Source organism: Thalassophryne amazonica, chromosome 23 (assembly GCF_902500255.1).
Source record: "Thalassophryne amazonica chromosome 23, fThaAma1.1, whole genome shotgun sequence".
NCBI lineage: Eukaryota > Metazoa > Chordata > Actinopteri > Batrachoidiformes > Batrachoididae > Thalassophryne > Thalassophryne amazonica.
In genome coordinates this window covers 13,912,074-13,984,162 of record NC_047125.1, presented here as the reverse complement: position 1 = coordinate 13,984,162, position 72,089 = coordinate 13,912,074, and the positions used below count along the sequence as shown (strand labels likewise).

General features: G+C 39.9%; 1 protein-coding gene across 1 annotated transcript; it reads left to right on the top strand.

Moving 5' to 3' along the window:
* Positions 1-34,585: 34,585 nt before the first annotated feature.
* LOC117505282 (alpha-2 adrenergic receptor-like) lies at positions 34,586-36,287 on the top strand. Its single transcript, XM_034164897.1, has one exon. The coding sequence runs from the start codon at positions 34,962-34,964 to the stop codon at positions 36,252-36,254; it is 1,293 nt and encodes a 430-aa protein (XP_034020788.1). The 5' UTR covers positions 34,586-34,961; the 3' UTR covers positions 36,255-36,287.
* The last annotated feature ends 35,802 nt before the right edge of the window (positions 36,288-72,089 follow it).

Below are 72,089 nucleotides of genomic sequence, written 5' to 3'. Positions count from 1 at the left end.
GCTAAGGCTAAGCGTAAATTTGGTAAGATTGTTATTCACGTCGGCAGTAATAACACCCGGTTACGCCAATCGGAGGTCATTAAAATTAACAATGAATCGGTGTGTAACTTTGCAAAAACAATGTCGGACTCTGTAGTTTTCTCTGGGCCCCTCCCCAATCGGACCGGGAGTGACATGTTTAGCCGCATGTTCTCCCTGAATTGCTGGCTGTCTGAGTGGTGTCCAAAAAATGAGGTAGGCTTCATAGATAATTGGCAAAGCTTCTGGGGAAAACCTGGTCTTGTTAGGAGAGACGGCATCCATCCCACTTTGGATGGAGCAGCTCTCATCTCTAGAAATCTGACCAATTTTATTAAATCCTCCAAACCGTGACTATCCAGGGTTGGGACCAGGAAGCAGAGTTGTAGTCTTACACACCTCTCTGCAGCTTCTCTCCCCCTGCCATCCCCTCATTACCCCATCCCCGTAGAGACGGTGCCTGCTCCCAGACCACCAATAACCAGAAAAAAATCTATTTAAGCATAAAAATTCAAAAAGAAAAAATAATATAGCACCTTCAACAGCACCACAAACTAAAACAGTTAAATGTGGTCTATTAAACATTAGATCTCTCTCTTCTAAGTCCCTGTTAGTAAATGATATAATAATTGATCAACATATTGATTTATTCTGCCTTACAGAAACCTGGTTACAGCAGGATGAATATGTTAGTTTAAATGAGTCAACACCCCCGAGTCACACTAACTGCCAGAACGCTCGTAGCACGGGCCGAGGCAGAGGATTATCAGCAATCTTCCACTCCAGCTTATTAATTAATCAAAAACCCAGACAGAGCTTTAATTCATTTGCAAGCTTGACTCTTAGTCTTGTCCATCCAAATTGGAAGTCCCAAAAACCAATTTTATTTGTTGTTATCTATCGTCCTCCTGGTCGTTACTGAGTTTCTCTGTGAATTTTCGGACCTTTTGTCTGACTTAGTGCTTAGCTCAGTTAAGAAAATTATAGTGGGCGATTTTAACAGCCACACAGATGCTGAGAATGACAGCCTCAACACTGCATTTAATCTATTGTTAGACTTGATTGGCTTTGCTCAAAATGTAAATGAGTCCACCCACCACTTTAATCATACCTTAGGTCTTGTTCTGACTTATGGTATGGAAGTTGAAGACTTAACAGTATTCCCTGAAAACCCCCTTCTGTCTGATCATTTCTTAATAACATTTACATTTACTCTGATGGACTACCCAGCAGTGGGGAATAAGTTTCATTACATTACATTTCAGAAAGCGCTGTAACTAGGTTTAAGGATATGATTCCTTCTTTATGTTCTCCAATGCCATATACCAACACAGGGCAGAGTAAATCAAAAAATCAAATCAAATCATATAGATTTATATAGCGCCAAATCACAACAAACAGTTGCCCCAAGGCGCTTTATATTGTAAGGCAAAGCCACACAATAATTACGGAAAAACCCCAACGGTCAAAACGACCCCCTGTGAGCAAGCACTTGGCAACAGTGGGAAGGAAAAACTCCCTTTTAAACAGGAAGAAACCTCCAGCAGAACCAGGCTCAGGGAGGGGCAGTCTTCTGCTGGGACTGGTTGGGGCTGAGGGAGAGAACCGGGAAAAAGACATGCTGTGGAGGGGAGCAGAGATCAATCACTAATGATTAAATGCAGAGTGGTGCATACAGAGCAAAAAGAGAAAGAAACACTCAATGCATTATGGGAACCCCCCAGCAGTCTAAGTCTATAGCAGCATAACTAAGGGATGGTTCAGGGTCACCCGATCCAGCCCTAACTATAAGCTTTAGCAAAAAGGAAAGTTTTAAGCCTAATCTTAAAAGTAGAGAGGGTGTCTGTCTCCCTGATCCGAATTGGGAGCTGGTTCCACAGGAGAGGAGCCTGAAAGCTGAAGGCTCTGCCTCCCATTCTACTCTTACAAACCCTAGGAACTACAAGTAAGCCTGCAGTCTGAGAGCGAAGCGCTCTATTGGGGTGATATGGTACTATGAGGTCCCTAAGATAAGAAGGGACCTGACTATTCAAAACCTTATAAGTAAGAAGAAGAATTTTAAATTCTATTCTAGAATTAACAGGAAGCCAATGAAGAGAGGCCAATATGGGTGAGATATGCTCTCTCCTTCTAGTCCCCGTCAGTACTCTAGCTGCAGCATTTCCTCTCCAACTTACGGGTTATCTGCTTTAAGCTGCGAGTTTGTGAGTTATACCACGGAGTCAGGCACTTCTGATTTAAAGCTCTCTTTTTCAGAGGAGCTACAGTATCCAAAGTTGTCTTCAATGAGGATGTAAAACTATTGATGAGATACTCTATCTCACTTACAGAGTTTAGGTAGCTACTCTGCACTGTGTTGGTATATGGCATTAGGGAACATAAAGAAGGAAACATATCCTTAAACCTAGTTACAGCGCTTTCTGAAAGACTTCTAGTGTAATGAAACTTATTCCCCACTGCTGGGTAGTCCATCAGAGTAAATGTAAATGTTATTAAGAAATGATCAGACAGAAGGGAGTTTTCAGGGAATACTGTTAAGTCTTCAATTTCCATACCATAAGTCAGAACAAGATCTAAGATATGATTAAAATGGTGGGTAGACTCATTTACATTTTGAGCAAAGCCAATTGAGTCTAATAATAGATTAAATGCAGTGTTGAGGCTGTCATTCTCAGCATCTGTGTGGATGTTAAAATCGCCCACTATAATTATCTTATCTGAGCTAAGCATTAAGTCAGACAAAAGTTCTGAAAATTCACAGAGAAACTCACAGTAACGACCAGGGGAACGATAGATAACAACAAATAAAACTGGTTTTTGGGACTTCCAATTTGGATGGACAAGACTAAGAGTCAAGCTTTCAAATGAATTAAAGCTCTGTCTGGGTTTTTGATTAATTAATAAGCTGGAATGGAAGATTGCTGCTAATCCTCAACCTCGGCACGTGCTACGAGCGTTCTGGCAGTTAGTGTGACTCGGGGGTGTTGACTCATTTAAACTAACATAATCATCCTGCTGTAACCAGGTTTCTGTAAGGCAGAATAAATCAATATGTTGATCAATTATTATATCATTTACTAACAGGGACTTAGAAGAGAGAGACCTAATGTTTAATAGACCACATTTAACTGCTTTAGTCTGTGGTGCAGTTGAAGTAGCTACCTAAACTCTGTGAGTGAGATAGATTATCTCGTCAATAGTTTTATATCCTCATTGAGGACAACTTTGGATGCTGTAGCTCCTCTGAAAAAGAGAGCCTTAAATCAGAAGTGCCTGACTCTGTGGTATAACTCAAACTCGCAGCTTAAAGCAGATAACCCGTAAGTTGGAGAGGAAATGGCATCTCACTAATTTAGAAGATCTTCACTTAGCCTGGAAAAGAGTCTGTTGCTCTATAAAAAAGCCCTCCGTAAAGCTAGGACATCTTACTACTCATCACTAATTGAAGAAAATAAGAACAACCCCAGGTTTCTTTTCAGCACTGTAGCCAGGCTGACAAAGAGTCAGAGCTCTATTGAGCTGAGTATTCCTTTAACTTTAACTAGTAATGACTTCATGACTTTCTTTGCTAATAAAATTTTAACTATTAGAGAAAAAATTACTCATAACCATCCCAAAGACATATCGTTCTCTTTGGCTGCTTTCAGTGATGCCGGTATTTGGTTAGACTTTTTCTCTCCGATTGTTTTATCTGAGTTATTTTCATTAGTTACTTCCTCCAAACTATCAACATGTCTATTAGACCCGATTCCTACCAGGCTGCTCAAGGAAGCCCTACCATTAATTAATGCTTCGATCTTAAATATGATCAATCTATTTTTATTAGTTGGCTATGTACCACAGGCTTTTAAGGTGGTAGTAATTAAACCATTACTTAAAAAGCCGTCACTTGACCCAGCTATCTTAGCTAATTATAGGCCAATCTCCAACCTTCCTTTTCTCTCATAAATTCTTGAAAGGGTAGTTGTAAAACAGCTAACTGATCATCTGCAGAGGAATGGTCTATTTGAAGAGTTTCAGTCAGGGTTTAGAATTCATCATAGTACAGAAACAGCATTAGTGAAGGTTACAAATGATCTTCTTATGGCCTCAGACAGTGGACTCAAATCTGTGCTTGTTCTGTTAGACCTCAGTGCTGCTTTTGATACTGTTGACCATAAAATTTTATTACAGAGATTAGAGTATGCCGTAGGTATTAAAGGCACTGCGCTGTGGTGGTTTGAATCATATTTATCTAATAGATTACAATTTGTTCATGTAAATGGGGAATCTTCTTTGCAGACTAAGGTTAATTATGGAGTTCCACAAGGTTCTGTGTTAGGACCAATTTTATTCACTTTATACATGCTTCCCTTAGGCAGTATTATTAGACAGCATTGCTTAAATTTTCATTGTTACGCAGATGATACCCAGCTTTATCTATCCATGAAGCCAGAGGACACACACCAATTAGCTAAACTGCAGGATTGTCTTACAGACATAAAGACATGGATGACCTCTAACTTCCTGCTTTTAAACTCAGATAAAACTGAACTTATTGTAGTTGGCCCCACAAATCTTAGAAACATGGTGTCTAACCAGATCCTTACTCTGGATGGCATTACCCTGACCTCTAGTGATACTGTGAGAAATCTTGGAGTCATTTTTGATCAGGATATGTCATTCAATGTGCATATTAAACAAATATGTAGGACTGCTTTTTTGCATTTGTGCAATATCTCTAAAATTAGAAAGGTCTTGTCTCAGAGTGATGCTGAAAAACTAATTCATGCATTTATTTCCTCTAGGCTGGACTATTGTAATTCATTATTATCAGGTTGTCCTAAAAGTTCCCTGAAAAGCCTTCAGTTAATTCAAAATGCTGCAGCTAGAGTACTGACAGGGACTAGAAGGAGAGAGCATATTTCACCCATATTGGCTTCTCTTCATTGACTTCCTGTTAATTCTAGCATAGAATTTAAAATTCTTCTTCTTACTTATAAGGTTTTGAATAATCAGGTCCCATCTTATCTTAGGGACCTCATAGTACCATATCACCCCAATAGAGTGCTTCGCTCTCAGACTGCAGGCTTACTTGTAGTTCCTAAGGTTTGTAAGAGTAGAATGGGAGGCAGAGCCTTCAGTTTTCAGGCTCCTCTCCTGTGGAACCAGCTCCCAATTCGGATCAGGGAGAAAGACACCCTCTCTACATTTAAGATTAGGCTTAAAACTTTCCTTTTTGCTAAAGCTTATAGTTAGGGCTGGATCAGGTGACCCTGAACCATCCCTTAGTTATGCTGCTATAGACTTAGACTGCTGGGGGGTTCCCATGATGCACTGAGTGTTTCTTACTCTTTTTGCTCTGTATGCACCACTCTGCATTTAATCATTAGTGATTGATCTCTGCTCCCCTCCACAGCATGTCTTTTTCCTGGTTCTCTCCCTCAGCCCCAACCAGTCCCAGCAGAAGACTGCCCCTCCCTGAGCCTGGTTCTGCTGGAGGTTTCTTCCTGTTAAAAGGGAGTTTTTCCTTCCCACTGTCGCCAAGTGCTTGCTCACAGTGGGTCGTTTTGACCGTTGGGGTTTTTCCGTAATTACTGTATGGCTTTGCCTTACAATATAAAGCGCCTTGGGGCAACTGTTTGTTGTGATTTGGCGCTATATAAATAAAATTGATTTTATTTTATTTTGATATATTCTGTCCAGTCAACAAAATACATTTTGAATTTCTCAGTCTGACCTGTGTTTAAGGTTAAGAATAAATTTTTTGTGTCATATGTAATACTGATGAATATGGGCCCTTTCTTTCTCTTGCTACAACACAGTATGCTTTGTTTGGCGACGAGTTGTGTAAGGCACCACATGGGGCTGGTTCTTTATCCGTTAAGCAGTTCTTAACAGCCGACGTCCAGTAAATAAAAAACTCGATAATTTGGTCCTCATTAAAAAAACCTGTCAAGTGGCCCAGAGAGCAAACACAACAATAGTCCACTTAGTGACATCATTATCTCGACACAACCGCCACCTTTGTGTTCTTGCTCACTTTTCGTCATTTCCATTGAACTGTAAAATCAACACCCAACCTTCAGGCATTTTAAATCTTTCATGCAGCTTTGTTTTGCTCCTTATCACAAAGGCACTCGAATAGTTGCTGTAACATGCTGGCCAGCATTCACAGCGTGCGGCACCAACACAGCATGACTCAGTGCCGCCGCGCACACATGATTCTCATAATGACTTGCAAATTTGTTGAGAAAATGTCACCACTTATTCATAAGACATGTGAGGCGGAGCCAGCAGGCTCTGGTCAAATCAGGCGAAGTGATGATGATTTGGCGGTGGGGGTGAGACAGCTTCGGCGTCTTGGGCGTTTGTGTGACGTTTGCTTTGGTTCCAGCTCAGGCGACTTATCACAGAAATACCCAATTTAGTGGCAATCGTCAGATACCAAAATGACAAAAAACACATAACGAGAGACTTTAGAACTCGTGTATCTGTCAGGAGCTAGAGCTCAACTATCCCTCAGTGTGTTTCATTTAATTTAACTATCAATCAATATTACATTTAAAAAAACAAAACAAAACTAAGATTTTCTACAAATTTGTGAGCAAATACTATGTAAGACTATTTTAGTCACATTTTTGTGGTATTCAGTTTGATTACCTCCTAATGATTTTTGAAGGGGTTGAGCTATACGAGATATATATATCTATATATTTATTTATATATATATCGTATAGCTCAACCCCTTCTTGTAGACATCCCAATTTCAATACCAGGTTGGTTAGACCCGCCCTCTTAAGCAATGGAAGAAAAAAAAAAAAAAATCTAGTATCGCCTCTTCACGCACATCACCTCATACTTCTAAGTTATTCATCTTGTCAAAATGTCTAAAATATTCTGAATTGCAAAGTTAAAATAAATTACTTTTAAAGGTCCTTGCCCCTCCCCTTTATGTGGTTCTGCCTCAAGATTTATGCCAACTGTTCTTAAAGAAGTGGTCCATTTTGGAGACCCACCTGAGACCCCGACTACTCATCAGGTTTAATTCAATCAATTCAATTCAATCAATTTTTTTTATATAGCGCCAAATCACAACAAACAGTTGCCCCAAGGCGCTTTATATTGTAAGGCAAGGCCATACAATAATTATGTAAAACCCCAACGGTCAAAACGACCCCCTGTGAGCAAGCACTTGGCTACAGTGGGAAGGAAAAACTCCCTTTTAACAGGAAGAAACCTCCAGCAGAACCAGGCTCAGGGAGGGGCAGTCTTCTGCTGGGACTGGTTGGGGCTGAGGGAGAGAACCAGGAAAAAGACATGCTGTGGAGGGGAGCAGAGATCGATCACTAATGATTAAATGCAGAGTGGTGCATACAGAGCAAAAAGAGAAAGAAACAGTGCATCATGGGGACCCCCCAGCAGTCTACGTCTATAGCAGCATAACTAAGGGATGGTTCAGGGTCACCTGATCCAGCCCTAACTATAAGATTTAGCAAAAAGGAAAGTTTAAGCCTAATCTTAAAAGTAGAGAGGGTGTCTGTCTCCCTGATCTGAATTGGGAGCTGGTTCCACAGGAGAGGAGCCTGAAAGCTGAAGGCTCTGCCTCCCATTCTACTCTTACAAACCCTAGGAACTACAAGTAATCCTGCAGTCTGAGAGCGAAGCGCTCTATTGGGGTGATATGGTACTACGAGGTCCCTAAGATAAGATGGGACCTGATTATTCAAAACCTTATAAGTAAGAAGAAGAATTTTAAATTCTATTCTAGAATTAACAGGAAGCCAATGAAGAGAGGCCAATATGGGTGAGATATGCTCTCTCCTTCTAGTCCCCGTAAGTACTCTAGCTGCAGCATTTTGAATTAACTGAAGGCTTTTTAGGGAACTTTTAGGACAACCTGATAATAATGAATTACAATAGTCCAGCCTAGAGGAAATAAATGCATGAATTAGTTTTTCAGCATCACTCTGAGACAAGACCTTTCTGATTTTAGAGATATTGCATAAATGCAAAAAAGCAGTCCTACATATTTGTTTAATATGCGCTTTGAATGACATATCCTGATCAAAAATTACTCCAAGATTTCTCACAGTATTACTAGAGGTCAGGGTAATGCCATCCAGAGTAAGGATCTGGTTAGACACCATGTTTCTAAGATTTGTGGGGCCAAGTACAATAACTTCAGTTTTTTCTGAGTTTAAAAGCAGGAAATTAGAGGTCATCCATGTCTTTATGTCTGTAAGACAATCCTGCAGTTTAGCTAATTGGTGTGTGTCCTCTGGCTTCATGGATAGATAAAGCTGGGTATCATCTGCGTAACAATGAAAATTTAAGCAATACCATCTAATAATACTGCCTAAGGGAAGCATGTATAAAGTGAATAAAATTGGTCCTAGCACAGAACCTTGTGGAACTCCATAATTAACTTTAGTCTGTGAAGAAGATTCCCCATTTACATGAACAAATTGTAATCTATTAGACAAATATGATTCAAACCACCGCAGCGCAGTGCCTTTAATACCTATGGCATGCTCTAATCTCTGTAATAAAATTTTATGGTCAACAGTATCAAAAGCAGGACTGAGGTCTAACAGAACAAGCACAGAGATGAGTCCACTGTCCGAGGCCATAAGAAGATCATTTGTAACCTTCACTAATGCTGTTTCTGTACTATGATGAATTCTAAAACCTGACTGAAACTCTTCAAATAGACCATTCCTCTGCAGATGATTAGTTAGCTGTTTTACAACTACCCTTTCAAGAATTTTTGAGAGAAAAGGAAGGTTGGAGATTGGCCTATAATTAGCTAAGATAGCTGGGTCAAGTGATGGCTTTTTAAGTAATGGTTTAATTACTGCCACCTTAAAAGCCTGTGGTACATAGCCAACTAACAAAGATAGATTGATCATATTTAAGATCGAAGCATTAAATAATGGTAGGGCTTCCTTGAGCAGCCTGGTAGGAATGGGGTCTAATAAACATGTTGATGGTTTGGATGAAGTAACTAATGAAAATAACTCAGAACAATCGGAGAGAAAGAGTCTAACCAAATACCGGCATCACTGAAAGCAGCCAAAGATAACGATACGTCATTGGGATGGTTATGAGTAATTTTTTCTCTAATAGTTAAAATTTTGTTAGCAAAGAAAGTCATGAAGTCATTACTAGTTAAAGTTAATGGAATACTCAGCTCAATAGAGCTCTGACTCTTTGTCAGCCTGGCTACAGTGCTGAAAAGAAACCTGGGGTTGTTCTTATTTTCTTCAATTAGTGATGAGTAGAAAGATGTCCTAGCTTTACGGAGGGCTTTTTATAGAGCAACAGACTCTTTTTCCAGGCTAAGTGAAGATCTTCTAAATTAGTGAGACGCCATTTCCTCTCCAACTTACGGGTTATCTGCTTTAAGCTGCGAGTTTGTGAGTTATACCACGGAGTCAGGCACTTCTGATTTAAAGCTCTCTTTTTTAGAGGAGCTACAGCATCCAAAGTTGTCTTCAATGAGGATGTAAAACTATTGACGAGATACTCTATCTCACTTACAGAGTTTAGGTAGCTACTCTGCACTGTGTTGGTATATGGCATTAGAGAACATAAAGAAGGAATCATATCCTTAAACCTAGTTACAGCGCTTTCTGAAAGACTTCTAGTGTAATGAAACTTATTCCCCACTGCTGGGTAGTCCATCAGAGTAAATGTAAATGTTATTAAGAAATGATCAGACAGAAGGGAGTTTTCAGGGAATACTGTTAAGTCTTCTATTTCCATACCATAAGTCAGAACAAGATCTAAGATATGATTAAAGTGGTGGGTGGACTCATTTACTTTTTGAGCAAAGCCAATAGAGTCTAATAATAGATTAAATGCAGTGTTGAGGCTGTCATTCTCAGCATCTGTGTGGATGTTAAAATCGCCCACTATAATTATCTTATCTGAGCTAAGCACTAAGTCAGACAAAAGGTCTGAAAATTCACAGAGAAACTCACAGTAACGACCAGGTGGACGATAGATAATAACAAATAAAACTGGTTTTTGGGACTTCCAATTTGGATGGACAAGACTAAGAGTCAAGCTTTCAAATGAATTAAAGCTCTGTCTGGGTTTTTGATTAATTAATAAGCTGGAATGGAAGATTGCTGCTAATCCTCCGCCCCGGCCCGTGCTACGAGCGTTCTGACAGTTAGTGTGACTCGGGGGTGTTGACTCATTTAAACTAACATATTCATCCTGCTGTAACCAGGTTTCTGTAAGGCAGAATAAATCAATATGTTGATCAATTATTATATCATTTACCAACAGGGACTTAAAAGAGAGAGACCTAATGTTTAATAGACCACATTTAACTGTTTTAGTCTGTGGTGCAGTTGAAGGTGCTATATTATTTTTTCTTTTTTGAATTTTTATGCTTAAATAGATTTTTGCTGGTTATTGGTAGTCTGGGAGCAGGCACCGTCTCTACGGGGATGGGGTAATGAGGGGATGGCAGGGGGGAGAGAAGCTGCAGAGAGGTGTGTAAGACTACAACTCTGCTTCCTGGTCCCAACCCTGGATAGTCACGGTTTGGAGGATTTAAGAAAATTGGCCAGATTTCTAGAAATGAGAGCTGCTCCATCCAAAGTGGGATGGATGCCGTCTCTCCTAACAAGACCAGGTTTTCCCCAGAAGCTTTGCCAATTATCTATGAAGCCCACCTCATTTTTTGGACACCACTCAGACAGACAGCAATTCAAGGAGAACATGCGGCTAAACATGTCACTCCCGGTCTGATTGGGGAGGGGCCCAGAGAAAACTACAGAGTCCGACATTGTTTTTGCAAAGTTACACACCGATTTAATGTTAATTTTAGTGACCTCCGATTGGCGTAACCGGGTGTCATTACTGCCGACGTGAATTACAATCTTACCATAAATTTACGCTTAGCCTTAGCCAGCAGTTTCAAATTTCCTTCAATGTCGCCTGCTCTGGCCCCCGGAAGACAATTGACTATGGTTGCTGGTGTCGCTAACTTCACATTTCGCAAAACAGAGTCGCCAATAACCAGAGTTTGATCCTCGGCGGGTGTGTTGTCGAGTGGGGAAAAACGGTTAGAGATGTGAACGGGTTGGCGGTGTACACGGGGCTTCTGTTTAGGGCTACGCTTCCTCCTCACAGTCACCCAGTCGGCCTGCTTTCCCGGCTGCTCGGGATCTGCCAGGGGGGAACTAACGGCGGCTAAGCTACCTTGGTCCGCACCGACTACAGGGGCCTGGCTAGCTGTAGAATTTTCCACGGTGCTGAGCCGAGTCTCCAATTCGCCCAGCCTGGCCTCCAAAGCTACGAATAAGCTACACTTATTACAAGTACCGTTACTGCTAAAGGAGGCCGAGGAATAACTAAACATTTCACACCCAGAGCAGAAAAGTGCGGGAGAGACAGGAGAAGCCGCCATGCTAAATCGGCTAAAAGCTAGTAGCTACGCTAAGCTAGCGGATTCCTAAAAACACGCAAAGTGAATAATGTGTAAATAATTTAGAGGTGATTCAGCAGAAGGAGTGCTTTAGTTAAGGCATGTAAAGATTACACTGGGAAACAAATCGTAATCTAGATAAGTAGATCAATCTAACTGCGCAGATTAAACAGCTAACAGATACAGAAAAACACCGCTGTGCTCCGGAACAGGAAGTGATACAATACAGCAGTGAGAGCCAACCACCAGTAGAGGCAAGCCAGTTAAGTTAAGAACTGATTTAGTTAAAAATCAGTTCACTCGTGTTTGCAAACTTTCGCAAACAGATGGTATCCTTGTCGGAAGACAATGTTTTGACAAACTCACTTTCCATGTAACATCTGGATGTACATTTTATGAACATAATATGTTTTGAACATGCGGTGAACTCCAGTTCTGAAAAATTAAGCCCACTTGGAAGTGCCAAAGCCTGCAGTTCTTCAAATGACCACTTGAGGCCACCTCCAAAAGTCAGTCAAACTCGACAGATCATCATGCTAAAATGTTCAATGTCACAACGGGAAAAAAACAACATGTTTACAGCCTAGTTTAGAGGGAAAAAACACAAAAAAAAAACAAAACAGTTTCCCTTTTTCATAACAAAATGTACAGGATTCTGGGAGTTAGAAGGCCACCCCACATTAGCTTTAAAGGTACTCTTTGGAAAACTTATGTCCTACATCCATTATTGTTTTGTTTTTTTTTTTAAACATCCTGAGGTTTTGTGACACAAAAATGCAATTGGTGCACCCTACAGCACAGTCATGTACTGCTAAAATAATTTTTTTTTTTTTTTTTTTTATATGCTTCTTTGACAGCCAAAAAAAAAAAAAAAATTAAATAAAAAGTGTTGCTGCGAGCTGATTTTTTTTTATGGCAGTATCAGAGATTTAAGAAATGTTGAGAAGTGTCGGTGAGTGGTCAAAGCCAAGTCATTTGCTAATCTCAGCGAGTTCTATTCATCAAATTCATTCCCTCTTCATGTTCGAATAAACACAGACGCATAAAGAAAAGAGCGTCATTACCCATCAGGGATGGTAATAACGGCTAATGGAGAGAAAGCTACTCGCCATTCTCTTATGTTCATTAAAAACACACAGCGAGCACGACAGTGAATTTAAAACATGGAATATTCCACAAACACATCATCACAGGCACGCTGCGTTCACACTGGCGTGTTGCAAATGGCGTTTTTTGTTTTTTCCCCCGCCCGTCTGTTTTTAATTTCAATCACGACTTATTCAAAGTAAAGCATTTTTAAAAAGCCGCTTAAATCTTTTGGCTCTGTTGTTTCTCTTTGTTTGCAGACCAGAGCGGTTGAGTGGGAGTTCTCACAGCGTGCAACCTCACACCGAGTCACTTGAATGAGGGAGCCACATAAAGTGAACTCGCCATCATGTTCAGAATAGATGGGCTGGTGAATAATTGGATGCAATATAGCTTGATGATGGGACTTCACATAGAGCGAGTGTTAATAATTAAAAGTCTGACTCACAGTCTATAATGACTGCAGTGAATCTATAAACAGGCAGCAGCCGACGGCTAAGATTTTGCAATTAGGATACAAAGAATTAATCAAACTCAATAAAAAAACGACTTCTTCTGATATACGCCCAGGAAATTTTTATACACACATACATACATGTATATATATAAAATTATATTCGTTGAGCAATCTGTATATTTGTCTGCAACTTTAAACTCAGTCTGTATATCACCTGGACAAATCCATCGTGATGTCAACCATAGTATTTCTGAAACGCGGGGTTGAGGGTGAGAAGGGGTGGTTCTAAATGTCACCATTTTGAGAATGGCCGACCCCCAAATGGTTAAAGAGGAGGAATGTGGTCAAGACCAGCCATAACTGGTGGCTTATGGCGAGTATTAAAATCTATGACCAAAAAAACAGTTTATTTTATTTATATATGATGCTCATGGTGCTCGTACGTGCTAAACATCACATCATTGATGCACAGCACAGGGAAACACTTTTCGTACAATCTGTCATTGCTTTCCTCTTATGAAGTGCTTTCTGCTGTGCATCATTTATTTTTAGCATGCACAAGCACCACGAGTACCAGTTATGTGCATATATATATATATATATATATATATATATGCGTGGGGGGGGGGGGGGGGGGACAGTACATATATTAACTTTGGAGAAAACGTCACCATGCTCTGGATGCCTGCTAATTAATCCCAGCTATGCTAGACAAATTAATACAAAAATTTCACTCATCTGAAATCCTGTAGCACTGTAAACTAAATCTGACCTTTGTTACCATTCTTGCTGTTTTTACCCCATAGCATTCAGTCATAGATCATTCAAACTATACCTTTTTGGAATATTTATGTCCAGACAAATACTGTGGTATAGCTTTCAATATGATTGGAACATTTTCAAATTTTGACTCCTGTGTAATTCTTCAATTGACCCCTACCTGGCTGCCTATTGAAAATTCAAGTGGATAATCAGGTAAAAAAAAAAAAAAAAAAAAAAAAAAAAAAAAAAAAAAAGAGTAATGTTTAAGGAGTATTTGTGCCAACTTTGGTGCTTGTATCACCATTTGAAGGATTTTTCTGTAAATATTCTGTTATCTGTTACACTAGAAGAGACAGTCCTGTCTCGAAGGTCTGCAGACAATTCCTTTGACTTCATGCTTGGTTGGTGCTCTGACATGCACTGTCAACTGTGGGACCTTATACGTAGACAGGTGTGTGCTTTTCCAAACAATGTCCAAACAACTGAATTTACCTCAGGTGGACTCCAATTAAGATGTAGAAACAATGTACATGTGAATTCTTAGGTTTTTATTTTTTATTTTTCATAAATTAGCAAAAAATCTAAAAATTTTTTTCACATTGTCATTATGGGGTACTGTGTGTAGATGTTTGAGGAAAAAATGAATTTCATCCATTTTGGAATAAGGCTATAACATAAATTGGGGACAAGATGAAGCACCATTTATAGTTTCCAGAGGCACTGCAGCATCGTTCAAAGAGCTTTAAGGTTACAATAAGGAAGGAATTATTTTATTTTATTTATTTATTTATTTTATTTGATTGGTCCCAGGGGCCAGACTGTAGCCTGGATTGTGTGTACAACTACAAATGCAAAAAAATGAAATAAATTTGTCCCTATGTGTTGTTAAAGCAGCCAAGAATCTGGATAAATACAAACTTTTTCATCTCAATGCAGCTACAGTTACAATCTCTGCCATACTTTTTGACACTGATTTTTGGTTCAGTTTCACCGTGAGAAGAACAGTGAGGAAAAGCAACCTCACAAAGCGCAACAATTATGATATTTTGGAGGGTAATTAAAACATCAGGCTGCAGCTATACGAGGTGTTCACTGCTCTGTAAAACTGAGTGACAGTCACGGGGGAAAACAGAGAGCTTCTAATAATGGGAAAGTTTGGTGGCTGTTTTCCAATCTGCTTATAAAATGGGAAATCAGATAACCGCCAGCTTCCTGGCTGTCCTGATAGAGGTTTTGTAATGGATTGAAGAAGGGACACAATACAGCTGTCCCCACTCTGGGCTGGGAAGCCGTCATGAGGAGAGCAGAATACTTCTCTAATCTGCAAGGAATGACCTGACTCAGAAGCCAAGAGACTGATGGATCAGCCACCACAAAGCGCCCACAGCTGTTTGCGCTTTTCTATTTGTATAAAATGTCAGCCCATTTCTGATCAGCCATTGGACCAGAGCACTGTGTTACATTTCCTTCAGGGGATTAGCAGAAAACTTCAGTATGCTATTCACCATTTTTCAGTTGCAGGTGATCTCTTAACACCAAAACACTGAACTTGTCCAAGCTCATACTTGGGTAACCTTGCACGCCAAATTTCACCTTCATACTGTCATGAACTACTGTCATGAACCCAGGCCTGGGTTTTCATCTTGGTTCTGTCTGTGCTCATGTCCCCTGTCTTTGATTTTCAGTTTAGGACTACTTTAGTCACTGGTTTTATTTTGCATTTTACCACTATAGTCATTGGTTGTAACTTCTGTTTGTTATGCTTTTGCCACATGTTAGTTCTGTTTTAGTTTCAGCCCCAGCCTTTAATTCTCTTGTTGATCACTTTCAGTTCTCACTTTTGTTGTCTTGATTTTGTTTCTTTGCTCCTTCCAGAAATTCATTTTCTTGCATTATGTTTAGGACTCGCCTTCTACGTTCTTTGTCTGCTTAGTGTTTACTTTTCTGCACTCTCTTGCACATGTTTGCTTCATCTTTGTCTTTCTTCCATGCCTCTATTTCTGTCTCCTTAGTGTTTATTTTATTGCACTGTCTTGCTCCTGCTCGTCTCAGCTTGGTCTCCTTCCTGAACTTTCTCACACACCTGTTTTCACTTTCCTTAATCACACCCTGTTATTTAAGCCTTGCATTTGTCTCTGTTCTCTGCCAGTTCGTTGTGCTTGTTTCAGCCTCAGTAACCTTGCTCTAGTTTTGTTTTTTGATCTGACCAGCTGTGTAGGACCTTGTCTCGTTTTTGTGACATAGTTTTTGCCTCTGCTCTGACTGCTTTGTCTCTCCGTGCCACCGAACCCTGCCTGCTTTGGACTACGCCATTGTCTTGCCCTGCCTGTACCTCCGCTTCACTGACTGTCCACCAGTCTATCAAACCTAAGCCTGTTTACAAGATAAAGCCTTTTCTTACTCCAACGCTTGTGTCTGTGAATACTGCAATTGTGTCCAGTCACTCAGTGCCTGTAAGCTTAACGAAGCCTGACACATACTGAAAATGCCAAGATATAGTAGAAGTTTCAGAGACACAAGCCCCCTGCTCATGATGGCTGCAATTAGAATGAAACCAAACCTGTCAAAGTTGTCCAAGGTCTTAATGAGATAAACTTCTGAACTAAATTTCAACTTCATATAGAAAGCCTTTGTCAAGGTATTGCATACATAGGGTTTCAGAAAGTTGGTCTCCTGATGGGCCGAATGAAAATCTTAAAGCATCCAACCTTGAACTCATCCAAGCACTTAGTGAGGTAAACCTGTGTACCAAGTTTCACCTTGATACAGAAAGTCTTTGTCAAGATATCGCATACGACAGGTATGTGAGACTCTACCCTCTGGAAGCCATAATTATATGCAAAAGGTGCCCAAAGATGAACCTGCCTGAGTTCTTCATGATGTGACCTTGTGTACCAGGTTTTACCTCAATATATAAAGTCTTTGTCAAGTTATTGGCAACACATCGACCACAAGGATGGACAATCGCTTAAACAGAGTTACACAGTTCCTTGGTGATGCAGGAACAAATTTAAGCAGAAGAGTAAGTTTAAATAAAATCTCACAGGGACAACAAAAATCTAAACACTGCCATTTCTTCTGTAAAATAATTAAATACGCTCTTCTTTATTATCATGTTTATATACATAAGTGGATTCACTAGTTTTAGGAAATTGTTGAAATAAGTTGTTTTCCTTGCCTTCATTTACCTTCCTGTCAGTGTCAAAAGCTGACAAGTAACCTTTTTGGTGATGACCTGGAAGTCAAAATCAGAAATGGTGATAACTGTTATTGTTAGCTATCCTTTAGCTTTCCACATCATCTCATTTTTATAAAATTGTTCACCAGCACAAAAACTGTTTTATGGGACACAACAATGAAAGGTTTCTCAAATTGTTGAATTTACATATGTGAAGTGCATTGCATATAATACTGTACACCATTCTGCAAAACACTAATGAACACTATTAGCATACGAGATTGACGGCAACTACTAGCATTAGCAGCTGTTAGCATGACTGCATATGCTAATGGTAGCAGCTTGTGTTTTTTTAAGTAGTCAGATCATGAGTCAAACATGCCTTGCTGATTTCTTAATAACATTTACATTTACTATGATGGACTACCCAGCAGTGGGGAATAAGTTTCATTACAGTAGAAGTCTTTCAGAAAGCGCTGTAACTAGGTTTAAGGATTTGATTCCTTCTTTATGTTCTCCAATGCCATATACCAACACAGGGAAGAGTAGCTACCTAAACTCTGAGTGAGATAGATTATCTCATCAATAGTTTTACATCCTCATTGAGGACAACTTTGGATGCTGTAGCTCCTCTGAAGAAGAGAGCCTTAAATCAGAAGTGCCTGACTCCGTGGTATAACTCTCAAACTCGCAGCTTAAAGCAGATAACCCGTACGTTGGAGAGGAAATGCCGTCTCATTAATTTAGAAGTTCTTCACTTAGCCTGGAAAAAGAGTCTGTTGCTCTATAAAAAAGCCCTCCGTAAAGCTAGGACATCTTACTACTCATCACTAATTGAAGAAAATAAGAACAACCCCAGGTTTCTTTTCAGCACTGTAGCCATGCCGACAAAGAGTCAGAGCTCTATTGAGCTGAGTATTCCTTTAACTAGTAATGACTTCATGACTTTCTTTGCTAATAAAATTTTAACTATTAGAGAAAAAAATTACTCATAACCATCCCAAAGACATATCGTTATCTTTGGCTGCTTTCAGTGATGCTGGTATTTGGTTAGACTCTTTCTCTCCGATTGTTCTGTCCGAGTTATTTTCATTAGTTACTTCCTCCAAACCATCAACATGTCTATTAGACCCCATTCCTACCAGGCTGCTCAAGGAAGCCCTACCATTAATTAATGCTTCTATCTTAAATATGATCAATCTATCTTTATTAGTTGGCTATGTACCACAGGCTTTTAAGGTGGCAGTAATTAAACCATTACTTAAAAAGCCATCACTTGACCCAGCTATCTTAGCTAATTATAGGCCAATCTCCAACCTTCCTTTTCTCTCAAAAATTCTTGAAAGGGTAGTTGTAAAACAGCTAACTGATCATCTGCAGAGGAATGGTCTATTTGAAGAGTTTGTCAGGTAGTACAGAAACAGCATTAGTGAAGGTTACAAATGATCTTCTTATGGCCTCAGACAGTGGACTCATCTCTGTGTTTGTTCTGTTAGACCTCAGTGCTGCTTTTGATACTGTTGACCATAAAATTTTATTACAGAGATTAGAGCATGCCATAGGTATTAAAGGCACTGCGCTGTGGTGGTTTGAATCATATTTATCTAATAGATTACAATTTGTTCATGTAAATGGGGAATCTTCTTCGCAGACTAAGGTTAATTATGGAGTTCCACAAGGTTCTGTGCTAGGACCAATTTTATTCACTTTATACATGCTTCCCTTAGGCAGTATTATTAGACAGCATTGCTTAAATTTTCATTGTTACGCAGATGATACCCAGCTTTATCTATCCATGAAGTGAGAGGACACACACCAATTAGCTAAACTGCAGGATTGTCTTACAGACATAAAGACATGGATGACCTCTAATTTCCTGTTTTTAAACTCAGATAAAACTGAAGTTATTGTACTTGGCCCCACAAAGTTTAGAAACATGGTGTCTAACCAGATCCTTACTCTGGATGGCATTACCCTGACCTCTAGTAATACTGTGAGAAATCTTGGAGTCATTTTTGATCAGGATATGTCATTCAATGCACATATTAAACAAATATGTAGGACTGATTTTTTGCATTTGCGCAATATCTCTAAAATTAGAAAGCTCTTGTCTCAGAGTGATGCTGAAAAACTAATTCATGCATTTATTTCCTCTAGGCTGGACTATTGTAATTCATTATTATCAGGTTGTCCTAAAAGTTCCCTGAAAAGCCTTCAGTTAATTCAAAATGCTGCAGCTAGAGTACTGACAGGGACTAGAAGGAGAGAGCATATCTCACCCATATTGGCCTCTCTTCATTGGCTTCCTGTTAATTCTAGAATAGAATTTAAAATTCTTCTTCTTACTTATAAGGTTTTGAATAATCAGGTCCCATCTTATCTTAGGGACCTCATAGTACCATATCACCCCAATAGAGCGCTTCGCTCTCGGACTGCAGGCTTACTTGTAGTTCCTAGGGTTTGTAACAGTAGAATGGGAGGCAAAGCCTTCAGCTTTCAGGCTCCTCTCCTCTGGAACCAGATCCCAATTCATATCAGGGAGACAGACACCCTGTCTACTTTTAAGATTAGGCTTAAAACTTTCCTTTTTGCTAAAGCTTATAGTTAGAGCTGGATCAGGTGACCCTGAACCATCCCTTAGTTATGCTGCTATAGACTTAGACTGCTGGGGGGTTCCCATGATGCACTGAGTGTTTCTTTCTCTTTTTGCTCTGTATGCACCGCTCTGCATTTAATCATTAGTGATTGATCTCTGCTCTCTTCCACAGCATGTCTTTTTCCTGGTTCTCTCCCTCAGCCCCAACCAGTCCAAGCAGAAGACTGCCCCTCCCTGAGCCTGGTTCTGCTGGAGGTTTCTTCCTGTTAAAAGCAAGTTTTTCCTTCCCAGTGTCGCCAAGTGCTTGCTCACAGGGGGTCGTTTTGACCGTTGGGGTTTTTCCGTAATTATTGTATGGCTTTTGCCTTACAATATAAAGCGCCTTGGGGTAAATGTTTGTTGTGATTTGGCGCTATAAAGAAAATTGATTTGATTTGATTTTGATTTATACAGAAGCTCAACAATTTCAGGAAAAAAAAAATTAAAATTTAATTTTTTGCTGGATGCGTCACCTAAGTGACGCATATATAGACCTATAAAGAAAACTGATTTGATTTGATTTTGATTTATACAGAAGCTCAACAATTTCAGGAAAAAAAAAATTTAGAATTTAATTTTTTGCACCTAAGTGACTACTGGATATGGTCAACTACAAAATATTTACAAAACTGAGCTGTAACTTGCTAAAATGCATTAGTATATAATATGGCTCATTTAAAGGGAAGCTCAGGAGCTTTTCCATTTACGTCACTGACCCACTTAAAAAAAAATATATGAGTTTCACCTCAAAATAATTGTTGCATTTTATCAATTATACGACAGCGCATGTGCAAGGGTGGTCAAAATCATTCTCAGCAGTATTTTTCCACCATTTTCCCCCTGACTTGTAGCGCTAAGCTAACCTAAATTCAAAAGTTTACCAGTTGAAAAACTAGAGTCAGTTCACAGGAAATTCATTGAAATTACTGATTGTAATCTGTCAAACTCTTGATGTGAACTTGGTGATTTTCCCTTCTTTGAAAACAAGATTATATAATAATGATAGAATTATTATATAATTAGTGTGTGGTCACAGTGGCTGTGTGGCTGGTGGCAGTGGGCACAAATGAAAGCCTGAAACGCTCCTCCGTCTTGCACTTTATGAGCACGCGTTTGTTGCCAAAAGTGTTCCCCATCTGCCACAGTTCATCATAAAGCAGGTGGGATGGAATTCATAGTCATCTTCCTCTGAAAAACTGCACGCAGACTTTCAAGTTCCAGCTAAAGAAACGATCTAACTGATTAGATTTGCAAGCCTGCTGGCCAGTGGCGGTTGGCCTTTTTTTTTGGGGGGGGGGGGGGGGGGGAGTTCTGTTAGTGGGCTTTGCTGTAATGGCTTCTCGAAGAACAATACATTTCTATCCTTTTGTTTGATCAACAAAAAAAAAAATTTACATTATTAAAAACACTAATAAGAGGAATTATTTACGAGGTCTGTCCGTAAAGTATCGTACCTTTTTATTTTTTTCAAAAACTATATGGATTTCATTCATATGTTTTTACGTCAGACATGCTTGAACCCTTGTGCGCATGCGTGAGTTTTTCCACGCCTGTCGGTGACGTCATTCGCCTGTGAGCACGCCTTGTGGAAGGAGTGGTCCCGCCCCCTCGTCAGATTTTCATTGTCTGGAAATGGCGGAATGAAAAGGACTTTTTTTCCATCAGAATTTTTTCAGAAGCTGTTAGAGACTGGCACCTAGAAACCATTCAAAAAATTTATCTGGCTTTCAGTGAAAATTTTGCGGGCTTCACAGAGAATAAGGACTTTAACTACAGGTTTAAGGACCCCTTTAAAGGACGGTCGGTGCGCCGCGCTGCGAGCTGCGACGATGCGGCACAAACCACTGGATCATTTCTAAGCTGATGGCTCTGTGGCTACGAGAACGTCGTGTGCTCTTTCTCTGGTTATCACAAGACCTGGACATCAGCCATTTTCCGGCAGATTTCACTTTTAACAAGAGATTTTGTCATGGAAAGCCGCGCGGAGGCTTCGCGCGTCACGACCGATTCGCTGATGAAGCGAGACAAAGGAACACCTCCGTTTCGGAGTGTTAGAGGACAAGTGGTTTGTGCCGCATCGTCGCAGCTCGCGGCGCACCGACCGTCCTTTAAAGGGGTCCTTAAACCTGTAGTTAAAGTCCTTATTCTCTGTGAAGCCCGTAAAATTTTCACTGAAAGCCAGATAAATTTTTCGAATGGTTTCCAGGTGCCAGTCTCTAACAGCTTCTGAAAAAATTCTGATGGAAAAAAGTCCTTTTCATTCCGCCATTTCCAGACAATGAAAATCCGACGAGGGGGCGGGACCACTCCTTCCACACGGCGTGCTCACAGGCGAATGACGTCACCGACAGGCGTGGAAAAACTCACGCATGCGCACGAGGGTTCAAGCATGTCTGACGTAAAAACATATGAATGAAATCCATATAGTTTTTGAAAAAAATAAAAAGGTACGATACTTTACGGACAGACCTCGTATATAGCAATTTCTCACAAATCAAAGTTCTTAACTACTAACAACAAAATTTTTCTGTAGATGAAAAGGTCAGATAATGAGGACAAGTCCTTTCACACATGGTGAATTTTTATTTATTTATTTATTTAAAGAAAAGCTCTATCACAACATATTTGAGGTAAAATGCGAGTCCACAGAATCTCAGCTGTAATATGAGGATAATGTAGCTTATGACTGACACACTCAAATGTCAGACTGTTATGGAAACAAATGTACAGTACAAAGTATTTACAGTGTGTCACCTTTTCCACATTTTTGTTATGTTACAGTCTTATTCCAAAACGGATTAAATTTTTTTCCCCTCAAAATTCTCCACACAATACCCCATAATGATAATGTGAAAAGTTTTTTATTCTTTAAAGATTTTTGCAAATTTATTATAAATAAAAACTAAGAAGTCACATGTACATAAGTATTCACAGCCTTTACCATGAAGCTCAAAACTGAGCTAATGTGCATCCTGTTGCCACTGATCATCCTTGAGATGTTTCTACAGTTTAATTAGAGTCCACCTGCAGTAAATTCAGTTGATTGGACATGATTTGGAAAGGCACACACTTGTCTACATATAAGGTCCCACAGTTGACAGTGCATGTCAGAGCACAAACAAAGCATCAAGTCAAAGGAATCATCTGTCGACCTCCAAGACAGGATTGTCTGGAGGCACAAATCTGGAGAAGGGTACAGAAACATTTCTGCTGCTTTGAAGATCCCAATGAGCACAGTGGCCTCCATAATTCATAAATGGAAGAAGTTCACATCCACCAGGACTCTTCCTAGAGCTGATGCCCATCTAAACTGAGCAATCAGGGGATAAGGGCCTTAGTCACTGAGGTGACCAAGAACCCCATGGTCACTCTGTCAGAGCTCCAGCATTCCTCTGTAGAGAGAGGAGAATCTTCCACAAGGACAATCATCTCTGCAGCAATCCACCAATTAGGCCTGTATGGTAGAGTGGCCAGACGGAAGCCACTCCGTAAGAGGCACATGGCAGCCTGCCTGGAGTTTTTGAAAAGACACCTGAAGGGCTTTCAGACCATGAGAAACAAAATTGTCTAATCTGATACTGTGATGTGAATGCCAGGCATCATGTAAAACATGTCTATTCACCATGCAGATCCACCTCAGATTTGCTGAGGCGACACTGAGTGAAAACAAGGGAGCAGCCGAAGAGACTTATTTTTATGTTTTGAGGAAACCAGGCACCATCCCTAGAGTGAAGCATGGTGGTGGCAGCATCATGCTGTGGGGATGGTTTTCAGCAGCAGGAACTATGAGACTAATCAGGATTGAGGGAAAGATGATTGCAGCAATGTACAGAGACATCCTGGATGAAAACCTGCTCCAGAGCGCTCTTGACCTCAGACTGGGGTGGCGGTTTATCTTTCAACAGGACAATGACCCTAAGCACCCAGCCAAGATATCACAGACCTGAGTCCACTCTGGAGAGATCTGAAAATGGCTGTGCACCGACGGTCCGCATCCAACCTGATGGAGCTTGAGAGGTGCTGCAAAGACGAATGGGTAAAACTGTCTAAAGATAGGTGCACCAAGCTTGTGGCATCATATTCAATAAGACTTGAGGCTGTAATTCCTCCCAAAGGTGCATCAACAAAGTATTGAGCAAAGGGTGTGAATTACTTACGTAAACGTCCTTACATTTTTTTTTATTAAGTTTGCAAAACTAAAAAACATTTTTTCATTTTGTCATTGTGGGGTGTTGTGAGTAGAATTTTGAGGGAAAAAAATGAACTTACTCCATTTGGGAATAAGACTAACATAAAATTTGGAAAAAGGTGAAGCGCTGTGAATACTTTCTGGATGCTTTCTAAGTAAACAACTTGGCCAACAACTATTGCTGTTCAATTTTAAAAGGTGCAGATGGTGGCGACTCCGTCTAAAGCTGCCAAACAGCAGATGGACACTCGTCCTCCTCTGTGAGGCAGCAAGAGACGCGCTCACGTATGAGAGCTGTGACTTGTCTTTGCTCAGACATGCTTTAGCACTTAAAGCTAATTGCGGTTTGCACCATGGAGAATTGGTGAAGGAGAGACGCATGGTACCCAATCAATCAAGGATGATCACGTTGAACTAGAGTCATTTTTTTATCCTCACCATCCACTTCTTAGACGCTTTCTTCCTCTCCACACTGGTTTCAGGAAACTGTCAATTTTGATGAAAAAAACTCTTACCAAAATTTAGCTTAAAATGCTGATTTTTCTTATGAAATGTATTTATATAATATTTAAGAATTAATTAATCATCCAGAACACCTAAACCAACTTGGAAATCAGAGATCACGCAATAAAATGTGTGACAATGTCCACTGAAACATGACAGAAAACTTGACAAGCTGTCATTGTTCACACTGATATCAAAATTCTTTATTACTTTATATAAATCTCCTAAAAGCACATTTCAAAGGCAGAATTATCAGCTGACATTTCAGGGTGTCAACAGCCTTTCATGGCTCGGTATTTAGACTGCATTTGACTGAAGGAAAGGAGGTCCCTTCACCTTTTATGCGCACACTCTACACCTCGTGTTCCTCTTGTCTCTTCATATTAAAGACTCCGCCCTTAAGCGTCCGCGGGAAAAAAAAAAACAAACAAAACAGAGCCTAATGCATCTTTTGCAGCCCTAAAAAGGGCACACATTTAGAATTTATGGCGTTCCTGAGGCATGAAAAAGCTTCAATATGCAGCCACACTCAAAAACGGATGACACGGTTCAGTTTTGACAGACTGACTTATGGGTAAGGGGAATTCTGCGTGCGCAACAAGAAACACATTATGAGCATTGCTGGTGCCTGACGCCTCAAAAGTCGTATTTATTATAAAAAAATTCAAGCAAACACCTTAGGGTTGAGGTTATGCTTTGGTTGGAAGTGCTTACAATGATGATATCGTACCATTATTATGCTTCTCTAAAATAAGAAATGGTCGCTGTTGGATGAGGGAAGGTGAATATACAGTAGTGTTCAGAATAATAGTAGTGCTATGTGACTAAAAAGATTAATCCAGGTTTTGAGTATATTTCTTATTGTTACATGGGAAACAAGGTACCAGTAGATTCAGTAGATTCTCACAAATCCAACAAGACCAAGCATTCATGATATACACACTCTTAAGGCTATGAAATTGGGCTATTAGTAAAAAAAAAAAAAAAAAAAAGTAGAAAAGGGGGTGTTCACAATAATAGTAGCATCTGCTGTTGACGCTACAAACTCAAAACTATTATGTTCAAACTGCTTTTTTAGCAATCCTGTGAATCACTAAACTAGTATTTAGTTGTATAACAGTTTTTCATGATTTCTTCACATCTGCAAGGCATTAATTTTGTTGGTTTGGAACCAAGATTTTGCTGGTTTACTAGTGTGCTTGGGGTCATTGTCTTGTTGAAACACCCATTTTAAGGGCATGTCCTCTTCAGCATAAGGCAACATGACCTCTTCAAGTATTTTGACATATCCAAACTGATCCATGATATCTGGTATGTGATATATAGGCCCAACAGCATAATAGGAGAAACATGCCCATATCATGATGCTTGCACCACCATGCTTCACTGTCTTCACTGTCAACTGTGGCTTGAATTCAGAGTTTGGGGGTCGTCTCACAAACTGACTGCGGCCCTTGGACCCAAAAAGAACAATTTTACTCTCATCAGTCCACAAAATATTCCTCCATTTCTCTTTAGGCCAGTTGATGTGTTCTTTGGCAAATGGTAACTTCTTCTGCACATGTCTTATTTAACAGAGGGACTTTGCGGGGGATTCTTGCAAATAAATTAGCTTCACACAGGCGTCTTCTAACTGTCACAGCACTTACAGGTAACTCCAGACTGTCTTTGATCATCCTGGAGCTGATCAATGGGTGAGCCTTTGCCATTCTGGTTATTCTTCTATCCATTTTGATGGTTGTTTTCCCGTTTTCTTCCACGCATCTCTGGTTGTTTGTCCATTTTAAAGCATTGGAGATCATTGGAGATGAACAGCCTATAATTTTTTTGCAACTGCGTATACATTTTCCCCTCTCCAATCAACTTTTTAATCAAACTACGCTGTTCTTCTGAACAATGTCGAACATCCCATTTTCCTCAGGCTTTCAAAGAGAAAAGCATGTTCAACAGGTGCTGGCTTCATCCTTACATAGGGGACACCTGATTCACACCTGTTTGTTCCACAAAACTGACTGACTCACTGACTGAATGCCACACTACTATTATTGTGAACATCCCCTTTTCTACTTTTTTTTACTAATAGCCCAATTTCATAGCCTTAAGAGTGTGCATATCATGAATGCTTGGTCTTGTTGGATTTGTGAGAATCTACTGGTACCTTGTTTCCCATCTAACAATAAGAAATATACTCAAAACCTGGATTACTCAAAACCTGGATTAATATTTTTAGTCACATAGCACTACTATTATTCTGAACACTATTGTAAATTATGTATCGTTGTCTGGTAGTAGGTATTTTGCCAGCGGTTGCTTGTTCCAAAGTGCCTGAACCTGTAGGTAGGTGGTACCACACACCAGCACTGTTTGTAAGCCTGAGGAATCAATAAGATGAAACTGTCAGAGGGGCAGCCAGCTGTTGGCAAACATTTCCTCACGATGCCCGTACGGAGGCTTCTGGACCTAATATCAGCTTTCCCTTGTCACCATCCCACCAGCAAACTCCCACTTTTCACCCATTCATCCTTCAGCTTTGCTGTTATATTTTGTTTCTTTATGATCCATTTCTTTCTAATTTGCCCCACGGCTTCCCCTCAGCTGATATTTTAATTCTGTAAACTGCACCTTAATTGAGCATCAATGACACTTCTATGAATCTGTGCAAACCAGAAAACTAAATATATTTAAACCCACTCGGCAACATGTGGGAGGTCGATTTCTCATCATTTAATGGTTGATATAAATAAATATGAACCGTGAAGTCTCTCTCCGGTTTTAATCATATGTTCATTCGCCCTTTAAAACCAATTAGGAGACCTTGCAGACTTGAATATGTGGGAAACTTTCAGCGAGGCAACAGCTGTTAATTACCAATTTAATTCAAATCTGCAAACGCGGTAACTCATGCACTCAAACACATTCTGCTAACCTTCACTTTCTCCCCTTTTTTGGATAGTTATTGTCGTGCATCCATTTTTTACTTTCAGTTCAATATTCCAACACGACTGGCGGCACATTTGTGTGCGCATGCGCTTTTTCTTGGCTTACGGATGAGACTGAAACAAACAACTTGGTGAGACTGGAGGGAGCGTTAGGGTGACATCAGGGGGGCAACGGTGTTTCATTATTGAATTTTCATGCAGGGTCAGACATTATTTAGACAGATGGATGTTAAGATCCACTCATGTTACGGCACTGCTGAGCTTCACACAGCTCAGTGACCCGATGTTGGCCACAACAAATCACTAAGTCTAGATATTTTCCCCTCATTACCGGAGTTTATTCCTATAAAGCAAAGTATGCAGATCTGCACAGACCTGTGTCAAATATTCAGTTTTTTTTTTTTTTTAATGAAAATTCCAAATCATTTCAGGAAAAGAAACTTGTAAAACTTTTATGACAGTCTGATTAAAAAAAAAAAAAAAACTGTCATAAAAATACAGGTAAAGCTGCAAGATCAGATTCAGAACAAAGTCTATATATTAAGAGTGCCAGTTTGCACCGCATTGTCAAAAATGAGTGATGGAGGCACTTTAAATTGCAAAATGTACACCAAATGGGCTTTTCAATATTAAATTCAAATGTCCACAAAATCCACAATTCAGATCAGATCCAGATCAAACATTGGCAGTCGATAAATGATACCATCCTACATAACACTCTAAAATATGAAAGTAATTTGATGCTTTTTGACAGAGTTATGAATTTTTGAAAATTCCTTAAATGTTAAAGGATAAGGACTTCTACAAGATTTTTCCTGACTTTGACCTATGACCTTGAAAACTGAATTAGTTGTTGCCTATCAGGATATGAATGATCTGTAAAAATTTCATGACGATATATGAAAAAATGTAGGTTACAGGCTGCTCACAAACAGAAACAAATGGGTGAAAACATCACATCAACACTACACCATTACCTTTGAGGGCAGGGGTAACAATGTGGTGATAAAATGTCATCCTAAAATGCTAGGGTGTGTTCACACTCTGCTGACTAGCCTGGTGTTTGCCAATGGAGAGTGCCGAGGTCCGCCAGAGGAACACTGTTGTTCACTGTGGTCCCAGAAAAATTTTCAACACGCTTAAAATCATCTGTGTTCTTGCTAAAATAACAGCAAGAGTTGAAGTCCGCTACAACTACACCACCTCCGCTTGTACGTGTTAGAGGCTCCCTCCGCCTCCGCTGGCTAATGTCGGAGGCTTGACTGGATGCACCACCACCTCTGAATCCCTTGAGCATGAAATATGAATGACATCACACCAATTCTAAGTAATGCACTTACAGAGTTGCATCAAGTTTATATAGGCTACATCATGACGCTGCAATCACTGAGTTGACGATCCATTCTGCCAAGCTACACTACTGCTCCATGAAGCGCACTACCAATGCGGCGCACTTCTTACGAAGAAAGACAAGCGACGCAAATCCGTGAATCATCATCAAACATTGAGCTCTGCCAATAATCAGTCACCTTCCACTGAGCTACACCTGCCTGCACTAAAGAAAAGAAATTGGGACTCCTGGAATGCACCTTCTCTGACTTTCCCAGAGATTTTTAAGAATCTGCACTTCATAGTGTGAATGAGCCCTTAGCGAGTCGACAGTGACCAACACTTGTTTTGTAGAAAGGCTGTTTATTTACACAAGGATAGGTATTTTGTCACCAAACATATGCATGGGTGAATCCAATACTGCACTATCTTTAGAGTTACCAAGCTAACTAATAATGAACTTGGCTAATCAGTCCAAAACACTGTGCTTATATAATGCTGACAATGTATAATATACTGCCCCCCACCCCTCAGGTTTAAGTGGACATTATGAGGTCACTAATGGTATTCAACAAGGCAGGTGAAAACTATGCAACCACACATTAATCTGCACCTACGTCCTCCAGTGTTTTACTTAAGATCACTTCTGTCCCATTTCAGGATGTTTTTATGGCTCCAAATTATAGTTTAGATCCAATTTCTTGAGTGGATCAAAACGATGGCACTGGAGGGATTGTTAAAGTCTCAGGCAGGCTCACAGCAAGCTGGGTCCACATCATGCCCCAATAAGAATAAATCAAAGAAAAAAAAAAATAAGTGCAAAATCTACCACATTTTTGCAAATTTGTAGTTACCAAGGTTGATTCTCCATGGAATTTTGTTTTACTCATATTTTAAACTAAAAAAAAAAATCACTTCCCTAACAGTCAGTATTAAGAAATAAAGTTATCATGGTTTATTTGATTAACATCATAAAAAAATCTCAACATACTGCAAATTTTAATGTATATACTGCGGAAGTAGAAAGTTACTACTGTTTCACGATTTTTACAGTCATTAGTTAAGATTTTTTTGGATTGTAGGCAATCCAAAATAAATAAATTTAATTTTTAGACAATATAAAAAGCCTCCTCCAACCATTTGGGTACAAGTTTTGCAGACTGCTCAGATTTATAGAAATTAGTTCATGTGTTCAGTGACAGAACTGATTTCATATAAGTTTTATATAAATTAACTGTAACAGTAATGCATATCATCACCAGTAAGTCAACCAGCAAAACAGTAAATATTATTATTAGCAGTGACGGAATAGCTTAGATGTCATCTCTTGATTAACATTTGTGTGGCATTTATAGCCTTTTTTCCATCATTTAAAGCTCGTTTCCACATCAGAGGAAACTTGATTTTGGCCCTACACTGAAAGGGTTTTGGGGGATGTTAACTGGAAGAAAGAAAGACAGAAAGAAAACATACGAGTTGCATAATTTCCATACTTATTAACCCATTTAATGACCCCTCTTGACTTATGGATGGGGGCATTTGTTAAGTTTTCTCCACTCATTCAAGTATTTCCTTAAACTTGTCAATCATCTTTATAAAGACAACAGAGGAAGATCAAGAACAGAGCCCTGGGGTACACCATATTTTCAATGCAAAAGCATTTTTACACACTGTTGGACTGACTCTGTGCACTGATATAGTGAAATAGTCAGAACCTCTTGCTAAGGAACAACAGCTCTTATGTTCTAATGGGGATAAAAAACAATTCAAGATATCAAAGTCCAGTATACCAGGGACAAAATGATGGATGAGTGCTTGGCATAAAATTATTTGCTAATAAGCTTTCAATCTGGGGAAAAAATGAATGCGGAGCTGCATCATGCACACATGCATGCAGTGAGATAGCAAATGATTCTGTCTGTGCTGGATGGTACTGAAGTACAACATAGACTCACCGCCCTGAAAAACCCTACAGGAGATAACACTTAGAAGCAGGTAATCCTTTCTTGGAACAAGTAGGAGATGTGCACTTGGGAAGCAAATATAAGCAGTGAAACTGGAATTTTACTGACCCACATTTGCCACCACTCTTATAACTATCATCAATCTACAGACATGGCTGTATATGCTGCCTTACTGCATTTAACTGCATTTAACTGCACATCGCTTATTAGCTTCAGGTGTCGGCATGTGACTCAATTACTTTCATGACTGAACTACGAAGCTCTCAATGATTAATGCTTTTAGTGACCTGTTGTGCTGCTTGACAAATGGGATGAAGTCATCAAAATATTTTGCACATTATGTCATTCAACAATATTCAAAGTTTGAGTTTGGTGATTTGCACAAGCACACATGCGTGTGTGCGTGTGTGTGTGTGTGTGTGTGTGGGGGGGGGGGGGGGGGACATAAAAAGGTGCATCTGGAGGTTTGCATCTTGTCTTTGCAATCCTGTTCTGACACACAAAACTGACCATGACAAAGTCATACCACAGCTGGACTGATACATGTAAATAATGACATCGTGAATTAAAAGAAAGACAGAAAGAAACATCCACAAGCATTCAGCTGAACAGAGATCTTGTAACTGGGAAGTCCCCAGCATATGAAATGCTGGTGACTTCCCAGTTATGACTTCCCAGTCGTGACTTATGGATGGGACCATTTATTAAGTTTTCTCCACCCATTCAGGTTTTTTTTTTTTTTTTAACTTGTCAATTGTCTTTATAAAGACAACAGAGGAGGATCAAGAACAGAACCCTGGGGTACACCATATTTTCAATGCAAAAGCATTTTATACACATTATGTTGTTCAGCAATATTTCACTGTCAGATGAAGAAATTCAAAATTTGAGTTTGGTGATTCACAGAAGCGCGCGCGCGTGTGTGTGTGTGTGTGTGTGTGTGTGTGTGTGTGTGTGTTGGGAGGGCATAAAAAGATGCAACTGGAGCTTTGCCTCTTGTTACTCAAAACTGAGCTTGACAAATTCATACCACAGCTGGACTGATATGTGAAAATGTTGACATTGTGAATGAAAAAAAATTTCTACACTTGTGTATAACAAAAGTGACAACTAGTTGGGGAAAGTGATGCCGTGTATTTGCTGCATAAGAAACTGCTACTTATTCTATGAAGAAGAACCACAGCATGCTTAAAAGTGAGTGACGACAGCAAAGATTTTGTCAGTTGGCGGCCAAATGTTAATGAATAAATGAATTAATGCAGGTGTCCTCAAATACTAATTATGATCTGCTAACTATAACATTCTTAAAAACCGGCACTCAACAGGTTAAAAATACAATAGTACCCCTTAAACAGGAGTGGAACAAAAACAAATAGGTTTTAAATATTAAATTTTCTGCCACAGCTAATTTTAACACTTTATTTCAGTCATCAGCAAATACATTCACTAGTTTTTAACCATATTTTACTCTACATGCTTATACATAGTACTGGCTGAATTAAAATGTAACTTTTTGGGCACTCCATTTATCCCTTATAGCAAACTGAACAAAATGAGCAACAGTAAATAACTGACTGGAACAGATGAATGAAGGATGTTATAAATATACACATCAGTGTGTGTTTTCAGGTCTGCAGGGAGCATTCAGGTCAGAGGTGTACTGTTCCATCGTCAGTAAGAAGGATCTTCCAAAAGCAATACATTTTTCACATACTTAGTGGCATAATACGTGGGGGGGAGCAAATCGAAACTATTCAATGTGCTAATGTGAAGTTATGCAACATTAATGTATTGATTAAAATTCTTCTATAAAAGTATATTATGGGGGCATATACGACTCGAAAGAAGAACAAATTAACAGTGGAGTGGCACAGAGAAGGATTACAAGCAGAAGACGACGACGATGGCAACAGCATTAAAGTTCCGCTTCAGTTTGCCAGAAGGCACATGGGAGACTAGAGCCGAGGATTTGATCCGCTTTCTTGTATAAAAATTCTTCCCTGTTCCACACCACCGTGAAGCTGTGACTGGGAATGCAACAGACAAAAGTTGCACTACTCTTTGCAGTCACAGCCACTGAAGCCTACAACTCCTTCCGATTCCTCCTGGGTGTGTTGTTTGCTTCCGTCACTCGTCTCCTCCTTGCACACTCTTGGTTTTTGAGAACAGTTTACTCAAAATATCTCACAGACTGTGTGTGCACTATTTACTTATTTCATTTATTTCTTCTGTCTCTCCCCCGTGAACGCGTTGGAGATAGGCATCTGTTTAAAGCAGAGAGTGACTCATCTTTGTAGACGATCTTTGTCGAAGCTGGCACGTGTGAACGTTCTGCCTTGTGCCAATAATGACTTCAAAATAAAGGTTTTGAAAATTAATCTCCAAAATTTTCAGAATAAAGGATCCACATCATCGTGCCGTGTGCAAGCCATATTTGAAAGCTGAGGCCGATCTGACAAACAGTCAGAGAGATATGTGAGCCACATACACGCATCTTACTTTATAGATAGATGTCAGCTGTTTCTTATTTTAAATCATCATACAGTTGTCTTGAGAATTTTTTCTTGCTCAACACTCAAAGCCAGAACAGGTTCCGACCCTTATTTATTTTTTTAACTATATGGATTTGAATGACGTGTGATTACACCAATCATGCTTGAACCCTCGTGCGCATGCGTGAGTTTTTTCACGCGTCGGTGACGTCATTTCCCTGTGGGCAGGCCTTGAGTGAGATGTGGTCCCGCCCTCTCGGCCGAATTCCTTTGTTTCACACACTGCTCGAGACGGCGCGTGTTGCTTTATCAACATTTTTTCTGGACCTGTGAGGAATATCCGAGTGGACACTATTCGAGAAATTAAGCTGGTTTTCGGTGAAAAGTTTAACGGCTGATGAGAGATTATGGGGTGTTTGTCGGTGTAAGGACTTCCCACAGAGCGGGACGTCCTGTAGTGCTTCCAGGCGCCGTCGTCGGCCTGTTTCGACCTGAAAACATCCCAATTTAAGGCTTAATTCACCCAGGACGTCGTGAGAAAACAGAGAAGATTCAGAACAGGCCGGCATGAGGACTTTATGCGGACATTCCACTGTTTAAGGACATTTTTTAATGAAAGACGTGCGCGCAAATTCGCCGAGTCGTTTCTGTGATGACTCGGTGAATCTGTGTGCGCCGCGACAGGAAAAACACCTCCGTGTTGAAAACCATTTGTAAAATTCAGGCGGCTTTTGATGGCTTTCAACAAGTGAGTAACTGAGAAATTGTTTAACAGCTTGGGCATGTTCCAACTTGCCCATTAAGGTTTCCAACACGGAGGTGTTTTTCCTGTCGCGACCCCCCGCGGTCGGGTCCGGCCCGACATGCGACTCTGCCCGCACGTTCTTTCGTTACAAAATGTCCGTTAACAATGGAATGTCCGAATAAACTCCTCATGCCGACTTCTTCTGAAAGTTCTCTGTTCTCTGATGACTTACTGGGTCAACAGAGCCTGAAATGTGGAAGTTTTCAACTTGAAACGGCAAGACGCTGCCGCCTCGAAGCACAGATCGCCGTCAGGCGCCGTGGGCCGTCCTTACGGCGACACTACCAGACCAAAATCTCTCATCAGCCGTTAAAATTTTTACCAAAAACCAGCTGAATTTATCGAATGGTGTCCACTCAGTTGTGCCTTACAGTTTTGAAAAAATTTTGATCAAACAAAGCAGCAGTCTCTGAGCCATTGCTAAACAATGAAAAAAAAAAAAAAAAAATCGACGAGAGGGTGGGCGACTCCTCACTCAAAGACTGCCCACAGGCGAATGACGTAACCGACAGGCGCGAAAAAACTCTTGCATGCCCACAAGGGTTCAAGCATGTCTGATGTAATCACACGTGATTCAAATCCATATGTTTTTTGAAAAAAATAATAAGGTCGGATACTTTTCTAATAGACTTCGTATAACATGACCCAATTTTATAACTTCATTTTTAAAAATCAATGAATTAGAAATGTATCTTTTGGCCGGGTTCATTGAGCATGTGGGCCGTATTCGGGCCCCCGGACCTCCAGTTGCCCACACCTGCCTTAAGCAGACTTTGTGAGCATGTTGTCACTGATGTGGGCGTGGCAGAAATACCTTGGGTTTTTCTTTTCTTTTCTTTCTTTCCTCTCTTCAGAACAAAGCATGGAGCTGCGTGAGGATCGACGGCGCGCACCGAGGATGGACAGCTGCTGCTTCTTGGGAAGTTATTTTTTTCCTTTCAGCTTTTTTTCCCCCTTTCCTTTGATACCTTGGAAAAGTAGCCACAAATATAACCCACTGCGCGTTCATTCTTAATTCATTCTTCCCTTGCGCGCACTTCCCCGCTGCGCAACGCGCAAACTGGCGCGGACCTGCGCCTTTATTTATTTATTTATTTTTTTTAGGGGGGGGCACGAATTGATGCCAACAGTCGGGGTGGTTTGTTGTTGTGGACCGGAACGCAGCGCGCACAGCCACGATGGACTCGCCGAACGCCAGTGGAGCGGACGCGTTCACGGTGATCCACCTGAACGCGTCCTGGAACGCAGACGGCGGATATTCTTTAGCAGCGATCGCCGGCATCGCTGCGCTTGTAAGTTTTCTCATCATCTTCACCGTGGTTGGGAATGTCTTGGTGGTGATCGCCGTGCTGACGAGCAGAGCGCTGAAGGCGCCACAGAACCTTTTCCTGGTGTCACTGGCCACCGCGGACATTCTGGTGGCCACTTTGGTGATGCCTTTCTCCCTCGCTAACGAGCTCATGGGTTACTGGTATTTTGGGGGAGTTTGGTGCGGCATTTATCTGGCTTTGGATGTTTTGTTCTGCACTTCGTCTATTGTGCATCTGTGCGCTATCAGCCTGGACCGCTACTGGTCCGTTACGCAGGCTGTAGAGTACAACCTGAAACGGACTCCCAGACGTGTAAAGTGCATCATCATCATCGTGTGGCTCATATCCGCCTTCATCTCGTCGCCACCGCTCATATCGATTGACAGCAACCGTGAAATCAGCTCTCAACCACAGTGTGAGCTCAACGATGACACTTGGTACATCCTCTCCTCCAGCACCGCATCCTTCTTCGCTCCCTGCTTGATCATGATCTTGGTCTACATCAGAATATACCAGGTGGCCAAAACCAGAACCAGAACCATGTCGGGGAAAAACCAGAGGTCCGACGGTGTCACACAAACCGAGAACGGGCTGAGCAAAGCGACATCTCCTTTCCACGGCAAGAAAGAGAATGGTCACTGTCAGTGCCCGCCTACTCCCAGCGAACGCACCGTCACCATCACCGTGGTCCAGCCGACCGAGGAGGCCGAAGTGGATGACAGCTCATCCTCAGAGGGCAAAGGTCACAAACGGCAGAACTCTAAGAGGGCGAGCCAAAAGAAGCGTTCCCCAACTAGTCAATCCACGTGCATTGCCAAAGTCAGCAACAAGTCCATGGACCTGTTCGCCTCCAGGAGAAGGCGTCGCCGCAGCTCGATCGCCCGGAAAAAGATCTCCCAGGCGCGGGAGAAGAGGTTTACCTTCGTCCTGGCTGTGGTCATGGGCGTGTTTGTTGTGTGCTGGTTCCCTTTTTTCTTTAGCTACAGCTTGTACGGTGTGTGCAGGGACTCCTGTAAGATTCCTGAACCACTTTTTAAGTTCTTCTTCTGGATCGGTTACTGCAACAGCTCCCTCAACCCGGCCATCTACACCATATTCAACCGGGACTTCCGGCACGCCTTCCAAAAGATCCTGTGCAAGTCATGGAAGAAGTCCTTTTAGACATTAAGTAGAGCTGTTGCACCACATGACAATAAATAGGAAAATTTAAAATAAAGGCCTATGGAGACCAATGCTGAGACCTTGCCATTAAAGGGGTCAGTCTGTGCAAAATCTTTTTAATATCCACCTTCAGATGGTGTTTCAGGTGAAATATCAAAATTCCACAGTTCTATGAGCATGTGTGTTGAGGTTGCCAAGGTCTAATCAAATTTTAGGCCCAAATCTGCACGTTTTATACTTCTGTGACATATGTCACAACAGTACAGGAGTAGTCCACATCTAGATTATTGGCTGCTTTGTGCAACACTCCCACACTGTGACCAATAAAGCATTAAAATTCTCCTGCTCCCCTCCTTTTGGAGAGTGGGCGTGACTAACAGCAGGTCCTTTCCTTTTAAAGTGACAGGCATGGAAACAGCTCATTTTAGGGAGCGAAAGTGCAGTGTGTGTGTGTGTGTGTGTGTGTGTGTGTGTGTGTGTGTGTGTGTGTGTGTGTATGGGGGGTGCCAATAACTTCAACATTCATTAAAGACACAGTGACTTAGGTGGAATAAGTCCTCCATCTAAAAATGATGCACACACCTTTTGTGGGCAATTCAAACACGATAAAAAAAATTATTCTTTGCTTGTTGTGATGTTGCTGAATATGCAGCCCCCCCATCATCTCTTCTGTAAGCGGATTCGTAGCAAAGCGATAACACAAACAGTACAAGCAACATAACTAACATATTCAGTCTGTTTTTTCTTTTTAATTCTATACTGCCAAATTACTGTTGTGATCTGTAACTCATTACATGGAGGAGTGTGACAAACCACAGCAGCAGGTTTCTGACTATTGGACCTTAAAGATGTGACGAACAAGGATCGATGTTCTTGAATACATTTTTTTTTTATTATGTGCTAAAGAAATCATTTGTAAAACACTGAATATTTAAGATAAAAGCATTTATTTATAAGAAACTACCTCTGTTCCATTTTGTCATTTCTTGCTTTTTTTAATGCAACAACTCAAATGGCCTAAACAGCACCTAAAACTCTACTTTTCAGATCCACATGCATTACTTGTCTTAAATGTGTGCACGTTCAAATGAATTAATTATTTTTCTTCAAGAAATAAATGTAAAAATCTAGATGGCCACTCGGAGTGGATACCTCCATTAAGGCAGAATACTCATGACATTTTCATGTGCAAATAATACCATAACTGCATATTTTTAAATCATACACAGTAAATTTTGCAGACTAGACTGCTGCTGGGATTTAACACTATGATGAAGATGATTAAATTCTATTTAGAGGGGCACCAAATTTAGTCCGGGTAGAGTCCATTTTATTCTGCAAAATGTGCTGTGTATCTTCATTAACGTTGCCCCAATTCAAATGTGTAATGTGCTGGACCCAAACCCTCACCTGACCTGCAACAAGTTTCAATTTCTGATTATTTTACATAAAATACACAAGACTTGTAGATTTCATCAGGATCAGTACATAAGTTTTGTAGAAGTTGTGATAGAACTACCTTATCTTGCTATTTAAAGCTACAGTGTGTAGGATTTAGTGTCATCTAATGGTGAGATTGCAGATTGCATTATGTTGTTGCCGGTCACGATTTTGTTTTCCTTCACATTTTTTTGTGATAAGTAAGCTGTATGATGCTACAACCCCTGGCAAAAATTCTGGAATCACTGGCCTCGGAGGATGTTCATTCAGTTGTTTAATTTTGTAGAAAAAAAAAGCAGATCACAGACATGACACAAAACTAAAGTCATTTCAAATGGAAACTTTCTGGCTTTAAGAAACACTATAAGAAAATCAAGAAAAAAAGATTGTGGCAGTCAGTAACGGTTACTTTTTTAGACCAAGCAGAGGAAAAAAATATGGACTCACTCAATTCTGAGGAATAAATTATGGAATCACCCTGTAAATTTTCATCCCCAAAACTAACACCTGCATCAAATCAGATCTGCTCGTTGACATTGACCCTACGTGTCTTTTTGCAAGGAATGTTTTCACAGTTTTGCTCTATGGCAAGATGCATTATCATCTTGAAAAATGATTCCATCATCCCCAAACATCCTTTCAATTGTCCAAAATATCAACGTAAACTTATGCATTTATTGATGATGTAATGACAGCCATCTCCCCAGTGCCTTTACCTGACATGCAGTCCCATATCATCAATGACTGTGGAAATTTACATGTTCTCTTCAGGCAGTCTTTATAAATCTCATTGGAAAGGCACCAAACAAAAGTTCCAGCATCATCACCTTGCCCAATGCAGATTCATCACTGAATATGACTTTCATCCAGTCATCCACAGTCCACGATTGCTTTTCTTTAGCCCAGTGTAACCTTGTTTTTTCTGTTTAGGTGTTAATGATGGCTTTCGTTTAGCTTTTCTGTATGTAAATCCCATTTCCTTTAGGCGGTTTCTTACAGACGTTGACTCCAGTTTCCTCCCATTCGTTCCTCATTTGTTTTGTTGTGCATTTTTCGATTTTTGAGACATATTGCTTTAAGTTTTCTGTCTTGACGCTTTGATGTCTTCCTTGGTCTACCAGTATGTTTGCCTTTAACAACCTTCCCATGTTGTTTGTATTTGGTCCAGAGTTTAGACACAGCTGACTGTGAACAACCAACATCTTTTGCAACATTGCGTGATGATTTACTCTTTTAAGAGTTTGATAATCCTCTCCTTTGTTTCAATTGACATCTCTCATGTTGGAGCCATGATTCATGTCAGTCCACTTGGTGCAACAGCTCTCCAAGTTGTGATCACTCCTTTTTAGATGCAGACTAATGAGCAGATCTGATATGATGCAGGTGTTAGTTTTGGAGATGAAAATTTACAGTGTGATTCCATAATTTATTCCTCAGAATTGAGTGAGTCCATATTTTTTTCCTCTGCTTGGTCTAAAAATGTAACCGTTACTGACTGCCACAATTTTTTTTTCTTGATTTCTTATAGTGTTTCTTAAAGCCAGAAAGTTGCCATTTGAAATGACTTTAGTTTTGTGTCATGTCTGTGATCTGCTTTTTTTCTACAAAATTAAACAACTGAAGGAACATCCTCCGAGGCTGGTGATTCCATAATTTTTGCCAGGGGTTGTATATGTACATATGTATGAGGTTCTTAAACTTGTGAGGGCCCATTTTCATGAAGCAGTCTAATAAAGTCGAATAAACTCACTTAGTTGACAAATTTTTTGACATTAGTTGTTGCACAAAGTGCTTAGTCGGCTAAAGTTTCACATTACCCAACTAGAGTTTTTAGCCTGGTACATAGGAGGATAACCTAATTTTAGTAAAAAAAAAATTCAACGTCTTACCTCAAAAATTGCGGCTATGTTGTACCACCACTTGATGGAACACTTGAGAGCACCCCATGTCGCTCGTAATTCTCCAAAAGGAGCGCTTCCTCCACTTTTGGCCATGGCTGAAGCAGGCGATTGTCATGATGCGTTTGTGACAGTTCTCACATTACCCACCAGGCCTCGCTGTTATGCTGAGCAGCACTGTGTGCATAAAACGCCTTAAAAGTGTAGAAGAAGAACTGTTAGGCTAAGAGCTAAGCATGTCGTTCTGCAGTTCATATGTGTCAATAAATGTTAATAAAGCCAGGTAATAAAACAAAGGCTGGATAGTTCATGTCAACGACCAACCTGGAAGTAAACAAAACTCTCGCGCATTGGAGACATTTCCTGGCAACCGCTACGCCTGTGAAAATCGTCAACTAACGTTTAATGGCTAATCTACAAATTTAGCCGGCAATGTGAAACGAAGATAAGACGGATAATGTTGGGCAACTAACCGGAGTCGGCTAAGTAAGTTTAACAGATTAAAGATTAGACTGCTTGATGAAACAGGGCCCAGGAGATGGTGAATAGGGAAGCAACCACCATGGTCCAAAATGTGACAGTTGGAGTAAGTATATCGTTTTTGGGGTACTGTTTCACCGTGGCTGTGCAACACGGTGGGATCCATGAGGGGCCCCAGCTCCCATGTCGATATGAAGGGCTCAATCCAAGTTTATAAAGACGGATTGCAATGAATGCTATATTCCATTTCTGCTCATGGACGCTCCTAAATCCTACACACTGTAGCTTTAAATGGAAGATTAAAAAAAAAAGTCTAAATCCAAATCTTGCTGAAATTGATCTGTTTACTTGTACAAAGTATTGTGGAGGTAACCCTGAAGAAAGTCCCTCTTTATCGCGTCTGCAGTTGATGTGATGTGATGTAACGCACAAGTCCCTAACATTTGAGCTGCCTTCACCAGTCTAAAATTAAAAGACGATGTTCACGCTGTCCGTTTTGAGCCAAATTAAAATTACTGACATCTGGTAACCATTTCTTGGTGCTAAACTAACCAACAAAGGCAGACAGCCTCCACATATTCAGCAAATTAGAACTCAACAGGTGTTAAACACTGATTGGCAAAAACAGAAAAGCCATAGTTGTGCAAAGGCGCAGCATTGTGGTTTCACTCTGAACAGCTGCGCTTATTTATTAAGCACACAGTCCACTAAAAGTATATATCACTGAGAAAAAAACTGCTGTAATACTTAAATAATAAGTTATGACCCAGTGAAAGTAAAAGACTGGCTTGTTTCAAGGTAATTTGGCATTTCCCAGAGTCCCTGTGGGCAGGACAGAGGTGAAGCCAAATGCTCCACAGCGATCTATTGTTTACCTCCCCCTTTCTGCTGAGAGTTGCTCTGTCAAATGCCGTTAGTGACGGGTTCTCTGCTGCTGTTCCAACTGCTGCTAACAGCCACCAAGATTTGTAGCTGAAAAATAAAAGGTTATATATTTGGCGATCAATAATAACCCTAAATAAGTCTTGTGTTAACAGGAATCCCCAACTACCTGCACTTTTCTGTAAGTACACCTCTTCCACGGGTTATGTTGCACTTTTTTTGGGGGGGGGGGGGGGGGGGTCTTTCATTCATTAAACTGCTATGAACGTCATACCTACTGTAGGTTTGGTGATAAACTACTTTGAAGATTTGCTTTCAAAGCTTTTTGTTGGAACATTCGACATCCATGGAACATAAAAACACTGTTATATTCAACAGCTCCAGTCGCGAACTGCACTTCAAATATGTGCAAATACATATCTGGCAATGCATGAATGATACGGTGGTTTGTTTGCTCCCTGCCACCCGAGCACTAAGCATATTTGGCAATGGTTTTGCCAGGACTGTGTTGAAAACGGCATCATTATTTGAGGGTGCCGCGCATCCATTTCCCACTCACTCAAAATAGGATTTCCTGTGTAGATATATCTGGCAAATATTGTGAAAGATGAAACGGTTGAGACGTGAGAGTCTTCTGCACTGGATTGGCTTCAATTTTGTGCCAGGCATCAGAGAACACAAATTACAAAAAGATAAAACAGAAATGCATAAACAACAACAAAATTAAAATAAACAAATGAAATAAGTGAAGCCTGCTTCCTCTATTTTATTTATTCTATATTAAGAATGCAGCAAAACATTTGTGATATGTTATTGTGACAAGCAAATAAGTAAATCATTTAAATAAAATGCTTTTGGTGCTGAAAACTAGGATCTGGAGGCGTTGTTTTTTGAAAGACTGCAGTAATGCAGTCAATTTGGTATAACACATTTGATGCAGATTTATGATTTACCACACACCCCCAAAAAGGTGGGATGAACACACTGACATTTGAGAAGTGAAATGAAGTTTCTAGTATTTACAGAAAGTGTGCTATAATTATTTAAACAAAATTAGGCAGATGCATAAATGTGGGCACCCTTGTCATTTTATTGATTTGAATACATTTAACACTAATTATTGGAACACAAAATTGGTTTGTAAGGTCACTGACCCTTGACCTCCTTACACAGGTGAATCCAATCGTGAGAAAATGTATTTAAGGTGGCCAATTGCAAATGTTTCCCCTCTTTGTATCTCTTCTAATGAGTGGCAACATGGGAGCTTCTAAACACCTCTCAAATGACCTGAAAACAAAGACTGTTCAACATCATGGTTTAGGGGAAGGATACAAAAAGCTATCTCAGAGATTTCAGCTGTCTGTTTCCAATGTGAGGAACATCGTGAAGAAATGGAAGACGGCAGGCACAGTACTAGTTAAGGCCCGAAGTGGCAGGCCAAGAAAAATCTCATAAGCTGAAGCGAAGGATGGTGAGAACAGTCAGTCAACCCACAGACCTGCTCCAAAGACCTACAACATGATCTTGCTGAAGACAGTGCCTCTGTGCATTGTTCAACTATACAGTGCAATTTGCACAAAGAGATGCTGTATGATTCTGTAATGCAGAGGAAGCCTTTTCTGCGTACATGCCACAGTCACTTGAGGTATTCTAAAGCACATTTGGACAAGCCACCTTCATTTTGGATTAAGGTGCTGTGGACTGATGAAACTAAAATGGAGTTATTTGGACATAAGGGGCAGTATACATGGCTGAAAAAGAACAACATTCCAAGAAAAACACTTGCTACCTACAGTAAAATTTGGAGGTGGTTCCATCATGCTGTGTGGCTGTGTGGCCAGTGCAGGTACTGGGAATCTTGTTAAACTTGAAGGTCACATGGATTCCAGTCAATATCAGCAGATTCTTGAGAACAATGTTCATGAATCAGTGACAAAGTTGAAGTTGTGCCGAGGCTGGATCTTTCAACAAGACAACAACCCTAAATACTCCTCACAATCTAAGGCATTCATGCAGAGGAACAAGTACAACATTCTGGAATAGCCATCTCAGTCCCTAGACCTGAATATTATTGAAAATCCGTGGTGTGATTTTAAGCGGGCTATGCATGCTCGGAAGCCAACAAAGATGTTTTGTAAAAAAAAGAATGGTTCAAAATACCTTCAACCAGAATCCAGACTCTCACTGGAAGCTATAGTAAACATTTAGAGGCTGTAACTTCTGCAAAAGGAGGATCTACTAAATACTGATGTATTTTTTCTGTTGGGGTGCTAAAAGTTATGCACCTGCCTAATTTTGTTTAAAGAATTATTGCAAACTTTCTGTAAATCCTATAAACTTCATTTCACTTATCAAATATCGCAGTGTTTGTCTGCTATATGATATATTTAACTGAAACTGCTGATCCAAACAAGGAAAATCATGGAAATCATCAGGGGTGGCCAAACTTTTAAATATAACTGTATATCTTAAAAAACGAGCTCATGTACCAACATGAAAATTGGTGCACAAGATCACCTCACCAAGAGCTCAGACAAGTTTGACATTGGGCACATTTAAATACTAATTGTAGCCACTAGGGATGGAGTCTCTGTTAAACCTTGTGTTCAAGATATCTTGACAAAGACTTTGTGAATCAAAGTGAAACTTGATGCACAAGGTCACCTCAGTAAAACGTCTGGAATGTTCATTGTTGGGCGCATTTCAATTTTAATTTTGGCCACCAGGGGACAGAGGCTTGAAGTCTAGTGTATGGGAGATTTCCATGAGGTCTTCATAGATCACAATCAAGTTTGCTACTAAAGATTATACCTTAAGACCTTGTACATGCTGGGTAACATTAGGATAAACTGTGCCCTTGTTGTGATTTTTCCTCCCTACACCATCACAGTAGAGATTAAAAGAAACAATCGGCATATGTTTGTAGTGTGGACTTTTATCTTTAAATCATGGGGTCTAACAAAAACATCACATTAACCATTTAGGAAATACAGCTATTTTTTATACACAGTCCCTCCATTTTCAGAAGTTGTAAGTAATTAAACTAACAATTGTAAATATAAGGACTCAGTTTTATAAGGACAAGTCAGGGGATGGCTATATGAACATTTCTAAGTCACTGAGTACGTATTGGATTTCATTTACACCTATTATTTTTATGTCCACCAAGGACATAATAAAATCACTGGTGTTTATTTATTTATTTGTCTGTCTGTCTGACTGACTGTCAGCAAGATTATTTCAAAACTACTGCACGTATTTTGATGACATTTTTACCAGAGATGGGTATTAGGACAAGGAGACTCCATTCAATTTTGGAGGTGATCCAAATCCAGGGTCAAGTTCCACTTTATATAGGCTTTGAAGAATTACTTTTAGCAGGATTATGTCAAAACTACTGCACGGATTCTCACCAAATTTGCACCACAGATACACATTAGGCCATGGAAGACTTCATTAAATTTTGGAGGTGTTCTGAATCCAGATTCTGGTTCAAATTTCACTTTATATAGGCTTTGAAAGATTATGTCAAAAATACTTCACAGATTCTCACCAAATCTGCACCACAGATACAGTGAGGAAAATAAGTATTTGAACACCCTGCGATTTTGCAAGTTCTCCCACTTAGAAATCATGGAGGGGTCTGAAATTTTCATCTTAGGTGCATGTCCACTGAGAGACATAATCTGGAAAAAAAAAAATCCGGAAATCACAATGTATGTTTTTTTTAATAATTTATTTGTATGTTACTGCTGCAAATAAGTATTTGATCCCCTACCAACCAGCAACAGTTCTGGCTCACACAGACCTGTTAATCTTTCTTTAAGAAGCCCTCTTATTCTGCACTCTTTACCTGTATTAATTGCACCTGTTTGAACTTGTTACCTGTATATTAAAAAAAACAAAAAAAAAAAAAACACCTGTTCACACACAGTCAATCACACTCCAACCTGTCCACCATAGCCAAGACCAAAGAGCTGTTTAAGGACACCAGGGACAAAACTGTAGACCTGCACAAGGCTGCGATGGACTACAGAACAACAGGCAAGCAGCTTGGTAGAAGACAACAACTGTTATGATTATTAGAAAGTGGAAGAAACACAAGATGACTGTCAATCTCCCTCGGTCTGGGATTCCATGCAAGATCTCACTTTGTGGGGTAAGGATGATTCTGAGAAAGCTCAGAACTACACAGGAGGACCTGGTCAATGACCTGAAGAGACCTGGGACCACAGTCACAAAGATTACATTAGTAACACATGATGCTGTCATGGTTTAAAATCCTGCAGGGCAGCAAGGTCCCCCTGCTCAAGCCAGCACATGTCCAGGCCCATTTGAAGTTCACCAGTGACCATCTGGATGATCCAGAGGAGGCATGGGAGAAGGTCATGTGGTCAGATGAGACCAGAATAGAGCTTTTTGGAACTCCATTTACCATGTTTAGAGGATGAGAACAACCCCAAGAAAACCATCCCCACCATGAAGCATGGGGGGCAAACATCATACTCTGGGGTGCTCTTATGCAAAGGGGACAGGACGACGATGGATATGAGGATGCATCATATTGAAGGGAGGATGGATGGGGTCATGTATTGCAAGATTTTGGCAATCAACCTCCTTCCCTCAGTAAAAGCATTGAAGATGGGTCATGGCTGGGTCTTCCAGCGTGACAATGATCCCAAACACACAGCCAGGGCAACTAAGGAGGGGCTACATAAGAAGCATTTCAAGGTCCTGGAGTGGCCAGGCCAGTCTCCAGACCTGAACTCAATAGAAAATCTTTGGAGGGAGCTGAAACTTACCATTTTGAGGAACCATTACATAGACAGCACAATCCACAGTAACCACTGTCTGTCATACGGCCTGCCGACGGTAAAGTGCACCATATCGACTGAGCATCCCTTGTAAATAGCTGTACACGCCAACACAAACATGCAGTAATTTTGGGAACATGGCAGTTTGTAGCCTTTGCAATAAATTCTCAGAAATTTTGCAAATGAGGGCATCTGCGACCATGCAGTTACCAACACGGCTTCATGAGCAATTTAAAAGGCCTGTTTGTCTTTATTTTATGTTATAGCCATTTTTCATGTTAAAAGATGCCAACATGCCCAAAAATTGGAGGTTCACTTGTCTTCACATGTATCTACGAGAACCCAAAATGTGTGAGCTGAATATGCTGTTTTTACGGAGTTACTTATGGAAATTTTGAAGACTCTCCATCAATCTTGCATATAGTCATCATTAATGTGGGCTCTGCATTGCAACCACCCAGGTGGATAACCAATTTCTTTCTCCATTCACACAAATGTGCAGCCTGATCAACAGGCCATGCTGCAATTTCACCCTCTGACCCGACACAACAACCTTAAACATGAAGTTTACTTGGAGTTTGATTGCTGCATGCAGCATTTGTGTAAACTGGACAGTAAAATAATGAAGCCTGACCTGTATTAAATAACTGTGTATATTAACATAAACTGCAATTATCACTGCAATTAGGATATGTCAGCTTCATCAACAGAATAACAGGCTTCATTGTGCTGCAGAGGAGCAGGTGGCACATTAAACACCCCTTAAGTCACATTTATCATTTTGTTTGCTCCAGCGAGCTCACCCTGCCTCAGAGGGAGTTGGGCCAAACTGCAAACAGTGTGGCAAAGACAGACTCCAGCGCGTTACGAGTCAATAACAAACCAGTCACCAGTAAAATCCAATCAGACAATTAATGAGCTATTTCCCTGCAGAAACGATGTCAAACAATGTGCCAAAGCCTTTTTTTCCCCACTCAAATCTAATTCTTAATTGTAACTCAGAGCGCATAGCTGGAAGCAGAGTGCAAATGTGATGAGAATTGAATGAAACTTCATTCATTATCTCATTATGTACTCGCTGTTTTATAGCAGGATAACTATCCATACTTGAGATCCATTTTAGAGTCAGTGTTGATTATCCGCAATTTCTGTGAATGGTATTAGATTTCTATCACAACAGCAACACCACAAATTCAACATTTCCCTTTGTGTCATTTGCAATAAGTCTGTTTGACTGTTAATTTGCAGATGGCTGACTGTGCTAAAATAAAGAGCAGTACTGTATGTTGGCAAATTTAGGAATATGGTACGGGTTTTGACGGAAAATATGCATTATAATATTTTGCCACTAAAGCTGGCAAACCTCACACCTTCTGCCAGATTACATTTCCCATATCTGTCTTTTTAATTTTATTGACACCAAGAAAGTTAAGCTCGTGAAAAGATGTTCAAAGAGGCAAACTGCCGTGAGATCAAGTGCTGTCAATATAATATAATAATAATAAAAAAATATATATATATAATATTCTTAGTTTACCTTGTAAGATGAGACTCACCCGACAAGACTGTGGAAATGTCAAAGACGAGTCCCTTTGGATTTTTTTATTATTTAATTTTGTTCCTTTATATTCAAATAAAGGATTCACAATTTTATAACATATGTTGAAAATTCTTTTTGCATAGAAACAATTTTGATTATGACTAATACGGATTAAAAGACAGTATTGAAATGGGAACTTCAGTAACCCAGTATGGAGTTTAACTGCTACACTATACATGCTAGTGGTGGTATCATTTTACTTGAAGTTCAGAGTACCCAGTTTCCAAGGAATGCAGTATGAAGTTCAAACCTTATGCAGGTGCTTTCTCATTCATGTCATGTACAAGATCTCGGTGAAGTTAAAATATCTGCCACTCAAATAAATACTTTTCAGCATTAAGGGCCCCTTCACATATAACATGATTGAGGCAGAATGGCGCATGAAGGAGGAGTCAAATGGCACTCGTGGGAAATCCGAGCCGCACTCGAATGCCTCGTACAGCAGTCGCCACATTCATTCAGGCACAGCATGCTAGTTGTGCTGGAAACCCATTCAAACAGCGGGCATGATGAGGTCGCACTACCATCTGATCGTGTTCGGAGCATCTGAAGGGCATGTCGTACAAAGGTCGGACATATCGTGCCGCGGCCAAGCGGCTGCATGAAATCATCGTCCATGTTGAACCGTGGCTGAATGATGCAATCGAGGCAGCCTTCACACCAGTGGCCGAATGTCAACGAATGCTGGACGAATGGCCATTCGACCAACTCTCAGCCGGAGCTGGTTGGAGTCCAGGTGCCACCCATGAACATCCAACACCACTCGTGGGGCACTTAGAAAAGGCGGGGCCATTTGCGCTGCCAGCACAAGAGTAGAGAGCAGGCAGACCACCTTCGACCTGGCTGTGCGACCGGCAGCACATTATCTATGTGCCCCACGACTGTGCCGTTACCAAGCAGCACATGTCATGCATGGGCCCTCCTCTGCAACACATGTGGCGTGCGAGTGTGTCGTTCTCCCCCCCAAACACCATGTTCCAACATTGTCAGGAGTGGCTGAGGTGGCTGGAGTGCAATTGCTGTCCAGTGCAGTGCGCATCTGGACGGCTGTAATGGCCAGCTGGAACAGCTGACTGCTGTGTACTTTCAAGTCAGCTGAAGGACATATGTCATAAACAATACTCCACTCAATGCACGTGTGGGCGGGCTCACATGCATCGTCAGTTCCAGCTGACAGTGGCTCAGTGCACAAGACACATTAAATTAAAAGCACAGAGAACAGGGCAATTGAATAAATACATACAGCAATAACTACACACATAATTACATAATACATAAAATAAATACTCACATAAAAGGAACAGAGAGAGACTTTTGTCTTTGAATTTGTTCGGTAAGGTGGGCGTCTCTGCGCCAGCCGCTGCTGTTGGGATCTATGGACTCGCAAGGCACAGCTGGAGAACACATATCGTGTTATGAAGGACATCACCTTACAACACTCCACCACGAGACGCGTGCGTGGACAGGCTGTGCCATGTGAAAGGAACTGTCTGATCATGTGTACACTCGGCTGGTGATTTGAATGTCACGCCACCCACGTGAGTTTTGGTCCACATGACACTGTCCTTTGGCACACTGCTCACTGGACACGCCGGGCCAGCTAGACACGTGGGGTCAGCAGATGTGGACATGATAAGAGTGCACTGCTTTATTCATGTCATTTCACGACTGTACGTCTATGACCATGGGTCATATACAGAGGCACAGAGGGATCATACTTGTATTGTCCGCCTGATAACAAGGATTAACTCTCAAAAATTGCGGCTTTTTTTTTTGGTGTGCAATTTTCTTCCCCACAGCAGCGGTGCAACATGGTGTCACACGTCCCAGGTGCTCGCACTGTTTGTGCACGCGTACGAGCACGAATCGTCGCCGCGTATCGTTCACGCCTGTCCAACTGTGTGTCCCTCCCGACCCATTTCATTTTTTGTTTGCAATTTTTCAGCTGGTTCCTGCTTCTTAAGCCCAACTTCGTGTTATGTGTGAAGGCACATTAGCTGTAATTTTGTGATATACTTCAGAAATAAAGATACTTTATAATAATAACAACTGGACACCTTTCAGATTATATTTAAAATTTTTAATTTTGTACAGGAGAAGACAATTTTGATTAAGAATGTGACTAGAAACTTAAAAAGTGTGGCCACTGACAGAGTGCTTTATTCCCAAATTATTATTTTTTTGTTTGTACTGCAGTGAATTTATTCAACATTACACCTTAGAGCAGTGATTTTCAACCTTTTTTGAGCCGCGGCACCCTTTTTATATTTACAAAATCTTGCAGCACACCACCAACCAAAATATTATAATACTATTACCTCTGGTTTTGCGCAAAACCCAAATATCATTATTATTATTAATAATAGAAAATCGATACAGAAAACACCGCATTTTGAAAATCCTCAAGCATTTTGCGCTCTGATCTCAAGTAGGGCTGTCACGATTAGGAATTTCTGGAGACGATTAATTGTCAGACAAATAATTGCGATTGACAAATATATTGTCTATTTTTTTTCTTTTTTTCCCCTTCTTTATATTCTACTATTGTAGTATTACACAACTCTGGAAGAACGTTTGGCTTCTGTGAGTGGAGAAACTGGGAATGGTGCAACATTTTTATTTTTATCTTCATTTTACATACAGTCCCAACATTTTCTGATTTGTGGTTGTTTCTGTTGCATTTCTGAAATTGTTTCTCCTCATCAGTCACGTTTTGTGCTTAAACACTGCATTAAGCTCAAGATTGAACAAATAAATACCTTTGGAAAGTAACAGCTGTTAAAGTTCAGAGTTCTCACCTGCTTTTTGTGATCTGTGCATCTGAACATTGTTTTTTTTGGGGGGGGTTTTTGTGGCTCAGTTCATTCATATATTCTCAATTTTAAAATATGTTTTTAAAGATATTTGACCGTTTATTTCATCTCATGATCTCATAAATTCAGCATACGACGCGCACATGGTGTGAACAGGACGGTAACGGCAGAATCACACCTTTAGAGAAAGTTCAGAGAGAAGTAAAGGCAGCTTCATGTTTCCGTTTTGTTAACGTTCACTCGGGTTAAAATCCTCTCTCTGCTCCGCGCTCGCTGCGCACTGAACGTGTCGCGCCTGCATTCAGGAATCTCCCTCACCCACCCCCTCCCTCGCAGTCTGCAGCCTGTTAACTCCGCGTGCGCGCACACAGGCACACACACACACACACCGACAGCCGTCAGCCTCCTTGTTATTGTCCCGCCTTAAGACGAGAGCGTGGCTGCAGCACGTTTGACGTCAGATTCTGAGTCGTTTTATGCTTTGTGGATAAAATAAATCATTCACGGTAATCGCGAATATGAAAAATAATCGCGAATATGAGAAATACCCACGGCACCCCTGACGATCGATCACGGCACCCTAGGGTGCCGCGGCACCCCGGTTGAGAATCACTGCCTTAGAGTAAAGGAATGCAGTATGAGACAAAAATATATGGGGAGTGTAGACAGCTTTTGGTGACTTTCACATCATGAAACTATTATATCATGAAGTCTGCAGAAGAACATGAGGAGTTTATTCATTTTACTGACAGCAAAAGTCCTTTATGAGTAAGCCTCTAAATAGAATGCTGGCTCACTCTCCTTGCTCAGACGTCTTTTCCAAAGATGGGGAAGAGGTCTGTGGAGACAATGCACCGAAAAGGCCAGTCAGGAAAAGCCGCCCAGAAGCCAGCAAAGTCAAGATTAACTCTAAAACAGTGGATTAACATCACGGAATTCCAAGGTAGAGAAATGGGAAAAAAAGGCATAATTCATTCCGGAGAATCACTGCTGTGGTGGAGAAGACATTGAGGTTAAAAAAAAAAAAAAAAAAAAAAAAAAAAAATTTAGAAAAATAAATAAGTGGAGACAGTGGAAAACATCATAAAAAGATATTTTTTTATGAGGCCTCAGTTCAGCAAGGATGCAGGGGCGTTATTGTGATGTTTCACCTCCACCTGTCCCTTACTGATCTTCAGAGCTGCAATTCTTTTCATTTTGTAAAGACCAGCAATGTGTAGAACCTTACTGACTGAAAAACACAAAAAAGCAAGACGCTAAAGACTTTAACCTGTGTTCTCCTTCAAAGAGCTTGGCATTGCCAAACACCTCTGTCAAGCAACCTCATGATTCCATAAGTTCTTCCCAAGCACCTCTCAATCTCAAAGGCCTAGGATCCAGAGACATGTATGTGACTGCTGTGATAAGTGAATTCCTCCACAAGTTCCACATTTCTGCTGCGTACAGATACACTTCTGATGGCCGAGTCCCGGAAGTCCCTAAAATTTTTCAAGTTGTTTTTTACTTTTGATACCCTGTGTATCCAATGCTGCTGGAACCTCAATTTCCCCAAGGGAGACTTCACAAGGGATTAATAAAGTTCTTTCTAATCTAAGGTCTGGATCATAGTCTTGACCCAGGACAAATGCAAACCCAGACACTCAGATTCCTCACTCAGTTTCTCTAGTATTGCAATTAGACTATCCATTAATTCTACAACGATCACAGCATTGTCCACAAAGTCAAGGTCAGTAAACCTTTCCTCACCAACAAAAACAATTAAGTCAGTGGTTTCCACAACACTACCCAACACCAAGTCCATGCAAGCATTGAACAGTATACGGGTCAGTAATTCATTCATTCATTCTCTATATCCACTTATTCCAATTAAGGGTTGTGGGGAAGCTGGAGCCTATACCAGCAGTCATATGGTAAGAGGCGGGGTCCACCTCAGACAGGATGCCAATTTATCGCAGTTGGAGCAAGCAATGCTAAAAATAAATAAATACATGCATACATAGATACATACCTACCTACCACTGGTATGGCTGGAAGGGTCCTTCAAAACAGCTATTTTACAGACTTTATTAATAAAAGAAAAGTAAATAGTTTCTTTTCTAAAATCTAATTAAATTTGTGGTCAAATAGCTTGAGCAACTGCATTTAATATTATTCAATCAGATAAAGGCAAATAAATTGCAAATCACTTTTTTGTAAAGACAGCCAAGGTCAGAAATCAGATGAGAGCACAGCAAAATTATTGATGGAGCCCTCTTTTTTCTTTTTTTTTGCAAATTCACTGCTTTCTGCATTAATTCAACCCATGCTCTGGGCAGCTCTGAGATTTTCCCTTAATAGAGTTTCCTCAAACTTCATCCAGCACCGCACAGACATCTCCCATTAAGAATTATTACTGCTAAAACAAGCACTTCACCGCAAATTGAAAATCACGTTGTATATTACAGTCTGGCTGGACCAACAGGGAAATCAACACTGCTCAGAAACATATCACCGCTTTCGAGGATGAAGGCTGAAATCCCAATAAATCCACTTACGGCTTCTTTTAACATGCAGTATTTATGTGGTTTTTAATTATCTGAATCTAAAGTAGTTCTGATGCTTCTCATAGTCAGTTGGCCACTATGTAGTTGGAGATATAACCCCAGTTCCAATGAAGTTGGGACGCTGTGTAAAATGTAAATAAAATAGAATACAATGATTTGCAAATCCTCTTCAACCTATATTCAATTTACACCACAAAGACAAGATATTCAATGTTTAAACTGATAAACTTTGTTGTTTTTGTACAAATATTTGCTCATTTTGAAATGGATGCCTGCAACACATTTCAAAAAAGTTGGGATGGGGCAACAAAAGACTGGGAAAGTTGAATGCTCAAAGAACACCTAATTGGAAACAGGTAAGTGTTATAATTGGGTATAAAAGGAGCATCCCCAAAAGGCTCAGCCATTGACGAGCAAAGATGGGGCGAGGATCACCACTTTGTGAACAACTGTGTGAAAAAAAAATAGTCCACCAGTTTAAGAACAATGTTTCTCAATGTTCAATTGCAAGGCATTGAAGAATTCCATCATCTACAGCCAATAATATAATCAGAGGATTCAGAGAATCTGGAGAACTTTCTACACGTAAGCGGCAAGGCCGAAAACCAACAATGGATACCCGTGACCTTCGGTCCCTCAGGTGACACTGCATTAAAAACCAATATCACTGTGTAAAGAATCTTACCGCGTGGGCTCAGGAACACTTCAGAAAACCATTGTCAAATGGCTCAAGCTCATTTGAAATGGAAAGACGCAAAGTGGAAAAGTGTGCTGTGGTCTGGTGAGTCCATCACTGAGAGGCAAGTCATTGAAACACATCACTGAATATAAGGCAGTAGATTAATGTAATTTTGTCACCAGACATCGGTAATATTTATGGCCAATTTGCACAAGATAAGAATTCTTAGTATAAATGACAGCAATGGGAGTGGCTATTCAATAAACAGGTCTGGCGCCCCACTGTCACACCTAACAAGAAATCAATAATTGCCGAAAGTTACATTTCAGTGTTCCCTGCTCTATGACAATGCGTCTGTCTTTTTTTGGGGGGGTTGGTTTTGCTCTGTGCAGTGGTTCACTCTCTGCTGCACACTGTGTGCTCTAAAATTCTCTCGTACATGCATTAACAAATGAGTCTCATCCTCTCTGACTTTGTAACTGTAAAAAATAACTGCAATGTGTCCGCATCGGCCGTATGAGCATTGCGTTCTTTATAATTTGTACAAGTTCAATTACGATGTAGAATCTCTCTCTCTCTCAAAATAGGTGTGTTATCAGGTTACAAAAACAGTGTCTTCAGTTTTAAAAGTGTTAATTTGTCACTAGCTTTTACATAATATATGAACATGAGCTTTTGAAAAGAGCGGTAGTTAGCGTGCACGCTAACGTCCGCCAAATGTCTTGAAAATCACTTCAGAGGTATTATTAGGTTCCATAAACGGTGTTTTCAGTTTTAGAAGTGTTCATTTCTCACTAGCTTTTACATAATATATGACAAAGATGATATATTTACACACAAGCGAAACAGACTCTACAGCTAGCAGCCAGCCTGTGACATCACGGTGCACCTCTACTCTGATTGGCTGTCACCCTGCCACTCAAAAACAAAACTGAACAGATTGAAACAGAATGTGACCTTTTAACCTCTTAAAATAGGTCAAGGCTAGCCATCTTTGATCTTGTCCAAGGTTTGTGTTCCAAGAATGTTCCCTGTGAATTTCAAGACTCTGGCAGTAATGGGATTGGACTTATACTGAGCGCAGACAGACGGACAGACATGAAGTCTTCACAATACACGACGGCCATATTTTGGCTTCAGGTAAAAAAAAAAAAAAAAAAAAAAAAAAGTTTCAGTGTACAGATACATAGGGGGACTGATTGTCCTCTGGCCACAAATGCATAAACATTAAGTACCAATTGCAAGTGCTCAAATATATTTTTCTCAATTTTCAAAACTTAAGATTAGAACTGATAAATCGATGGGATGGAAAGCAGTCATTTTATGTTCCAATCAGCGTGCTCACTGACAACATTTATCCGAGATGCATATTTGCTGTTCAAGGTCAGTCCAGTAAGTTCTGGAACTATCCAGTACATACTGCATGCCCACAACTTTGACAATGGATGTGTGTCATTCCCTCAACTACCCCACACCTTGAAACAGCTGAAAAGAAAAATGATTCCTTTCAGCTCCCACCGACTTTGTCATTGGAGGTCAGCAGTGAAATGGTGACTGTCCCTTGCATCAAAGCTGATGCAAATTATATATATATATATATATATATATATATATATATATATATATATATATATATATATATATATATATATAAAGAAGTGCTTTATTGTAGTGTTTGGTAAAAATAAATAAATAAATAAATCATGCATTGTTACCACTGAAGATTTGTGCTTTAGCAAATACATCAAACTTTGTAAGTGGGTAGTCTGTAAATTACATCAGTTTAGAACTTGGCATGATCAATGCACCAAATGGTAAACTCTGACCACCTCCAGGTTTGCTTTGTTGCTTTTTTATAAGCCCAAATTTGTCAGCAACAGAAGAAATGAAGGTTCAAGAGGAACTCTGTGTAATGTTTTGCAGATCAAGAATAGAAAAAGACAAATGATTGGCAGCGATGTGTTGAAAAATACACCATAACGTTGCAACAGAGTGTCTTAAAATCACTTTTTAATCTGTGTTCGAAAGCAGGAAAATCTGATTTCTGATGGCACTTATATCAACTTCTCTGAGTGAGATTGCACGTTTCAAAATGCTGATAACAGTCAAATTCATGTCAATGCAATAGTCACTTGTACACATCTAATAATCCATCTAAAAGAACAAATTAGAACATGCTAAAAGATCGTCCTTTTGTGTTATGTCGTTCCTGCTGCTTTATTTACCTGATTTGGTTTTGTACTCTGTGTCCTCGGGAGTGATGTTCTCCAAAAGGAAAACAGACCCAAGAACAACAACAAAAGACAAACGTCTGGTATAAGAAGCTCGGATAAATAACCCTCCTACAACTACCGGTAAGGAACGTTTTCAATAATACTGTTGGTAAAACATTAACTTCTGTCTGTTATTACAACAGTATGTCATGTGAGAAACAGCAAGAACACATTTTTCAATCACTATTTTGCAGATAAGGTCACTGTGCAGTGAATTTTTTTTATGAGAAAGTGCAAAACATTTGAATGTTTTCACTGGAATGCTGCTAGTGATTTATTATCCGATTACAATCCTCCATCTTTTGTGTTGGAGTGTTAACAGGAGGAGGCGTTTCATCTCTGGAGGAGCTGCATGGCATGTGAAAACATGCTGAGATAGCATGAAACAGACAAGAAGGCATTCGTTATAGGAATCTATGAGGGTAAATAACATCGCCATTATGACAATTGATGGTACAGTCCTGAGAGATGATGGCTATAGTGTCCTGTTGGGTTGGCTACTTTGAGCAGTTATATAAGGCTGATCCTGCCACTTGGGTGTTAGGTATTGTCCCAATAGACTGGCAGAAAGGACGTGTCCTTCTATAGAAAAGGGTGATTGTTTAGACTACAAATCCTACTGAAATACTGCACTACTCTGTGCCAATAAAGGTCCTTGCAAGTATTGTTCTTAAAGGATTCAGTCGAAGCTACTTGCCTCTCAGTGACAGAAACAGTCTGTCTTCACCTTCAGGAAGTCCACCACTGCTCACAATATAGCTCTGCAAGTGTGCAGTGAATGCACACATGAATACCAGCAGAGCTTCTTTGCTGCCTATGTTGCTTTTCTCAAACAGTTCGAGTTGGTGGATCAGGCTGTTCTGAGAATCTGCAGGACCTCCAGGAAGTTGCTGGACATCATAGCCATAGAAACTGCGAGTGCTGCACACAGTTGGGACAGAGTGTCTGACTTCTTTTCAGTGAAATCTAGCATTCATCAGGGATGGGTTTTGGCTCCTACCTTGTTCAGTGCTTGTATCGACAGAGTGCTGGGTACGGCTATAGAGTCAGGGAACTTGACCTTGTAGATGTTTGTGTGTGTGCGCGTTTTTTTTGTTTGTTTTTTTGCAGAGTGGAGTGAGGAGATACAATCTCTGGGTTTGCAGTTGTCTTCGATTAACAACAAGGTCCAGGTTTTCAGTGACTTTATGGTCTCAGTCACCTGAAATGTATGTGTATGTAAAGAAACTTCACGTCAAACTTGAGAAATTTCCTCGGCATTGATTGCACCTTATTTGACATAGTTTGGGGTAATAACTATAAAACTACTTTACAATCATTATTTATCCTTCAAAAAAAGAGCATTAAGAATAATTCAAAATTCAGGGTTTCGGGATCAAACCAATCCATTGTTTATTAAATCAAAGATATTAAAACTTTATGATATGATTTCATTTAAGACTGTTCAGTTGATGCATAAAGCAAGAAATAAACAATTACCTCTCAGAATTCAAGAATATTTTATGCTGAGAGAAGGGATGTATAATTTAAGGGGTACGTTTTATTTTAAAATTGCGGGCGCTAGGACGACTAGGAGGTGCTTCTGTGTCTCCATTTGTGGCCCAAAAAAAAAAATGGAATAATTTACCGGAGAAACTTAAGCAATGTCCAGATACTAACCGGTTCAAACATTTATACAGACAAATGGTATTTTCTAGATATGTATTAGTTTAATATGGTTGAGTTGTGTTATATGTAGATGCTGTTGTACTGGAACCTTCGTTGTTTTTTTTTTTGTTTTTTTTGTGAGTTGTCTGGAGAAATATTTGACTTCTTTTATCTGTAATTATGTGCTGCTGTGTTCAGATTGTGTTGGATATAAATGTTTATGAACAGGCATATATGCCTGTTTGATACAGGAGGGTAGGCGTGGATAAGCGTTGCTTCTGCCTACGCCTTTAGGCACCATGTATTTGGTTTATTTTCTTATATTTCTTTTCGTCTTTGCCTTTTCTGTTATGAGTTTGGTCATTAGTATATGAGTGAATTTCTGTTATGCATGGGTGTCTAATAATAAATCTAATAATAAATCAAATCATAAATGAAAATAGATTGAAATTGGTTGTGACATTCATGTCTCTGGGACTTTGTCCTCTGAGACTGCGAGACATCTCAATCTTCAGGAATGAGAGCTCTAACAAACAACCTTAGATACAAGGTCACTCGACACAGGTTTTTGCCAATACTAAGAATGCAGAAGAATGACTGTCCAAGTGTTTAGGGTTCTGGTACTTCTAGTCTAACTGCATAGGTCTGAGACCTGCATACTAACCAGTGACCTAAAGCAATGGCTGGATGCCTTTGGTATTTGGCGTCTCCGCATGAATTTTAGGTACCCATGTAAAGACTGTTTCAATTTAATGGTTACTTAGAGAGATGAGGCCTACTTGCATTGTGAGAGATTGTCAGCTATGGCATTATGGTCATGTGGGGCACTTCCCTGTGCATGATCAAGGATGCACATAATTCAGTACTGAGGAGCCCAGCAACTGGAAAAGGACAAGGAGACACCAATGTATGACCTGACTCCAGCAGATAGCTACTTTAGGGTGTTGGCGAAGGACCGAATGTCTGCCTGGAAACGGAATTCAAAGTGGTTCCATAGGGTGGTGGTTGCTCCCAGGCATGATCATCTGAGAATGTAATAAAAGGTCAGGATGAGCATGAAAATAAAGAACACCACGCAAAACATTCTTATTTGGGTGGTCATCATGATGCCAAAATGGCTCCAATGTGTTGCACCATTATTATTGTGCATCGTATTTCTTTTTCTAAGAGAAACTAATTGCGGCTAACCCAATAGTGGCATTAGCGAGTGCGTACTTGCACAGTTGTAGAGCAGTAGAACTTTGAAAATGGTTTACGTAAATTATACACACTGCTATGTCTTTAACTTGCAGGGGGTGGCCAAGTGGTTAGTGTACTTGGTTTCAGTGCAGAAGATTCCCGGTTCAAACCCCACCCCTGCCACATTTTTCCATGTAATTGTGGAGTTGCGTCAGGAAGGGCATCCAGTGTCAAAGTTGTGCCAAATCAATATGCAGCTCCACCTTGAATCTGCTGTGGCGACCATGAGTGAAAAACAAGGGAGCAGCCAAAGGGATTTTAGTGATGCCTTTAACTTCCTTCTTCTCCCTCCAGATCGGAATATTTACACTTCACATTTAGAAGGTTAAAACCTAGAATCAGCTGCAATTCCATTCGTACCACTTCTCCTCACACTGTTGCAGAAGACACTGCAACAAGAACTGTACTTCGAAGGAAAAAAAAAAAAAAATCAGTTTCTCTCTTCTGGATGTGACGGTTTCGTGGAGTTCTGATTGGCTGTCAGTCACTAAACAATTCGGTGTCCCCGCTGTGTCATCTGCATCAAGCTTTTGTAGTTTCAAATGACAAGCACATCCTGGTTCCCTGTGCATTTTTGTGTATTCACACAGCAATTTCCAACTGTGATGAATCATTGAATGAAAAGCCAAATTCCCCACTTTGACACCTGGGTCAAACGGATGGGGCTTTGATGTCTTTGGGTAGAATTTTTATACAGACTGTCAAAGGTAGGGTGACAGCAAAGAGACATTAAAGCAACCTCACTTTGATAATCCTGTGGCGAAAATGTTGTAATATTTAAAGTTAAATGAACATCCTACCTGGCATTTTTGTGACCGATCACTGAAAAAGGTGACATGTATGACATCACCCGACCGGCTCATAATGCCATCAGTTGTTTTCTCATCCTCTGGAAATTCTTCTTTAAATAAATCTCAAAGCCTGATTATAACATCAAGTGCAATTTAAACCAGGACTCCTGAAGAAAGTAACGAATCCCCTCAAAAGCATGAGTGTGCATATGGAAGGCATTGGCCAAGCTGTTAATGGATGCATGAAAGTAAGAACGAAAAGCCCCGAGGTCATCCAGCATTCAGCGTTCCACAGCGCCTTAATTACTTGGACGGCTAAAACTCAGCAGGCCGAACGGGTGAGACAAATGAGGCCTTTAATCATTTCGAACAACAGCTCTGTTTATCAGCAGGAGAACCTGTGCAAGTGTCATCTGATCGCAGACCCAGAAGGTCTGAGAACACGGCAACAATTAAGTCCAACAGCCCGGTTAGAAATGAGACTCGGCGCCCGTTGAATTCCAGTGGATGGCGGTTTAATGTGTTGAGATTACTTCCCAAACAGAGCAGCTCAACTTGTCGTCTTTACGTGGGTGATCGGGTCAGATCTCAACGTGGGATTTCTTATGTTCTCTGAGCTTGTGTGTGGGTGTGTGCAGGTGCACAGATTTCCTCCTACAGTCCAGACATCCAAGTCAAGACGACACAGCGGAGATTTTACCTCATGTACTCAAGAAGGCGCTTTTATGGTTCAAATAGCAGGAAGAGGTTTCATTATATGTGATTATTTTGTATTTTATTGTACACAAAGGGGGAATGTGTAATACAGGACTCAGGAAATGTGAACAATAAAATAACCTGGCAAGGCAACAATTTGCAATAATCCAGTCTTTATATTCCATTTAAAAGCTCTTACAGCATCACAGGGAGATGAGAAACTGACACAATTCAATAACCCACATACAAAAGAATCACCAGTTTTTGCATGATAAGTGTCATGATATCACGTACATTTCTCACTGAAATGTTCAACAATGACACTCATCCCACTGCTCAACAGATTTGACAACTCCACAATGACAAACTGATGCATTTAAACCATTAAAATGACAATAAGGGAACAGATGGGTTATTAATTTAGGGCATGGATCTGCCTCATCTTACTGCAACCTGACGAACCACAGACATGGAGTATTTGCGGATATTGTAAAATTGCCAAATATGTAAAATAAACAGGTCATCTCAGAAGAACTCAACAGAGAGGTTCGAGGCTCACTAGAAGCTTTGTTTTGGTTAACAGATAGTAATTTACTCGAAATTAGCAGGAATCAAACAGAATCAGCCGGAATGAAAAAAAACAAACAAACAAAAACCAAAACAAAATTCGTGCCACATTTGTGAGGGAATTCCAAACCGAGAGAAATCCTCACAGCCTTGTATGAATGCCGGTCGAATACTTCAGGTGCCTTGACACTTGAACCCACACTGCCGCGCAATTCGTCGCGCCAATGTGACCCGCTGTGTTCTGCGCTTTGTGCCGCGTTATATAAAATAATTATTTTGTAGCAGATTAATCATTTGCTCTCAGAGTTTGGCTGCTGAAAACACCTCTTATCGCTTCTGGAATCACAGAGGAATTTTCAATAGTTGCAGCTTTTTTTCCCTCCTTCTCTCTCGTGCACTTCATGATGTCAACAGCGAATTTGGAATAGTCTAAAAGGTACTTATTTGTAATATTTATATTGTACTATCTTGGTAAAACAGTTGCATTTTCAATCCTTATGAGTATCTGTAATATTATGTTTATGATAGATTTAACATCTCGTCATAATTGTTCAGATGAGCTGCACTGTGGTGCATTGTGCTGATGCAATGACTTGCACTGAGTTTTTTTTTTAATCATTTGCACAATATTCATGTGAAGTTCACATAATTAATGCATGACAGATTTCGAATATTTCAAATGTTCTTTGTGCAGTTGCATGAAGCCGCACATAGTTTACAATGGTTTACAACAAATTAACTCTCTGGCACGGCAGATTGCATCCCAGTGTGCGAATCAAATTCATTCAAGTGTCAAGGCACCCTTAGAATGCACTTTGTACCCACGTCAAATGATTCTTGCACATGCCATGTGTATCAGCCCTCAAACGCCGTTCAAATGTAGTTGGAACCCAGTAGGAATATCCAGAATGCTGCCGGAATGCAGTGGGAATATTAAGAATGCAGGAGGAGTGTGGTTCGATTGCTGCCCAAATACCACCCAAAGTCTGGTTGGAAGGTGCCTCGAATGCTGTACGAATTCACCTCCGATGCAGTCAGAAAGCTCCCGGAATGCCCGTGGAATATGGTTCCAACATCTAACAATCCAAAGAGAATGCATCTCAAATATTTTGAATGTACTTCGAATGTAACACCGAAATAGATTGAATGCTCTTGGGATGCAGTCAGAATGCACTTCGATACTTCTTCACTTCGACTGCACTTCAAATGTTTTGAGCATGAGCAGAGCATTCGGGCCGGCCACAGGAATGGGTCCGACTGTTTGGAATGCACACAGAATGCAGTCAGAGGTTTTAGAATGCACTTATTCCAGAATATGCGATGAGTTTTCAGTCCGACGGCATTCCGGCTCATCCCGCCTCTTCTGTGACAGGGTATAACCTACAATTCAAAGTTCAAACTCAAGAAAAAGGACAAAAGTCAACATATTTGCACCTTAACTCTTCTGGGTGAATACAACCCCTGGCAAAAATTATGGAATCACCGGCCTCGGAGGATGTTCATTCAGTTGTTTAATTTTGTAGAAAAAAAAAAAAAGCAGATCACAGACATGACACAAAACTAAAGTCATTTCAAATGGCAACTTTCTGGCTTTAAGAAACACTATAAGAAATCAGGGAAAAAAATTGTGGCAGTCAGTAACGGTTACTTTTTTAGACCAAGCAGAGGGGAAAAAAAATATGGAATCACTCAATTCTGAGGAAAAAATTATGGAATCATGAAAAACAAAAGAATGCTCCAACACATCACTAGTATTTTGTTGCACCACCTCTGGCTTTTATAACAGCTTGCAGTCTCTGAGGCATGGACTTAATGAGTCACAAACAGTACTCTTCATCAATCTGGCTCCAACTTTCTCTGATTGCTGTTGCCAGATCAGCTTTGCAGGTTGGAGCCTTGTCATGGACCATTTTCTTCAACTTCCACCAAAGATTTTCAATTGGATTAAGATCCGGACTATTTGCAGGCCATGACATTGACCCTGTGTGTCTTTTTGCAAGGAATGTTTTCACAGTTTTTGCTCTACGGCAAGATGCATTATCATCTTGAGAAATGATATCATCCCCAAACATCCTTTCAATTGATGGGATAAGTGTCCAAAATATCAACATAAACTTGTGCATTTATTGATGATGTAATGACAGCCATTTACCTGACATGTAGCCCCATATCAATGACTGTGGAAATTTACATGTTCTCTTCAGGCAGTCATCTTTATAAATCTCATTGGAACGGCACCAAACAAAAGTTCCAGCAGCATCACCTTGCCCAATGCAGATTCGAGATTCATCACTGAATATGACTTTCATCCAGTCATCCACAGTCCACGATTGCTTTTCCTTAGCCAATTGTAACGTTTTTTTTTTCTGTTTAGGTGTTAATGATGGCTTTTGTTTAGCTTTTCTGTATGTAAATCCCATTTCCTTTAGGCGGTTTCTTACAGTTTAGTCACAGACGTTGACTCCAGTTTCCTCCCATTCATTCCTCATTTGTTTTGTTGTGCATTTTTGATTTTTGAGACATATTGCTTTAAGTTTTCTGTCTTGACGCTTTGATGTCTTCCTTGGTCTACCAGTATGTTTGCCTTTAACAACCTTCCCATGTTGTTTGTATTTGGTCCTGAGTTTAGACACAGCTGACTGTGAACAACCAACATCTTTTGCAACATTGCATGATAATTTACCCTCTTTTAAGAGTTTGATAATCCTCTCCTTTGTTTCAATTGACATCTCTCGTGTTGGAGCCATGATTCATGTCAGTCTACTTGGTGCAACAGCTCTCCAAGGTGTGATCACTCCTTTTTAGATGCAGACTAACGAGCACATCTGATTTGATTCAGGTGTTAGTTTTGGGGATGAAAATTTACAGGGTGATTCCAAAATTTATTCCTCAGAATTGAGTGAGTCCAAGCCAGAAAGTTGCCATTTGAAATGACTTTAGTTTTGTGTCATGTCTGTGATGTGCTTTTTTTTTTTTTTTTACAAAATTAAACAACTGAATGAACATCCTCCGAGGCCGGTGATTCCATAATTTTTGCCAGGGGTTGTATGATATATTACATGTGTCACGGAAACTAATTTCAGCTGCTTGTAGCCGTGACTACATAATTTTGGTCACAACCTAAAGTTCACAACAATAGGATTGAAACCCAAATTGTTTGTAAAATTGAGAGCTTTCCCTGTGCCAAACCATCTGTCAAATTCACATACTAATGTTACCTCAGTCGCAAACAAGACCCCAAATACACTTTACCTCCTTTGCTTGGGGCAGCAACATGGTGGGCAATCTTCAAGTTCTTCAAAAGTAACCCAAAATTGTTGAAAAGAAGTCGACTGAGAATTATTGTGCAGTCCTCAAGTTCATCACTTTCAGTGCACTGAAGCAAACACCTTCCAATTTTATGAGATTTGTTGCCACTCGGTGTGGAACGTCAGGGATTTGAAACCATTTGTAGCCTCAGGAAAGCAGCTTTTATATTTTCACCTGCATAAACTGTCTGTTATCTCTGCAAAAGCTCAAGGCTCAGAAGTGCTTCCTGAAAAGTTCAACAAAAGGAGGATTGTGTTTGCACACACACACACAAAAAAGTAATGGGAGTCTTAGATAGCTAATGCATAAAATAATGTCCATGTTCACAAAACAGACAATTCCAAATAATTCAGTAACATCGATAAGAGCAAGTCACGGTCTCTGTGTCCTGCAAGTCACACTGGTGGTGGTGGAAAGTTACTTGATTTATTCAAGTACAGGTCTAAAACATGAGTGCGGTGTATTTCACCTGAGTATTTTTCTTTTAAAATAAAGTTTCTCATTGTACTTGAAATTCATGACCTTCCAGAAAGCAATGGGTTTTTTTCTGTCAACTTACACTACTATTCACATTTTGGACACCATGGACTGACAAGGGTTTCATTTTTTTTTCACTTCAGTGGATCTGACTCATTTTTCAAACATTCTTTTTCCCTCTGAAGAAATCAAATGTTACACAGAAATCTGTAAGAGAAAACTGTCACTTTTTTTTTTTAGGGACGGTATTTCATTAGTTTCGCCTTTGCTGCGTCTGTCTGTCTGCAATGATTTCTACAAAATACAAAGGGCCGTTTCAGTCTAACTTTGTAGACAAAGCTCATGTTAAGGTCAGAGGTTTAAAAAAAAAAAAAAAAACCAAGGCCTATTCATCTACTGTCCTCTGGTATCTTTAAAATGTCAAGACCAATTTCAGTCAGACTTTGTGGATAAACTCAGTCTAAAACATATTACTGACTGTATCTCAGGAACTAGATGAGCTGCTACTGAAACACATTTTTCATTTTCCTGTGGCTAACAGAGCCAGTGGTGGGCACAGTTACGCTAATCTGCTAACCGCTAATTAGCTAAGCTAACTTTTTGTTTGCGGATTAGCTTTTCAGCTAACTTCAAAAACTATCAGTGGACCAATTAGCTTCTGCTAAATTTAGTTCCGCTAACATAGCCCGCTAATGCTTTTTTTGCTGACATAGTAACGGTCAAAAACATATGTTAACCCTAAAATCATACATGTTAGTTCCTGTCTGTTATGTATTTTGCAGCAGTCAGGCAGCTGTGAAGAGCTGAGCTCAATTCTATCTCAGCAGAAGGGGCCTGGCTACCAGGCTGCTATAAAAAAAAAAAAAAGAACAAAAGTCATTTACATTCACTGCATACAAAGCCCTGATGTGTGGCAAAAGGCATACACAGCAAACCAGGTTTGACTTATGGTTTGATTTAAAAACCAAACTAATTCCAGATGGCTTATTGATATTAATGTTAACGCTGTAATTTTTCAAAGTGCAAATATAACATCTTTTAATTTTAAAATAATACACTAATTCTGAAGGTTTGAACATTAACACACACACAGATGCCAAAAGGCATTATGTGAAATATCAGCCTCCATTCATCACTGATTGGCTGATTTATTACATGTTACTGTAACGTGTGTGTTGGTTTTTACAAATAAATGTGTATTTATAAAATATAATTTTTTCATTTGTAAAAAAGGCATTTGCAAAACTGAAAATTCTGTTTGTAGTTCGATTCAGCTCAACGGCTGTGTGATATTTGGGCGAGCGCTAGTCACACTGCCATCTTCAATGCATTTTGACCCATAGTACAATACATTATCAGGCTACATGACAATCCTGTTTACCACAGTTTTCCTGTAAACGTGTATCATTAGTGATGATAACTGAACAAACTTGGGATTCAGTAGTGATATCTAATTTCAAAAAATCGCAGTGTATAAAGGTAATAAATTATTCTAGTTTTTATAAAGCCATTTTCAAATTGAAATTTGACAGAAAATCTCCAACAACAATTTCAATTTCCTTCCAGACAAAGAAATTAAGGTAATTATTTTAATAAAAAAATTTATTATTATTTCAAATCGTGTTACAGTTCTGCTTAAACAGTTTCTTTATTATGTTTGCATTTATATACATATGTTGATTATTTCTTTTTCACAGTTTGCTGTTCATTTCAGTTGTGAAGAATGATGAGTCAGCTGGTGAAATGCATGACAGTTAACAATATAAAGCACAGGTTATTAGTCTGGTCCAAAATCTAATAATATTGAAGAACCATTTTCATTATGTCCTTTTCTGTGACGAAAAGCAGACGTGTTTAGAGTGTATTCTTTGTAGATTACTTCAAGTTAACTGATGTCATGGCTGCCAACCCATTCCTGGCTGTTTATACCAGAGAGGGTATTCAATGTCTCCTATGTGCAAATGTGAGAGATGAAGACAAAGAGGAAAAAGCAGACAGTTGGTGCAGCTGGTCTGCATTCTATAGAGAACAAAGCATCTCTGCGGGCTAAGGTGAATGTACCTTCTGGTGATGAACCATATCATGAATTTACCTGTGTTCAAGAAAGACAGATGGAAAGCGTCAGAGAACTTAGATGTCCACATTTAGAAAGGAAACAAAAGGAATTTGGCATTATAGAAGAGACAGAAGGTACAGATGGTGAAGTTCTGACAAAAGTAGAAGATAGGAAAGAAGAGGAGCAAACTAGAAGAGCATCAAGTCGAGATGCCAAGTCAACAAATTGTATTTAATTTGTAATATCAAAATGCCAAGAGACACAAAGCCATTCACAGAAGGTGGCCTGGGTAGGTGTTCAGAAGAAAACAGTTCCTTTGAGAAGCTCCATGAACAGTTATCATTACAGAATCATCCTGGAGACGAGGATGAAGAGGCGGCAAAGCGGTTTGATGTGTCTGCTGTTGATGTATACGTCACAAAAGATGTTACCTTTCCTTCAAAAGACCATACAAAAGCAATGAGGAAATTGAAATGAACAAGACTGAAATGTTCAGATGCAGCCATTTTGTTTTTCTGTAGAATTGGGGGCTTCATCAACCCCCATTTGCAGGAACTTTTCAAATATATTTTTGTTTCATCTGCTGAGACATCAGACATAACAAAAAAACAATCAATGCTAAATTTTAATAAGCTGAAATCTTACCACAGAGGTAATTTCCCCAATTCATGAACTGGCCATCAATAGAACGGAGTTGACCTTCAACCTTTACCTCATTCTGACCCCAAACTGAGATTTTACCTCAAAATACTCAAACTTCAGACAGACACTTCACTTGCCTGAAAAGTTTTCCTAACTTACAGTAGACTCAGAATTTTCTCATTACTCTATTGTTGGTTGGTGGACATCTTGAAGATGCAAATTAGAGTATCTTACATCGCTCACAACACATTTAAGCTGTATTTTTGACAACATAGAGTTAATTTACAATGACTATGTGGAATTGGGTTCACCTGAATAGAAATCATCAATATAAAAAGGTAAAATCTCCTAATTTTATGCTGACTGGGCGGGATATGCAAATTAGCTCATTAAATATGCAAGATACAAAAATGGCTCTGGTTTTATACAATTATACAGAAAAAAAAAATTGCACTACAAACAGCTGAGAAATCCTTGGGAGAGACTCAAATCAAATCAATAGAGAATTTGCACTGTCTAGGTGGAATGGAACCAAAGTGGACTCTCAGAAAATGCCTCCAAGCAGAAAGCATGCCAGTCGCTCACTCATTACACCCCCCTGTTGCCCCCCACTCCCAATTATCATCTAGTGACAGGAAATATCCTCCATCTCAGCTCCTCTATAGGACAAATTTCATTTGAGAGGCCGCAGCTACTCTGCATAATTGCATCGACTTAAGATGAACATTATGTGCAAAAGGTTCCGGCGCACAGCAGCCTTATTAGATGTGCACATGCCACGTCTCCAGTCAGTTATGCATGACGTCCACAGAGTGGTGTTTGTATTTATTTCCAATCCAGTGAGGCGCTACTTCCCCAAAGTAAAAACTTCAAACCGCACTCTAAATCTGCTGTTTGATTTCAGGGCATTAACGGCCGGCTGTGCACTCGGGCCTGTCGCAGCGCTCGTCTCAAGAGCTTCAAGTGCAGGATGCTTCAAAAAATATCTACTCTGTCACATAAATGCATAGTAAAAGTCAATAACATGACTGCATCGTAAAAAAAAGCATGTGCCAATTCAACCTGATATGATTTGTAGACAGGCAAATCGACTATGCAGGTATTCTATTAATTATTTATCTTTTTCCCCTCGATGTATGACACAGATTGCATGTTCTCAAACATGAATATATGGGCCAGTCCATACAAGTGCAATAAATGTGTGCCACAGTCTGCTTCGGAAAATGAATAAACGAAAGAACAAATATAAATGAGAGAGAAAGAGACAGAGCCTCATTGTTTGTGAAATAGCATATTATAATATTCAGTGTATACTAGTGGTAGACTGATTAATGACAGAAGGACTCCGCTTTTGGCAATCTGCATAGAGATGGGTGCCTTAAAACAGTGGGAATGGGTGTTTTGAAACAACTAGCTGTACCTGACTTAAAACAGTAAGATTAAAACAGAGAAAATGCACATATTACATTTAAGTATTGTTAAATGTTCATTCAACTTCAGCATCTTCCTGTCTCGTTTATTACCAAAGGCCAAAATATGTCCATCAGGTATTGCAAAGGCTTTGCATACGTCTTAAAAAAATGTCTGTCTGTTTGTGCTCAGCATAACTTTACTCCTATTACTGCCAGGGTGTTCAAATTCATAGGGGGCATTCTCAGGACAAAGACCTTGGACAAGTTCAAAGATGGCTACCCTTGACCTATTTTAAGAGATCAAAGGGTCACATTCTGTTTCCTACTTTTATACTCATATGGCCGAGAGCATAGGTCCAGTCCTATTAGTGCCAGGGTCTTCAAATTCATAGAGAGCATTCGCACACCTTGGACAAGTTCAAAGATGGCTAATGTTGACCTATTTTAAGAAATCAAAACCTACTTTTATGCTCATACGGCCGAGGACATTTTAGCATCGAGTTATAGTTATGATTATAGTACTGTATTGTATCACGTACAAAATTAATTTGCATACAAATCAGCCATCAGCTGCCCTATTCTTTAAAATAATAATAATTATCATATACTGAGAAACCCATACAAGTCTACCCATATTGTATACAATGTTGAAACTATGTATACAAATGACTTGCTTGCATCCACCAGTAAATTATCAACACGAAATAGTAACGGTCTGAATAGCACCTTCAGCTTCTGCTCACATTGTCGATCACAATTATTCATAATATGTCAATTCTATGGCCAATTACGATCAAATATTCAGAATCTTGACATTTAAGTATATCTGTAATTTTTTTTTCCCCCAAGATGAAAAATGCCATCCCTCGAGTTGGCATGGCATGAATCCTATGTAAGTCAACACAGCAGGTGCAAACTGAACTTCAACAATCAATGAAAAATCAATTTACGGTGTCCTGGGTTGGGTTAACCCTGGCATTTAAAAATCAAATTGGCTTCATATAATCTGATAGATTTCCAAAGTTAAAATGTGACCAACCCAATGGGAAACAGTTAGAACAATGCACACATATCTTGTTTCAAATATCAAAATGTTAAAATAGCCATAATGTGATGTATAAATAAAAGTTATAGGCTGAGGTAATAATGTGAAGTTCTGACCGCTAGTTTACTATAACATTTACACATATTTCCTTATTTCCATTACAGTGGACCATAAACTATTGTTCTACAGGGCTCATCCAGTCCTCGGGCTGCCAGTTTGTCCACCCAGCATCTCTGAAACTAAATATCTCAGACTTTAAAAGAAAAGAATGTACTAATCTCAGGTAACAGATGATGTGATTGTGCTCACGGCACCACGCACCAACTTTATAACAGTTGGTTTTCTCCTTTTCACCAAATAAATCATGTATTAATGAGCTCACTACTGACTGGCTTTTGGATTACACCGAGCTTCTCGTGGAAAGAAATAACCACCAGGCAGTTACAATCCTACACCAGCCGTCTGTCTACACTGTGAAATGCCTTAAGATGGATTTTAATATTCTCCACCTCGGCTTTAATGCGCTGCAGAACTCGAGGCTGGAAAGTAAGAAAGCAAATTGTGTTTTTAGATGATCTCTTTGCAATCCCACATTTCTGTGGAAGATTACATTCGGACACAAAAACATACATTAGATTCAAAACATGATGCATTGTCCAATCAGTACTACAAATGTCAAATATGGTTTTAAAAAAAATTGCAATTTATTCTAAAATTATAGTATTTCTTGCATTACAGTCATACAACTACAAAAACCTTTCAATTACTAATGGAGGAAAATTGGCAACACATCTATTTCATATTGAATACTGTGAAGAAGCTCTGATCAGCATCTTCAGTGTGAAAACAGCTTAAGATGAAAAACGATTCATGCTCGCCTCATTCTTGCAATAATTATAATCCAAACATGCAACATGTTTAAAGTCTCAAATATCAAAGAGAGATGCTCAAACTACCTAAAAAAAAAGTCTTGATTTGCCATTTTGCATGGTTGCATATTGTATGTTTCTCAGTGTTGCTTTTAAAGCGTTAAACTGTGCAGGAAAAACAAAAAAAATGCATCAATTCATTACTGAGCCTGAACTCTGCTCCTAAAATTAAATGTGGGCAATGCTGTGGTTCTCTAAAGTGAAATAGTGCCATCTACTGACAACAGTGCACAATTACAATTAAATATCTATTATTTGATGTTAAGAATTAAATATTATACTGTGGTTGCTACAAGTCGCCTCTTCCGCTCCAAAGGAAAAAAAAATTAATGCTTGTGCCGGCCGCTTCTCTGCCTCACATTTTTCACGTGCTATTACGTTGCTTTCCTGTAGGTGGCGCCATGTGAGAAGCAAGAATGGAATACGTGTTGACTTGCTGTTCTTGCGCCACCTTTCTTGGGTCTAATCACCTTTACTGATTGTTGTAAGTGGTGATCCAGACACTGAAGCGTCAATATCGTCTCCAGATGCTGATTGGCCGAGAGAAGCGGAGTACCAGAGGATAAAAATATTTTGGGGCACTGATAAAGCTGACACCATTGCTAACAAAAAAAATTAATGCTTTCAGTAGAGGTGGGCGGATCGATCCTAATATCGATAATACCGATACCAACGCTGGTATTGTTATTGAACAATCCTCGTGTAAAAAGATCGATACTCAAGGTTTTTCCTCTCCCGCACACACTGACTGCTGTGCACGTAGCTTCATCAAAGTCTACTCTGTCTGTAAGAGCAGCGCTGTGTCACACAACACGGCGCAGCACACCCTTGTATTGTGGTTTGTCAGCCCTCTACCTCAGGAGATTTTGTTTTAAGTTGTGTTGAGTGATATTTTTTAAACAAAAATGTTGATTGTGATAAAGTATTTTGTTGTCATGTACAATGTTTGGTAAAATTCTATCCTAGGTCTTTTGGATCCTTTGGATTTATGAAGCTTAAATATGAAAAAGTATCGGTATCAGTATCGATATCGGCAATAATGGGCCTGTATTTACTTGATATCGGATCAATACCAAAATTCCCGGTATCGCCCACCTCTAGCTTTCAGCTTCGGCAACAGCTTTTGTCGCGTAACTGTGTCACTATTTCCACAGCGCCCTCTTGTGGTAGCAATAAAAAGACGCATGTGCCAGTCTGTTTCAGACTTTTTTGGGAGGGTGGGGGGAGTCTGCAAAACTGAAACAATATTTTTAAAGTGTCAACGAGACAATAGCGGAACAACAGCGTTTCCACAGTGATGTTATGCGACTGGTGGGTTTCGTCCTCTGCCGGTAACCGTCATTCCAATAGTCATGGCGGCCGAAAGGTAAATCCTGTTAAATATTGCCATTTCATTGTTGTTTTTTTATTTAAAATTTAATATTGCCATAAGGTCATCTTTTAAAATGTCTCTGTCTTTTCCTCTGCCCACACAAACCTCACCATGTTTATTAATTTATTGGCAATATTTCCATTATTTTTTTTTTTCAAAATACGTGTTTCCATATATGGCCCAGTCACACGGCATACGACGATTCCTGAACGAAGGGAAAAAAGTACAATC

Coding starts and splice junctions, on each gene's coding strand:
- LOC117505282 (XM_034164897.1), top strand. CDS start 34,962: ATGGACTCGCCGAACGCCAGTGGAGCGGACGCGTTCACGGTGATCCAC.